The 72,089-nt window shown below is 34.9% G+C and overlaps 2 protein-coding genes, 1 long non-coding RNA gene, 1 other non-coding gene and 1 pseudogene across 4 annotated transcripts; 3 read left to right on the forward strand and 2 right to left on the reverse strand.

The window, feature by feature from the left end:
* Nucleotides 1-10,521: 10,521 nt before the first annotated feature.
* Nucleotides 10,522-13,410, reverse strand: LOC145106505 (uncharacterized). The gene is made up of 4 exons (XR_013707590.1): nucleotides 13,334-13,410; nucleotides 13,110-13,204; nucleotides 12,935-13,011; nucleotides 10,522-10,630 (listed from the first exon to the last, which is right to left on the reverse strand). It is a non-coding gene; the product is annotated as an uncharacterized LOC145106505 (long non-coding RNA).
* An 8,874-nt stretch (nucleotides 13,411-22,284) lies between these two features.
* On the forward strand, nucleotides 22,285-24,806 carry LOC145120339 (uncharacterized). Its single transcript, XM_079056169.1, has 4 exons — nucleotides 22,285-23,011; nucleotides 23,142-23,450; nucleotides 23,622-24,103; nucleotides 24,225-24,806. The coding sequence occupies exons 1-4, from the start codon at nucleotides 22,285-22,287 to the stop codon at nucleotides 24,804-24,806; spliced, it is 2,100 nt and encodes a 699-aa protein (XP_078912295.1).
* A 2,310-nt stretch (nucleotides 24,807-27,116) lies between these two features.
* On the forward strand, nucleotides 27,117-27,626 carry LOC145106509 (pathogenesis-related protein PR-1 type pseudogene; annotated as a pseudogene).
* A 26,299-nt stretch (nucleotides 27,627-53,925) lies between these two features.
* On the reverse strand, nucleotides 53,926-54,032 carry LOC145151761 (small nucleolar RNA R71). The gene has a single exon (XR_013732317.1). It is a non-coding gene; the product is annotated as a small nucleolar RNA R71 (small nucleolar RNA).
* A 2,762-nt stretch (nucleotides 54,033-56,794) lies between these two features.
* Nucleotides 56,795-57,190, forward strand: LOC145120349 (putative mitochondrial protein AtMg00860). The gene has a single exon (XM_079056179.1). It carries the CDS (start codon nucleotides 56,795-56,797, stop codon nucleotides 57,188-57,190), a length of 396 nt encoding a protein of 131 aa, XP_078912305.1.
* The last annotated feature ends 14,899 nt before the right edge of the window (nucleotides 57,191-72,089 follow it).

A 72,089-nucleotide genomic window follows, 5' to 3' on the forward strand; every position in this document is an offset into this window, starting at 1 on the left:
AGGTTTGAAGAATATAAGTTATTATCGTCTCATGATCACTCGTGATAAAATCCATGAAGTGATTCAAATGAGCGCGGGTTGAATCCAATACTCAGAACTTATGAGCACTCATGAGTGTTGTAGCACCACTTTGTCCACCAACTTGGACCTCTACAAACCAACCCATGACAGTCTTGATTCATATCTACTTCCAACATATGACCGACTATGGATGGTTTGAATAACTTAATCATTCAGGAAGAGCGACTTAGTTATTCTGGAAGTCAAAACATGCAAAGTGAAACACAAGAATAAATGAATCAAATATGGTATCAAACCCTATGAATATAAATAAACACGTTTATTTATCACCATACTGATTACTCATTATTCATTGTTTCGGTTTTATCAACTTTATACTTGAATTAAAAACACTAGTTGTCCCATGCTCCAAGCATGTACACTATGTTTTTCTTAAACAATAGCTTTGCCATACACCAAGTATGCACTCTATGTTTGTCTATGATCCTTACTTTGTGAAATAAACCAATTGAACATAATTTCAATGATTCTAATTTCACACTCCCAAATCCTTATCGAAAAATGTGAGAATTTCAAATTCCAATCATTTATCGAAATCTGTTTAGATTTTAAACTTATATGCACTGACCCTCCTGTAATGAATATGTACAAAGTCACAAAGACTTGTCAACAGTCATTATAAGGTATTCCAATGGAGATCAACTCCATGGAAACTAAGTCTCATATTCAAAGTACATTGCTTTGGACATGCTTCTTGCATTAAGTTTTCTAATCTTACACAGATAACTTCCACCTATGGAGACAACTCCATAATCTCATTTTGACTATCACTTTTGAATAAGAGATGCCTCTTTTCAGAATATGTCAATATGGTCCTTCCAAAATTAGCACTATACTTCCAACTGTCCCTGAGCAACCAATCTTTGGTAAATCTCAGATTGTCCTCGACAATTGCTTAATCATTTTAGTCATATCCAATTCTAGACCTTTTCCCTTCTTAATGCCTCTGGGCATTTGGAAAAATTTAGAAATGACAAATATTATAGCACATGCAATCGATCCTGTACCCAAAGCAAATTGTACACGATTCATGATGTCTCACATAAAGACATGATTCTAGACCAGTCTTTTGCTACAATATTTTTATTTGCCATGTTTTCAAAATTTGACTATGAAGAGGGATGCCGTAATCATAATCGAATTTTAAGAACGCAATATATAGAATTTCCTTAAGTTGAACCAATCCAACATGAAATTCATATATATATTTTTGACTAAAGATGATTAAGGTCTCAATCTAAGCCTTTAGAACTGAAATGAAGTATATCCTCTCCCTTAATTATAGCAAAACAACTTTTTCAATCCCTGCAGCCTCACGAATTGAAACTTTTGTTTTCTATAATTAACATTGCTAACTTGCAACACTAACAATAATTATCATGCTCCCACTAACATGATGATTATTAGCATAACACTTATGCTCCCACTAGCTTTGACATGTACTCAGAAATCAGCTGGACTTCTAGAAATCAATACTTTATTGACTTTCTTACCAAAGTTCAGATTTCTGATACGAGATGCTTTGATAAAACTTTATCAAAATCATACACCTTTCCTTAGATAGCATGCATGTGTGTCTAAACAGTTTCAGAACTATGAAAAGGGATGTCGTAATCATAGTCTCAATTGTTTAGACCTTTTGCCATCTGCTTCAAATCTACTTGGTGGAAGTGTTTCCTCACCATCATTTTCATGAATCGGAGAGAAACCTTATGACCCTTAGATTTTATGGTGTATGTGTTCTTATCCATGTGAATCATCAAAACCATAGTCACAAGACAAGGATAATGACAAGTCCAAACTCATATGGACTGAACTTATGCAATCTTAACTTCTTGCCACCTGGCAGTACAGGGCCTGCCATTGCTTCCAAGTTGTTATGCAACCAATTGAGAACTTTCAGAACTCCTATGCAAAGCCAAATTTAACTGGAATGGGCACAGAATATGTCAACACAATAGGTTATAAACCTCAAGTCGTGTGCTAGTGAAGAACCTCAGGTTTTATTCTTGATTAGTTCTTGAAATTCTTTTTAGGATGTTTAAGACTCCCACTATCCTCATATAAGACTATCTTGCCAAATATTCAAGAGATAATGCGGATTCTTTATCAAGACAAACACTTCACACAATTGGTCTTAGTTGGTCTTTGTTTTATCCAAAACATCACAACTTACCAATTTCAAATGTACAAGAGTATGACACTTTTACTCTTACATTTGACAAGTGTTTTAAACCTTTCTTTAAGATATATCACTCAAGTTACAATCTTGGACTATGACTCTAAGACTTGTTTTGGAACGAAGTATGACTCATCTTCCTGATCTAACCATTTCAACAATTCATGACTCCTCTTCTTAGTCATAAGAATGCACTAAGATGACCTTTAGAGGACTAATTGTGATATGATTTCTAAATCATTAAGATGATCACAAACATGATACTAAAGTACTCTCCCATCTTTTTCAGATTTGAGAAACTTTTATCTTTCTGCCTAATTTGATTCTTCCCATTCGTTCTGCCATACATTGAGACTTTTCCAATGTTTCAGAATTATACTTAAACTTGTAAGTATAACCATATTTACTAAACTTTAGTAAATCAAATAGTCTTAACGAGCTTTGTGGTGGACATGACCAGTACACTCGAATGTGTACTCGATCCCTTTAGTCCTTCACTTGACTCACACATCCATGTGAACAAGTAATTAGTCTTGATTTTCCAATGCTTGAAAGTTCTCATTCATCATACTATTCAACTTGCATGATTCCAAGTTTCGGTCCAATTGAAACTTGGGTGATGAGGAACTTTCCTGATTTGGTAAATTTAGACACTACCACAAATGAAAGAATCAAATCCATTTTCCAATATTGCTGTCAGTGGAATCATATAAGCAACAATTTTCCACAAATGCCATTGTAAGGATACTTCAAATAAATAAAATTAAACAATTTTCTTTTATTTTAAAACTTTGCGGAAAAACTTATCCTTACAATCCACATGGAAAATTGTTGTTATCTATTCCTTAGCAATATATCATAACTTCTTAAGCAACTGCTCAAAATTCTGATGCGATCGAAATCCACCTTCGCGATCAGAATCAACATATACTTCCTTTAAGATTTCTCTCTATTCTTTGATTCTTAAAACATCAACATGTGACCCAGTCACATCATGTAATGAGGATCTCAGAATAGAACTTAACAGAGTTAGATAATGGGCTCTACCTGATGTAGAGTCAAACTTATTGACTTTAACATCCTTAGGTAAATTTGGCAGCTTTGCAATCAACGCCCCTTCCTTTGGCAAAATAAACATATGGACCCTTTGGTAATGAGACTATCTCAGACTTAGCCTTTCTCTTTACCATTTGGTCAACCGGGTTGACTATGGCCAATCCCTTTCCATTGGGAAGAGAATGCTTTTTCTGGATTTCCAGTGTCACCATTGTCACTGTCCATAAAGTTTTTGGGAAGTTGATCTTCTAATCAAATTTGCTTTACTATCGTTCCAAATCATTGCTGATTCAGCAGCACCAAGCAAATAGATATGATCATTAAGGTTCATGTCATAGTCTGTTTCATAGTAGTCCCAAAGGAACTCACTATGTGACTTAGAAATTGATTGAACATCCAACTTTCTCAAGACTTTGACACCCAACTCTCCCGGCTTGTCAATATGTGACTTCATCTCTAAGATGTGATCATACATAGACCTTGCTTGCCATTAGGGCTTGAGTGACCTTGAACTTGTGGGTTAGGGAGAATAATTGGAGGAGGTGGAGGAAGAGAAGTATGACTTCCATGAGCCAAACTCGGGAAGTCATATTCATTAGGAAAGCTTGGTTTGGGTAGATCATTGTTGTCTAAACCAGACATCAACAATGGGAGAAATTCACGTAAAGTTGATTTAAGTCCTTAATATAACACCCAATATGATATATTAAGGCTAGGACCCAACAAACTATTTTATAACTTGGAAGAGGGATGCCGTAATCCAAGCTATAAAATATTTGAAGGTAGTTGAATGACGATTCACCAATTTCCACCATGATAAACGAAATGTATTATTAGGTTTTAATTGGTTTTGAAACTCATAGATTCTTTTGAGATTCATTGAAATTTTCAATGGCATGTTTCAATCTCGAGTGTGCCCTTCAGGCTTTGTGACTGGGATGCCGAGGATCACAAAACAAGGTGTGAAGTAACCATGCAAATATACTTGGTACCCTTAATATTTACCCCTCAATCGATGTGCCGGTTAACCACACACGCTCCAACGATACTATGATAAACATTAAGTTACCCTTTGCCTACCTTGTTGAGTCCAGGTTAGTGTGCCGGTTAACCACACACGCTCCACTAACAGCTTAAACAAAGTGCAAAGTGTAATTTCATGGATTAGCACCTTATTCACATTTTCCTAAGTAACTAAGATTGGGAATTTATAAGTGTTTAGTTACTTAGTATTTATCATTATACTTATAATGAAGGGAGAATTATAGTCCATGTCCTACCTGTTCGACTAACGACCCTCCACCAGTCAAGGAAGCGGTGAGTGAGAGTGGACACCCATTAAACTGCCATTTTATAGGCAGTAACCTTATACCCCCTTATAGACCGGCTTCGTGAATGAGGCCTACTAATGGTAAGACGACTTGCTCTTATACATATAATATATTAAAATTTTAATATTATAATAGTATAAGGGTGTATTTTAGACATTTAAAATACTTGGTGGTTTAATCTATTAATTAAACTAGACTTTTAATTTAATTAAACTCAAACCATATATTTATGGATTAATAATACTCTTTTAATTAAACGTTTTAATTAACTATTAATAAAGTCCATAAGAGTTAATTTGAACTATTCAACAAAACATCATAATTCCAATTATTAAACTCAAAATTAAAACCATTTAATTAATTGTTTAAGTTATGAACCCAAGAGTTTTAGAATTCAATTCTTTTTTTCATAAAAAACTTTTCTCAAATTCCAAAACTTGAGGGCAAGTTTTGTAATTCTTGAAAACCTTTGGATTCCATAACTTATGGAATTAATGGTGTTTTATGATGAAACTTTCCATGTTCCATAACTTAAGAACAAGTTATGGAATTCTTTAAAACATTAACACCAAATTTTGTAACTCCATAAAAACTTTGAATCAAATTTTTTTTTTTTAAAAAACTTTCATATCCATAACTTATGGAAGTTTCAAAAACCCTTAAGATCACAACTTTAAAAAAAAACTTTTGAGCTCCAAAATTTTATGACAAAATATGTAACTCCTTAAAACATTTAGATCAAACTTTTAAAAATAATAAAATAATCATATCATTTTATCTTTTACTAAATTCGACCTAATTCAACTCATATAACAAATGTTTCAAATTTTACAAATAATTCGTTTTTCACAAAACAAGTAATTATCTTAAAATTTGACAAACGTCATGTTTTTTTTTTCTTTTTTTTTTTCAACTTGAAAATAAAACATTTGCATCAATATAACAGAAAACAACCCATGGCTCTGATACCACTGTTGGGTTTTGAGCATTCTAACACTCCTATGGTGTACATGCAACCCTATAAACCTTGGATCTATGTTTTCTCTATTATACATGCAAATATTAACTATTCCAAGGTTTCATCCTAACTAGCATATTATGAAGCACCTATACTACAAAGTTCTAGTTAGATGACATACCTTTTGATGTAGCTTGATGTCTTCAAGCTTTAAGAGCTTAGCCCCAAATAGTGTGGAAGCCTCAAATGGAATCACAAATCACCAAAACACCTTGGAAGAACTTGAGCACACTAAAATCGGCCCACTCTTATTTTCACACACTTGTGTCAATTTTGTGAGCCAAGGACCCCTTTATATATTATGGAGGATTAGGGTTACATCCATGTAAACCCTAATACCCATGACCTTTCATTTACATAGGATCCATGGGTTAAAAGCTCCATGGACCATCCATGAAAGCTTAGCCCAACCTAAATGAACTTGGCCCATTCCATATATATAAGAGTCCATATTTAATTAGTTCTTTTTGATCACTTAATTAATTCTAAATTAATTCTTGATCAATACTAATTAAATAATATGATTCCATATTAATATATTAGAACTTATAATATATTAATATAAATCATAAATATACTATTCTCAAAAGACTATCCATATAAATTGTGCCGGTGAAATGCAATCCAAATGGACCATGCCGGGTCGGGTCAAGTACATACCAAATATAGTTATGGACTTAGACATTAATCCAACAGATCTTTCCACTCCTTGGCATATGATCTGGATTGTTTATCATGTCTGGGTCGAGTGATCGGTAGCCAGTTTTGGGCATAGACTTGTTTTATCGGTCCCCACCAGAGAATCTGAGGTGCATTGAGCTATCGGGGTTTATTATTCGAGGAGCGAATAACGAGGTGACACCTGGAGAGAGCGGCCTGGCTGTTATCGAGATACTAGAGTTTCCAGACTCTTGAGAGTCAGGAGGGGTAGCGTAGTGGCAGTGAGTCTGTCCTTTTCCAGGGAGGAGTTCCTGTTGGATTCAAGTGCCAGAGAGAAAGATAGTTGTGTGGTATGAGATCCTTTCGATGGTGTTGTTCGATTATTTGGATTAGATCTATATGTTGTTGAGAAGCGATTTCAAGGGCGAAATCTAATTCAAGTGGGGGAGAATTGTAACATCCGGATTTCCAGAGACATGATGGTGTATGTTAATCTTGAGATTTTTGAGGAGGGACTCGACGAGTAGAGGAACCAACTCGCCGAGTCGAGTCGAGATTTCCACGTGGTTTTAATGAGCGGACTCGACGAGTCCAAGGATGGACTCGTCGAGTAGGCGCTGATTAGAGAAACCCTAATTTCCGGAGTTTGGGACCTATTTAAAGGAACTTATGACCTTAGGTGCGCCTCATATCTCCTGTGAGAAACCCTAAATCGCTATTGGAGCCAAGGAAGAGTTCTTGTGATGAAATCAAGTAATTTTGGTGTGGTTTTTCAAACGAAGTGAAGGGATTCAGCTTGAAGGACCAAAGGAGGTTGTTATTCTGAGACATCTAAGCAAGGATCTCCATTTTGAGGTAGTATTTCGCCCCTTCTTTCTGTTTTGTGTAAAATCATTGAATCTAGGGTTTTCTTTAACCTTTCTTGGATTGTATATGATGCATATGAGGTCCCAATGTGGAATAAGCTTTAGATCTGGACCTTAAGAGGTCCAGAGAGTCCCAATCTTCCAGCTTCATGCAGTCCCTTTGGGGTTATGGATCTAGGTTGCCATTTTAGGAGCTATTTCTTCATATAAGGGCATAAGAAGGTTGCATGAGCTTAAAGATTGGACCTTTACGTGATTATTGGGTGTAAGAAGGTCAGATCTATCAGTTAGAGAAACAGATCTGACCTCAGAAGGTCTTTTGAGTGTTGTCATGGAGGGAACTCGCCGAGTCCATATGGGGACTCGACGAGTCGAGTCGGGTTGCCCCGCGATTCGTGACCAGTGGTAACCCATCGAGTGAAAGGTTAACTCGACGAGTCGAGTGAGGCTTTTGAGGATTCAGAGGACACGCATGGACTCGCCGAGTCACTCGAGTGCACTCGACGAGTCTGGTCAAAGTTTGACCGTTGACTAGAGTCGACTTCAGTTTACCTTGGGGTTTGGTCAAGCTGATTCAAGAGAGGTCAGAGAGGGGTAGAATGGTCTTCTACCCATTATTAGGGATGAGAACATAAGAGGATTTTGATCAGAGATGTTATCATTTTGATAGGATGAGGCTAGGTCGGATTATCGAGCACGGGAGGGTATCCGACATCATGCGAAGTGAGTCTTCTCACTATACTTTACCTTAAGTGGTAATTAGAGTTATGTGACAGAGTATCTTGTATGCTATGTATGTGATGTGTTGCACTGCATTATTTCTATGTGATTTATGCTGTGTGTATTCCAGAGTTTACAGAGTTAGGACCGGAAGGTCCACAGAGTTAGGACCAGAGGGTCCACAGAGTTAGGGCCAGTAGGCCCACAGAGTTATAGCCTCGAGTGGCTAATATGTGTTATATGTGGTATTTTGGGTAACTCACTAAACTTTGTGCTTACAATGTTATGTGTTATGTGTTTCAGGTTTTCTCAGGTTCGCGGGACGGCACCGGCTTGATTGTACACACCAGAGAAAGAGTTGTATTTTGAGGATCCTGGATTATTAATGGAGTTGTGCTTGTATTTTGAATAAACGAGATTTCTATACAATATGTTATGAAAAGTATGCGATTTTGAAATGAAAAATCTATTTGAAACATTTGGGTGTTACAATATATATATATATATATATATATATATATATTATATATATATATATATATATATCTCAATTCCTAATAATTGTCTCCCCTAAATGCCACTTGTCCCCTCCTTAAACCCCCAGCAATCCACGTGTCATTCTTCTGCCTCTATTCTCACTTCTTTTCCCGCCCATTTCCTACTTCAGGAATGTAAATCATATCCTAAAAATCAGCTCTTTGGTTACGTTATTGTCCCTGCATTCAAACAAATTTTGAATTTTCAATTTCATATCTTCTCATATCCCATATAATCAGCAATGGTTTTGAATTAATTGATCTTTTACCAAATATATAGCCATCAAATTAGGAATTAAATCACGATTAGAATATTCTCTTCTTCTATTCATTGTATTTATAAATACCGAACCCCTAAATATTTTTATATGTTTTGACGACTTTCTGCTTCTTCATCTCTGCAAAGTGCAAAGTACCATCTTCTATCGTACATTTCAATCCATCAGGTCAGTGTAAAACAAAATAATCATACTTTCTTTTATTCTGTTTATTTCTATCTTCTTCTCCTTCTGTTACAAATTTCATATAGCAACCTAGAAACAAGTCTGTCGATCTATATGTGTTGCTCTCTGTGTGTTTCATCCGCATCATATTCATGCTTATACTTATTTTTTTTTCTTTTTTAATAAAAAACATATGATTGTTTTACCAATCACACAGAAATTTAAATTTAAAACTACTTTGCAATGAACTTTAAGATCTTATATTGCACTATACATTAAAGTCGAACATAAATTAATTGTGTATAATTTTTTACTCGCGGTGCAGTTTTTTTTCCTCAATCTGACTTTCACAAATGACTGTTTTGCTACCCCATGATATTTAAATAATTATAATTCAGAACCATATTTGAATAAATTAAAGACTTATGATAGCAGAAAAAATACCTGTCATAGAATACATATGTGCTTATCCAAATCTCCATCTCCATTCTTAATAATTGAGATAAAATGGAGGTATCTGTTGAGGCAGTGAATATATTTTGATATATTTTTTCTCTGTTCACTATTTTGTTTATAACCTGCAAACTAATTGTAGGAAAATAAATATTATCAAAGAAAGTGGGGCTGTCCTATACAAGTAGGCAGTAATGCTTTCTTCATTCAATTAAGTTTGAAAACAAAATTAATTTGACTGCAATTTTCATATTTATAGATTTTCAGAATTTCATTTCCGCAAACATTAGTTACTATTGATATTGATTACATATGATATGAAACTCTTCAATCTTACTTTCGCCAATGACTTTTTTGCCCCTTTATTTGTAATTTAGCAATTTTCGCAAAACATCAAGATCCCATGAGAAGGAAGTATGAAAATAAACAAAAAAAATAGTGTTACAGAATTTTGGCAATAATGCTTTCTTTTGTCTTATATAGTTTAAAAGTATACTTCTTTTAACAATTTGCAATTTGGACTTCTTTATGCAAGTAAATAATAACACTTCTGCCTACTTTTCATATGCAAAGTCAGTTTCAATGTCTTACAACAATTTGTAGTAGTCTAAATTTCTTATTGACACTGAAGTATGAAGTCACACACAAAATTTAGTTTTATTATTCTAATTCTTTCTTATGAGAGCAGAAGAATTACCTGTCATAGAATACATATGTGCTTATCTTGTCTTTTATTTAATTAATTTATATTTTTCTCCTTTTTATTGCAGATAAATGGCAGCACCAAATATTACCTTCATATCTGATATGGATGTAACTAGGGATGACTTGACTTTCAAGCTTCGTGTCATAAACCTTTGGCATCAAATGTCTTTCTAAAACAAAAATGAAATTTGGTCAATTGAAATGATCTTACTGGATGAACATGTATGTTACAAAAACTATTTTTATATTTTTCTTACACATATTTCCTTAAATTTAATTACTTTTTAACTTTTTCTTATTGTATTAAATATTGTTTGGGGAACAAAATCCAAGCAATGGTATCCAAACGAAACATATATCGCTTCAAAAATGTAGTAAAGGATGGGATGACATTTTACATCAAAGGTCCAAACTTTGCAGCATTGAAGACGGGTAGTTTTAAGTTAACTCGTCATGATCAGAAATTCACATTCGTCCAACAAACTGTTGTTACAGAGTGTAACAATTTTTCTGGATCTCTGTTTGGCTTTTCGTTTGTTGATTATCAAGCCGTGTTATCATTGACCCATCCTCAAGATACATCTGTTGGTAAGTACATATCATTATATGTTTAAATATAATATTCTATTTTCCTAACAGAAAAATAACATAAATTTGCCTATTTTTTGTTTAATAGATGTTATGGGTTTGGTTGTTGCAATTGCTGAGATACAACAAGGTCATCCAGAGAAATCAAAACACAAGCTGAACATCCGCATCCAAGATGCAAAGTTGATTTTCTTATATGTTTACATCTTATAATTTATAAATTTTAAATTATGTTATCTAAATATATCATTTTTTTTATAAATATATTTCTTTTCAGCGGTTTGCAACTTCATGTCAATTTGTGGGGTGAATATGCGTACAAGATGCTTGATTATATAAATAACAATCCAGACAATCGTCGCATCGTTGTTATTCTTCAGTTTGGTCAGATTAATGTTTGGAGAGGTATTCAAATTATGTTATTAATATTTATGTTGCCCTCAATAAAATAATATTATATACATTTTTGTTATAGATCGTCCAAGTGTAAACACCTACTTTACCTCTTCCAAGTTGTTCATTAACTCTGACATAGATGAAATTACCAATTTCAACAAAAGGTAACTTATGTTTTATTCTGTTTATTGTACAATAACATCCTTTGCGTAACTACTTTTTTTTGCATACATAACAGTTTGGATGGAGATGATCGTCCCGATTCATCTACAAATACATTTTTGATTATCTCATCCAATCAAATTTCTGCATATGATGATTTTATGGTAAAAAATAACCTGAAGGGTATCGCTGAGGTTTGGGAACGAGTCGAGGTATTTCATGTGTTATTGTTTGTTACAATTTAATATGTTTATTTAAATATTTTTACCATGTTTTGTGTTTTTTGTTATGTTTGTATTATATAATTATAATATATTTCATTTACAGTTGTCTTATGTATGTTAATCTAAAATACATACCTTTTTTTGTAGAAATGTAATTTCGTTATCGTGGGTACTATAAAGGGAATTTTACAAAACCAAAAATGGTATTATGAAACATGTACCAACTGTTCTGGTAAAGCAAGTGAAAATGATGCTCATCAAACAAAGACTTATGAATGTCATAATGAAAATTGCACAAAAACTACCACTTCGGTTGTTCCAAGGTTGCTACTTTACACTTGAATTGTAATGAACTATCTAATATTCCATGTTTATCACAATATTAATATTATTATCAATTTTTTTATAGGTTTATGATTCCTATACGCGTGCAAGATAATACGGGAACTCTAACCTTAACCATGTTTGAGAGAGAATGGAGGTATCTGTTGAAGCAGTCAGCTAAGGAGTTTGTTAAAAAAATGATTGAGGTCTTATTTTAAATTTAATGATAATCATATAACTTCGTTATATACTATCACTTTAAACAAAATATTTTTTTTATTGTTTTTAATTGCAGCGTGGAGACGATCTTGGTTTATATCCGGGGGAAATTAATGCATTGAAAGGTTTGAAATTGGCCTTTAAAATTTCTGTTTCAAAATTCAACGTGTCCTTCAAAAACAACCAATATGGTATTGCTAGAATAAGTGATGATGAGACTTTAATCGAACAACTTGAAAATAAGTTCACCGAGTCACAGGTATGTACTTACTTATTTTTTGTTGTATTTTATTTAAACATTCATTTACTTTTTAGAACATTGTTTAATTGTTTATTTTTTGTATTATACAACCTTCTAATTCACAGTCGTTTGATTTTGGTTCGGTCGATTTGCAATCTCAAGATATAAAAAATTTAAAGGTTAAATACATTTTAAATTTCTTACATATTCTCTAAAACATAAATTTATTTTAGCAATAATAATGTTATACGATTATATATTTTTTTAGGATGCAGTTTCTGGCAAGGACGATAACATAACTCCTTCCACTATCGACAAAAACGACACAACAAGTCCAATGAAGATTTTGAACACAACACCGGTGTTAAAGCGAAATTTGGAAGAAGTTTTCGATTTAGAGATAAGTGATCACTTATCTACATCAAAAACTCCAAAAATAGGTCCAGATGGTCCAGGAAAACAATTGTTGAAAGTAAAGCTAGAGAAAAATGATTGATTTACTCTTTTCTGGGATATTTTAATAGATGTTCCATTTTGCAATTGCATGGACAATTACTACTTTTAATTTGAATACTGGATTTTTCACGTTATGGTTTTTCATGCTTCAGACATTTGTTTCCTATGATTGTTTTTTAAATGGTTGTTTGATGTTCACTTTTTATTATCCTGTTCATTTATTTTTTTATTAACTTTGTTATGATAATATTAATACAAAATTATCATAAATCTAACCTTAGGTCCAGTGCAGTAACTCACACCATCAATCCACCAACGGATCCCAAGATCCACCATTTCATATCTTAAATTACCTGCAATAAAAACAATAAGATGCATATTGCTATCATATCACTAATTCTCTATTAACTTTGTTATGATAATATTAATACAAATTGATCATAAATCTAACCTTATGTCCGTGCAGTAACTCACACCATAAATCCACCAACGTATCCCAAGATCCACCATTTCATATATTAAATTACCTGCAATAAAAACAATTACCTGCAATAAAAACAATAAAAACAATACGATGCATATTGCTATCATATCACCAATTGTAGGCCAAATTCAAAAAAAAAGATGATTATTCCCAATTAACGTCATACACAGTAAAAGATAGTCTAATATTACCATCTGCTGTGTGAGAATTGCTTTTGTACATCATTGCATTGAATTTGTCATTGCAGCCATGTAAACCTTGTCAGCACCTGAATTCATAACATTAAAAAAATATAAACCACGGTTTTATTTTTATAAAAAAAACATAAAATAAAATAAAATAAAACATTCCTAATAGTCTTACAGGTCCAATGTCTGCAATCAAATGCCAACATGTACTTCCTTCCCTAAATGCCATGTGTCCCCTATTTAAACCCCCATCAATCCACGTGTGGTTCTTCTGCATCTATTCTCACTTCTTTTCCCGCCCATTTCCTACTCCAGGAACGGATATCATCTCCTAAAAATCAGTTGTTTGGTTACCATATTCATCCAATTTCAAACAAATTTTGAATTTTCAATTTCATATCTCCTCATATCCCATATAATCAGCAATGGTTTTGAATTAATTGATCTTTTACCAAATATATAGCCATCAAATTAGGAATTAAATCACAATTAGAATATTATCTTCTCCTATTCATTGCATTTATAAATACCGAACCCCTAAATATTTTTATATGTTTTGACAACTTTCTGCTTCTTCATCTCTGCAAAGTGCAAAGTACCATATTCTATCGTACATTTCAATCCATCAGGTAGGAAAATAAATATTCATTGCAAAGTACCATAATAATAAATATTCATTGCAAAGTACCATAATCATACTTTCTGTTATTCTGTTTATTTCTATAGTCTTCTCCTTCTATTGACTATTTTGTTTATAACCTGCAAACTAATGGTAGGAAAATAAATATTCATGAAAGAAAGTGGGACTGTCCTATACAAGTAGGCAATAATGCTTTCATCATTCAATTAAGTTTGAAAAAAAAATTAATTTTACTGCAATTTTCATCTTTATAGATTTTCAAATTTTCATTTTCGCAAACATTAATTACTATTGATTACATATGATATGAAAGTCTTCAATCTGACTTTCACCAATGACTATTTTGCCCCTGTCTTTGTAATTAAGCAATTTTGGCAAAACATCAAGATCCCATGATAGACTTTTTTACTCGCGGTGCAGTTTTTTTTCCTCAATCTGACTTTCACAAATGACTGTTTTGCCCCTTTCTTTAATTGTGAACTTTAAGATCTTTTGTGTTATATAGTTTAAAAGTATACTTCTTTTAACAATTTGCAATTTGGACTTCTTTATGCAAGTAAATAATGACACTTTGACTACTTTTCATATGCAAAGTTAGTTTCAATATCTTACAACAATTTGTTATGAAGTTATTTTAATTCTTTTTTCACAGAAATGGCAGCAGAAAACATCACCTTTATAGCTGATGTGGATTTAACTAGGGATGACTTGGCTTTCAAACTTCGTGTCATAAACTTGTGGAATCAAATGTCTTTCTACAAGAAGGATGAAATTTACTCAATTGAAATGATCTTAGTAGATGAACAGGTAATTAGAAAATTTAAAAATATTTTTTCTTTGTAAATACAAAATATAATTTTCTTATAAATGCCAATTCATATCAAACTTCTTTTAGGGAAACAAGATCCAAGCAATTGTCCCAACAAAAAATATCTACAAATTCAAACATATTATAAAGGATGGCCATGCATTTTACATAAAATTTCCAATCTTTGAGTCACAAAGGATAAGTTGTTTGAGGTTAACCCGGTTTCATCATAAACTTACTTTTGTCCATAACACTGTTATTACGGAGTGTGATGACTTTTATGGACCTACATTTGGTTTTCAGTTTGTTGATTATCAAACGATTATCTCATTGATACATCCTCAAAACATTGCTATCGGTTAGTTAATTTTAATTTATTTTAATTATTGTCAAAAAAAATTGACTAACATATTATATATTTAAATTCACAATAATGTTTCGTTCTTCTTTGTTATTTTTCATAGATGTAATTGGATTGGTAGTTGCTTTTGGTGACATGTTGTGAGATAATTCTGATATGAAAAAACACAGATTCAACATCCAAATACAAGATGCAAAGTAGGTTTTATACACACACACACACATATTATAATTAATTCAATTAATTTGAATCATTTTTTTCCAGTGGTTTACAAATTCGTGTCACTTTGTGGGGTTATTATGCCTACGAAATGCAAGAATTTATTGATAACAATCCACACGGTCTTCGAATCATTGTCATTCTTCAATTTGCGATGCTTACAGTTTGGAGAGGTATTTATTTTTCTTATTATATTTTATTTTATAGTAATTTAAATAACATTGTTGATTAAAGTTTCGAGAGGTAATTTATTTTCATATTATATTTTATTTTATAACAATTTAAATAACACATATACAATTTTGTTTAGATCAACCGACAGTTAACACATATTTTCCCATGACAAAGCTTTTCATTAACACCGACATTGATGAGATCAATGTTTTCAAACAAAGGTAATTTATGTTTTATCATTTTTTTTCTATAATTGCCCTTTATGTGACTAATAATGTCGGTGTTTTTTTTTTATAAAAACAGTTTTGATGGAGATGATCCCCCTGACACCTCTTCGAATACAAATAAATTCATTCCATTTAATCAAGTTTGTAAGCATGATGATTTAATACACAAATTTCAGTTCAAGACTAATGCAGATGTGTTGGATCAAAGTAAAGAAATTGTCAAGGTTACATTTTAAAACTGTTGCTGAGTTATAATTTTTAATAGGAAGTTTGAAAAACTTTATTTGTTTACATTCATGGTTTAGAAGGTTGAAACATTTGTTCAACATCATTATTTGTTTGAGTGGTTTCTTAAATAAATTATGGATTATACATTTTTTTCGCATATCTATCTTATAAAAAAAATTTCTTAATGTTTCACCTGTATCTTTCTGCTATTATGTAAAATCATTGCATGGTTACAAAGTGACAAAGCACTTAGGTGTGGTTATCACTAAGTAAAATTTGTTAAATCATTTATTGTTTAATACTGTTAAGAGATGAAAATTGTATTAGTCTGTGCCATGAATTAGTTTTATAATAGATAATACTGTTAAGAGACTACAATTTGATTTGATCATTTTTCAAAAAAAAGTTGTTAATATTTATTGTTTTTTCTTATTGCAAGTAGGTATACTTTTACATGGCATGCATGTTAGTTGCTTCTACAATTATGGTTATTACACATTATAAAAAGTACATTGTTGTTTCTGGTAAATGAAAAAAATATGTTTAATCTTGAAGTTGCACGAGTACTTTGTGCTTGGCTTTATCGATGTATTTTTAAATAGTTATTAGGCAATTAAATAGTTATTAGGCATTTTTAAGTACACATAGGACGAACAAAAAACAAACAATGAAAACAAATGGCAACATTAATAGAAAAGGGCATAATTGTAATTTTTCTATGTCAAAGAAATTATAATTGTTTTATCTTTTGCTTATTATAGGAATTTGACATTATTGCCCTTTGCCTAAATAACTGCCATACAAAAAACTTATTTGGTATGAGATTATATAAATATGAGAAGCAATGTACTTTTACAATGATATAATTTTTAAAACATTAAATATGCTAAGTAGAATGCTAACAATGGTATAAACTTAAAATTACAACACCATGAAGATATTTACAATAAAAGACAAACCACAAAAAAGCGTAAGTATATGCAAAAGGATAATGCTTTATTAGGTATTACCCAATATTTGTATAAGATAATATAAAAGGGCATAATTATCATATTATATTTAAAAAATAAATATGGCAGTTTTATTGTTTGTTCTTGGTACAAGATATTGCCATGTGCTATAAGTTATAGAACAATCAATGTTTGTTCATATATTTTAAGTTAATTTGATCAATATAAAAATAGAAAGCCTGAAACAAGATTTCGTAATTACAGACTAAGGGGACATGTGCTATAAGAATTACCTGATTCTCATTACTAACAAATGTAGCATTCCATAATTTTCAAACACTTCAATAGAAGCATGTGGCTTTTGTAGGTTAAGAAGATTTTGCGATTTTAAATATCGTTCCAGCCAATTCTGCAAATAATATGATATTCTAAAGCATTAGTCTTTTTTTATTATATCAAATAAAAACAAATATGGCTCTCTCCAAATATACAAAATAATCTTCAATAATTATGAAATCCTTAAAATTTTTCAAAAGTCCAAACTACCCTCCAATAATGAAGAAAATGATGTTGACTGCCAATCTATTCCAATGTTTTTTCATAACAGCAACCTGGGCAACTTCTAATACATGTAAAGAATACATGTAAAAAATACATGTATTAAAAAATACATGTAAAAAATACATGTAAAGATGTTGATTGTTGGTCAAATCCTTCAATTGGAAGAAAAAATGGTTTTCAGTATTTTGAAGATTCTGAAAAAGGTTGTTGAACCTGTGTACACAACCATGTCCTTAATTGTTTCTCTTCTACTACCGACAAAAAACATTAAAAAAAGGTTGTTCACTTATGGTTAAACAGTGAATTCATAATTCATTCCATTCATGAATTTACTCAGATTTATCAAACTTTCTACCTTTCGTAATTTGCATATACAAATGTATACCAAATAACATCACACTCTTCTCCTAATCCCCTTTAAAAATTGTAATACAATACCGGGATGTTTGAAATACGAAATGAAATTACACTAGCGGGAAGTAAAATTTTTAGAGAGATATTCGGGATTTACTTTTTCACATACATAAACATCTATTATGACCTCAAAATTTAATAACGACAAAGTATTCCACCCGATTTCAACCAATTTGCATCTTCATCATAAAAAAGCCCTAATTTGTTACCTGTTGAGATCGCATGTAAAGAAGCCTTTCGTCGGTTCACTATTAGCTAAAAGTTCCCGTTTTCACCCTGTAATCGCACGAAATCCATCCTCTTTCGACCACTGTTCTTCCGATTCTACACAAGGTCTCCATCGTATGGTCTGGTATGTTCCTTTTCTCTTTTCCGATGCACCGATTTTGTTAGATGCCAAGACAAAGTTTCTATTTACTCCCTATACTATAAACAAAATACTATCTGATTATAACCCTTTTATTTGTTGTTTTTATAAATTATTATTATTATTATTATTATTATTATTATTATTATTATTATTATTATTGAAATTAACAAATTGATATGGAATGGGCTTTTCTAACTAGATTTAATATTCGATAAACCGATACATAATTCCAATCCGTTAATATAATCATCACATAAATACTGTTTAACCCGTTCAGGACACAGTTTTATTTCTATTTCATTATTTATCAATTCATGTATTCAACTTTATACATGATTACATGACCTACCGTCTGAAACAGTTAGTTTTAAATTATTAATCTTATTTTTAACTATATTCCATTTTTTTCATTACATACCAAACAAGGACATGAATGCAACAGACGCTATAGAGAGAAGAAAAAACAGGAAGTTATATTTGGATAACAAAAAATCCAAAAAACAATTCACCACATCATCGTCTCATCGTACACCTACTACACATGTTATTCATTGTACCCAATACGATAATTTTCTTAATTTATTTTGCATTGATTATATGTTTTATTTATGTATTTTAAATATGTAATTGACTATTATTTAAAAAATAAAATTAAATTAAAATAAAAAATATTTATCTTTTATATCAGACAATATGACTTTAAATTGTTTTCTACTATTTTACAGGTTCAAATAATACTACAGAACCAACAAACGCCAAAGAGATGAGAAAAATTAGAAAAATATATTTGGATAATAAAAAATCCAAAATATTACCTGCCACATCTTTCTATCAAGATTCATCTGTTACACATGTTTCTTACAATTCGAATAATGGTATTTATATTTGTTTTTTTTTTAATTTAATTTTTAATATTAAAAGTATATAAAATTTGCCACACTCTTGAATTTATTATTTTTTAATAATTAATATTATTTCTATTATTACTAACTATTTATTTTTTCATTATATAACAGATGTCTACAGTCGTGGTCGTAGTTTATCTAGAGATAACTATACAGATGTTACCTTAGACAAGGAAAATATAAACTCTGTCGAATCATCTATATATCAAGATACAATTATTAATCCAACTTCAACAAATAGAAACGTTACAACACCCTTTTCAACAATTTCAAATGGTATGTTTTCATATACACAAATTTAAAAATATATGCTTCACATTTATATAATTCATAACAATTTATAACATTCTAATTTTTATTTTAATTTTTTTAGGCAATTATATTTTTAATAAAAACGTTCAAACACCACTATCTACTAACAAAGATAAATATGTGTTTGGTACTGCCACGGTCTCCACGAATCGTTCGACGATAATTTAGAATTTTCCTTCAACAAATATAAATGTTAGAACTCCACTTTCTAACATTTCAAATGGTATGTATTTCTAAATACACCAATTTAAAAATATATGCTTCACTTTTATATAAATAATACCAATTGCTAACGTTTTTTTTTCAGGCAGTTATATATTCAATTATAACCTTCAAACACCACTATCTATTAACAAAGATAATTTTGTGTTTGGTAATGCCACGACATCATGCAATCGTTCGACAATAATCCAGAATTCTTCGTCAATCAAGTTACCAAGAGGAAAACATCAATTAAAAAGGAAGACTCCATCTATATCCGCTATACCTATGTTTGATCTGACATTAGATGAAGAAAATTTTGATGATCCTATTATTCAAGATATTTTCTGCGGTATATCCAAAGGTGATCATAATTCTAAAAGTTTTAATATTATTAAATTTTATTTTATACTTTTGTTTTTTATTATTTTTTATATTTTTTGCATTCAACAGATTACTTGGATCATGGAGACCAGATTGTTATATGTCAGATTTGTCATGCAAAATTATGGAAAGCTGAATCGATTAGAGGGCAGAAAAAAGGCAATACATCTTATTCCCTATGTTGCGGTTACGGCAAAGTTGAGCTACCATCCTTAAAAGAGGCACCGCCATCATACCAAAATCTGTATAGATCAGTAGATTCGAAAAGCAAACACTTCATGAAGAATATTCGACGTTACAATTCGATGTTTTCATTTACATCGATGGGAGGCAAAGTTGATTCATCCATCAACAGAGGCAACTCACCATACATATTCAAACTTGGTGGTCAAAATTATCATAGTATGAGAAGTCTTTTACCTACACCTAGTTCAAGTCCGAAATTCTGTCAGTTATATATATATATATATATATATATATATATATATATATATATGATACGGAGAACAAGATTTCAAATAGATCAACAAGTATTGGGTATATTTTTACAATTAACTCTAATAGATCAATTCAATTCATTGATTTTTTTTACTAACATTAAATAATTGTTTATAATATTTTCAGTGGACGAACGACCACTTCTACATCAACTTCAAGATCATATGATCTCCAGATTATAGAATTTCTGAAGGATATGTTAGATTCAAACAATGCGTTGGTCAAGTCTTATAGGATGGTAAGAGACACTCTTCATGAAAATCCTTCAACTAATTTGAAGTTAAGATTAATTGGAAAAGGGGAACAAGATGGAAGGACGTATAACTTACCAAGTTCTTCTGAGGTTGCCGCTTTAGTTGTCGGTGACGTTTGTGATTCAATTGAAAAAAGAGATATTGTTGTTCAAACTTCATCAGGATTATTACAACGTATCAGTGAATTGCATCCTTCTTACCTTCCTCTTCAGTATCCATTACTATTTCCATATGGCGATGATGGTTACAGAGTTGACATTCTTCACAGAGGTATTTCATCTTCAAGTAATAGCAAGCGCCCGACCTGTACAATGAGAGAATTTTTCGCTTACAGAATTCAAGACATGGATCAATCGTTCTCACTAATTCTTAATGCAAAAAGGTTGTTCCAACAATTTTTGGTTGATGGTTATACCATGATTGAAAGCGAGAGACTATTTTTCATACGTAACCAACAAAAAATTCTCAGATGTGAATCTTATGAGAATTTGCGTAATCAACAAGCACTTGGGAGTACAGATATTTCTAACGTCGGGCAACGTGTGATCTTACCTTCTTCATTTACCGGTGGTGCACGCTATATGATGCAAAACTATTTGGATGCCATGTCGCTCTGTAAATGGTTTGGATATCCTGATTTTTTCATAACTTTTACATGTAATCCAAAATGGCCAGAAGTTCAAAGGTTTCTTAAGGACACTTCACTTCATCCAGAAGATAGACCGGATATATTATGTAGGTTGTTTAAGATCAAGTTGGATGCATTTATTAAAGATTTAAGGGAAAATGAAGTTTTCGGCAAGGTTCAAGCAGGTATTTAAATTTATACTTTAATGTATACTTTTAAATATAATAATTTTTATTTTTCCTAAACATATTTATATTTATAGTTAAACTTATAATTTTAAACATATTTTATTTGCTAACTTGTATTTTATTTGTATATTTTGCATGCAGTGGTTTATACAATTGAATTTCAAAAAAGAGGTTTGCCTCATAGTCATATATGTCTATTTATGCATGCTGACTGCAAGCTTCCTACAGTTGAATATATCGATCCCATTGTTTCTGCTGAGATTCCAAATATCGATGATGATCCAGAATTGTATTCACTTGTCAAGGAGTTCATGATTCACAGTCCATGTGGAGCTGAAAATTTGAATTGCCCATGCATGCTTGACAGAAAGTGTTCTAAAAACTTTCCAAAGCAATTTTGTAATCATACTTCAGTTGATTCAAATGGTTTTCCCTTATATAGGAGAAGAGATGATGGGCATTTTGTTGAAAAATCTGGTGTTCAGTTAGATAACAGAAATGTTGTTCCATACAACAAATATCTGTTGAAAAGATATCAGGCACACATTAATGTTTAATGGTGCAATCAAGGATCTTCCATAAAGTATTTGTTTAAATATATAAACAAGGGTCCTGATAGAGCTACCATTTCTATGGAGCCGACCAATAATGATTCCGATAACAACGATGCAGTGGATGAAATTAAAGAATACTATGATTGTAGATATATTTCTGCATGTGAAGCATCATGGCGGATTTTTAAATACGATGTTCATTATAGGCATCCTGCTGTGATTAGACTACCTTTTCATCTTCCTGATCAACAACAAGTTGTATATGAGGCTGACGATGACATTGAAGATGTTCTTGATCGCCCTTCAATTGCTTCTTCAATGTTCACATCTTGGATGAAGTGTAATGCAATCAATAAAGAAGCATGGAAACTTACATATTTTGAATTTCCTACAAAATTTGTTTGGAAACGTAAAGATCTGATTTGGAAGCCAAGGGAAATTGGATATGCGATTGGTAGAATTCACTCGGTTTCTCCTAAACTTGGAGAAGCATATTTCTTAAGAATTCTTTTAAATAAAGTGAAAGGTCCTAAATCATTCGAAGAAATTCGCACAGTCAATGGTGAACTATGTTCTTCTTTTAAAGATGCGTGTTATAATCTTGGCCTTTTAGATGATGACAAAGAATTTATCGATGCAATTAAGGAAGCAAGTCTTTATGGATCTGGTTTTTATTTGCGGTTCTTATTTGCTACGATGCTATTGTCCAACAGTTTGTGTAAACCAGAGATTGTTTGGCAAAACACCTGGGAATACCTGTCAGATGGAATTCTTTACAATCAACAACAGAGATTAAAGTCTCTTGGTAATCTAAAATTTTCTCATTATTATTAAAATACTATCATATGAAATTTTAGTATAAATCCGATTATATTTTACTTTTTAATCAATTTGTTTTTTTATATGTTCTAACTAATATATTATTTTACGTATAGGTTTATTACTAAACGCAGATCAACTTAAAAACTTGACTTTGTTTGAGATAGAACAAATTTTACTCCGTAACAATTCCACCCTTAAAAATTATGGAAAGATGCCTTACCCAGATGCTGATTCTGTTTCATCTTCAAACAATCGTCTTATTACCGAGGAGCTAGATTATGACATACCAAATTTAAAGAACGAGTTCGATCAGCTGTTTGTTGCATTAACAAATGAGCAACGACACATTTTTGTCGATATCATGGACGCAGTTAAACATAATAAGGGAGGTGTATTCTTTGTTTATGGTTATGGTGGAACAGGTAAGACATTTCTTTGGAAGACAATTTCTGCAGTAATTAGAGCTCAAGGTCAGATTGTTTTAAATGTTGCTTCAAGTGGGATAGCTTCATTATTATTGACTGGAGGCAGGACAACACACTCTCGGTTTATAATTCCCATAAATATTAATGAGGATTCTTTTTGTTCAATAGATCCAAAAAGTGATCTTGCCAGTTTAGTAAGAAAAACCTCATTGATCATTTGGGATGAAGCACCCATGGTACACAAACATGCATTCGAAGCTTTAGATCGAACTCTGAAGGATATATTAAAGTGTGTCAATCCTGCGAATTCGAATATTCCATTTGGAGGGAAAGTGATTGTTTTTGGAGGTGATTTCAGACAAATTCTACCTGTTGTTCCAGGTGGCAGTAGACAAAACATTGTTAATGCTTCTTTAAGTTCTTCTTATTTATGGCAACAATGCAAAGTTCATAAATTAACAAAAAACATGAGGTTAACTGTTGGAAGCGATCTGTCTGCTATTGAACAAATAAGGGATTTTGCAGGTTGGCTTTTGGACATAGGAGAAGGTAATCTTGGTGGTCCGAATGACGGTGAAGCAATTGTTGATATTCCACGGGATATTGTTATTACTAATCCACATGATCCTATAGGTTCATTAATCAGTTTTGTATATCCTTCTATACTGGAAAACTTCAACATTGCTGATTATTTTCAAGAAAGAACAATACTAGCTCCCAAGAATGAAGTTGTCCAAGAAATAAACGATCGTTTGCTGTCATTGTTTCCAGGGGAAAAAAAAAGAATACTTAAGTTCAGATAGTCTATGCCGATCCGAGTTTGTCCATGATGAGTTTGATGCAAATTTATACTCACGTGATGTTTTAAATGGTCTTAAAGTCTCAGGTCTTCCAAACCATAAGCTCATTTTAAAAGTCGGTGTCCCAGTTATGTTATTGAGAAACATTGATCAGAAAAATGGCTTATGTAATGGGACTAGACTACAGGTTAAATCTTTGGGCAAACGTGTTATTGAGGCAGTTATCTTATCTGGAAGTAATGTTGAAAACTGGACTTTTATTCCAAGAATGTCTTTAACTCCTTCTGAAGACAAGATCCCGTTCAAATTCCAAAGAAGACAATTTCCATTAGCTGTGTGTTTTGCAATGACAATTAATAAGAGCCAAGGACAATCTCTATCGAAGGTTGGTTTGTTCCTCAAAGAGCTTGTTTTCACACATGGTCAATTGTATGTTGCTTTATCCAGAGTTCAAAGTAGAGAAGGATTAAAATTATTGATTTTAGATAAAGATGGTAGACTAACAAATAAAACTTCTAATGTTGTGTATAAAGAAGTTTTTAGAAATTTGTAAAAAAATTTGTACAATTTTATTATTAATATAAATTTCGTTATTTGTTTTTTGTTAAATTTATATTTCATTTCATAAAATTATAATTTTTTTGCATATCTACAAATACAAAATGCCAATTGCATATTCAAACCACTACCGGTTCGCATTTTTAACGATTAGTTATGTCGTTATCTTATTATTGCAAAACATATTAACTAATCATTACATTAATTATTATCAATTATTAATATTTATTTTAAATAAATAAGTATAATTTAATTAAAAGAATTAATTTCTAATCCGTGGTGCCCACGGGTTATAACCTAGTATATATATATATATATATATATATATATATATATATATATATATATATATATATATATATATATATATATATATATATATATATATATATATATATGACCGGTCTAGAAGGGTGCGTCATACAAAGATTCATATGATATATTCTTCATTTTTTGTATCTCCAAGAATTTCCATATTGTGGAAAAAATTAGTAGCAAAACGACAAAAAAGTTATAATCAATTGCCGTTATGAAAGGATGTGTGGTATGAAAATTCATATGATGGATTCTTTGTTTGCATCCATAAAAATTTCCGAAGTTTGGGAACAAATAAGTCACCAAAACGATTGGAAAATATTACACAACAAAAAGACCAAAAAGTTATAATCAAGTATTGTTATGAATTACAGAAATGGTCCCTATGATATAGTTAATTTTTTAGTTTTGGTCACATTTTTAGTTTTGGTCAATCGTCGAAAAAATTGATGGGTTATATCCTTGTGGATTTTGAAAACTAAATTAATTGTCCTTGGTCCATATAAAAAGACTAAAATATATTTTTTTTCAATAATTTATAATTTATAATTAAAGAGTATAAAACAAATTATAGATTATGGGCTCATCTCAACCCATCTTACATCCCACCAACCCCACCCCACCTCCTTCTTATGTAGTAGATTGTTTGAGAAAAAAACCTATTGGTATTGCAAAAAATCGAATGTCGATGTTTTAATGTTCTCACGGTAACAAGGTTTTCCATTGAAACAATCGTCAAAAGGAACCTATCAAAGTTAATAGATAAAGATATGTTCATGTTCTCATGGTACCCAACCAAACTTAATTCCTTGAAAAAGAAGTATATTTTAATGACTTTTGTGTTCAAAATTTGGTATCAGTGACAAGTTTTGTGAATTGGTGACTAACTTTTTTGTTGGCTTTTAATCAATCCTAACGGAAGATTATTGCGCTATACATAATATGTCCAAAACTAGAGAAGATAGTTGCGATTACTTACTATAGTGATTGCTAAATCCATAAGAGATGCAATAGGTCCTAGTGACGGTTTCGGTGAATTTCCAATTCTAAAATTCTTTCCCGCAGTCCATTGCAACTAGTATACAATCATTAAAAATTACATACTAAATGACAACGACTACAAACTGTTCGATGAGATGTCTACATGAATACATCACATTTAATTGTGTTATTGATGAAGGGTAGTAACAAATGTAATGAAATCAAACGCACACCATAGAGTTTACTCAAATGGAGGAGGCTGATGAGCCGAAACAGACATCGAGATTAAGGAAGAATATTGTGGTGGCCTAGATGAGGGGGTGTAAACGTCACCAATTCCATATAGGTGAGAGAAGATGTTGATCATTTTGGAGAGTGAAACAATGATGGCGAACAAGAGTGTCACACGCGGAGGAGAAGGAGAGTCACCCATGAATATATGTTATTTTGTATGGTTTATAGGAAAAAGAATGAAATTCGACAACAACTTATAGAAAGAGATTTTGTGAACGGAGAAGCAATAGGTCTCTAGATTCAGATCGACGAGGAAGTTTCTAGTTTTGGGTCATTTGTGAACGGAGACGGTGGTTTGAGTAGTGACATATGCGGAATGGATGGAGGCGGTGGTTTGGAGATGTAGCCGACAGGGGTGGGTGGGTATGGGGAGGTATATCCTTATTTAATAATTTTATTACTAAAAATTATAAATAGGTATATATAAAAAAGTTAAAAAGGGTATAATAGTCTTTTTTTTATATGCATTAGGACCAACACTATAATTTTCTCATACCACAATGATAGGATTATCAGTATTGTAAAGGTTGGACCAAAGGCGAGAATATAACCAAACCATATGGACTTAAACTATAATATATTCAAATATTTATGATATATTTTTCATTTTGCATCCAAAGAATTTCCACATTGTCTGGAAAAAATAATGGAATAAGTCGCCAAAACGACTGAAGAAATTTTAATGGAATAAGTCGCCAAAACGACTTGAAGCATCCTTTTTGTGCCACTAAACAAAATAAAAAAAATGGGCCCTTGGAATAACGCATTATTTCTTCTTGCTATATTCATGGGAATTCTTAATTTTTCCCTAGCCCAAAACTCGCCACAAGACTTTGTTGATGCTCATAATCAGGCTCGAGCTCAGGTTGGTGTGGGGCCCATGACTTGGGATAGTAATGTGGCTGGTTTCGCAGAAAATTATGCCAATCAAAGACGTGGTGACTGTCAGTTGGTGCACTCCCAAAACAGTCCTTACGGTGAGAATCTTGCTATGACTTCACTGGTGTAGATGCTATGAACTTGTGGATTGGAGAACATGCCGATTATGATTATAATTCGAACACTTGTGCTCCGGAAAAGATGTGTGGGCATTATACTCAAGTTGTTTGTTTGGCGTAATTCGGTTCGTCTTGGTTGTGCAAGGGTTCAATGCAATAATGGTGCATGGTTCGTGACATGCAACTATGATCCACCCGACAACTATGTTGGAGAGAAACCTTACTGAAGTTGCATACTATATGAAATAATTCGCACTCATATGAACTATAACTTTCGAGTGCATGAGTAAGTAAGTAACATTTGAAATATATATTTCAAGTGATTGATATAATAATTGTAATAATTGGATGGATGTAAGAAACATATGTTCATATATGTTCTTCCATTTTTTTTCGTTCTTGTTTGGTCCTGGAACTAAGCATGCTTCAAGATTTATGAAGTACGATTGTAAACGTATATATCCAATATATAAATACGCATAATAAACAGTAAAACTTTGGACGCTTTATGCATATAATCTTCGATGTTTCGTAGGTGTGACATGACGAAGTTTGATACACTTTATGCTTACAAGTTACAACCCTTATCAATACATATAATAAACTGAAGTTCCCTGATAATGTTTATTTCACCCCTGTAATTAGACTTGCACAAAAAAACCGGTTCACGAGCCCATACAAATCGAAAACCGGTTCACCATCAACCGGTCCAATATGAACCAAACCGATGCACGAACCGAACTGCCGGTTTAAACCAATTCGAAAATATTACTGTTACTACTAGTTTAGAACCGGTTTCGTCGGAACCGGTTTAAAACCGGTTTTTCCAGGAGACTTTGTTACCGATTTTTTGTCCTATTCTACTGGCTATATAGCTATTTGAGGCTGTAAGCGGATCGAATTTTGGTCCCTTTTTTCCATATTTACCATTCCTTGATAGTATATATAGGTATTAGATGTTGAGACTTAACCAAACCACTAAAAAACTCTATTAGATCAACAAATGCTCTCAAGTCAAGCAATGGACTCAGCTTTCGTTTGTGTTGGAGATTCATCAAGCAATATTACCATTGTTGGCATCAAAAAACCAAAGAGAAATATGGAGATTTGGGAAAATTATGATTTGTATATAATTTCGAGCGGTCCAAATAAAGTGCGATACAAGAAATGTGGTGCCTTTTGCAAGGAAGAAGAGAAACACTGAAAACTCATATGAACAAGAGATACCCATCGGTGAAATTTGGCCCGCGACATAATCAAACAATAATGACGAAAGATACTACATTGTGGAATTAGGAAGCGGCTAAAGTTCGGGATAGGATGACGAAGTTCGTGATTAAAAAATGCATGTATTTTGACCACTTCAACAATAAGCGATTGACTTCACTCATACAAGATACTCTCTAACCGCGATATTGACATGTGAGTCGTACTTCCCTTAGACACGATTGTATTGAATTGTGGAAACTTGCAAAAATTGAAATGATTTTAGGATTTCAAGTTTTAGAAACAAATGTAAATTTGACAAGTGATGTAAATTTTTATATATTTCCAATATAAAAATCCAAAAAATAATTAAAAAGACATGAAAATTGCTCCAAAAATATGTCTAAATTCAATATCAATACACAAACAACGTACATTCACAAATATGGCACACATACTGTTAAGTGGGTTTTTTTAAAACACATGTTCACGAGCAAAGTGACATTGAATCTCATAATGTTTTGTATGTTAGTTGAAAAACATTCTTGTGAGCAATCTGTATAGCAATTTGATTGTCAAACCCAAGATATAAACAACATACGAAGAAAAGGTACATAGTGATAACATCGTCGGAAACCAATGTGTATTTATTAAGATCGTATGCAATGATTAAGTGTGTACCAATAAAGTAGATCAATGCCAGTTTTCATGTACGAGGAGCAAGGTTGTAGAACTCGTTACTCGGTACCTGTTCGGCCGACTATCGAGTAGCGAGTACTCATGAGTACTCGGATTCGGTAATTCATGTAGAAATATTTTTAGGGAACTTATATATGTTAAAATCATAAGTTAAAATCTTAATTTGATTGAAATATATAACAAAATTAGATACATGTGAATACACAAAAACTGAAAAACACATAATGGTCACTTCGTGAATAATTATTGAAAATTTAAGATATATTTATAGTAATGATCACATGTGTGTGTGTTAAATATTAAATCGTTACGTATATTATACATATTAATCGCTGATTTAACCGGGTTTTACAACACTGCTCAGTTTAGTAAGGGGTGATCGGGGAGTACTTGGGATTCTGTAACTCACCTCGGTAAGGGGCCGAGTAGCGAGTGCTCAGAGGAGTAATCGGCCAACTCGGCGAGTTTTACAACACTGACGAGGAGCAAGATGCCTCTAGTAATGTGGATTCAACCTTAACATGTGTGATGCATGCTTTATCATAGTAATTGTTTTGAATAGAAAGTATTCCTATATACCTTTACTACTATATAAAGCATATTATATATTTCTTGAAAATTAAGAGGTACAACTATTATAACACCATGTACAATCTTATTAAGCTTGTAGTGCAAATGTATACACGTACATCTGATTTGTAACTATTTATGTGGAAAATCCTAAACTCCTATACACATCTTTAGCCGTCGTTTCTCCTAAATTTTTTCCGTCTCCTTCCTAACCCTCTTCAATCTCCGGCAGGCCTCCGTAACCACCAGCCTCCTGATGTTGTCGCTACCTCCACCCTCTTGATGCCATCGTTACCTCCACCGACGCCGCTCTACCACCGCGCTTCTACCTTAAGTCGAAATGAGAAGTCCTAAGTCTATCTCAACGCCACGATCAATGCCACCGTCACACATCGTTTACCGGAATTCCTAACCCTAAAGTGGCTCCACCATCACCACCAGGCATCACCACTTAATCCTAAATCCGTTCTCATGAAACTTTCTCTCTTAAAATCTATACCTAGATACCACGAACGACCATATGTCTCCGTCACCATCATTTTCCCCCTTCCCCACCTTTATCGATGTACGATGTCACCATCTCCTTCGTTAGACACTACCTTCGAAAATCAATGTTGTCACCAACACTTTCACTAGTGGTTTGTAGAGTAACTTTTATAAACTCATTTTGCTATTACATCATCAAATGAACAAGAACCTAAACTGGTAAGCATCTTCCCATTAATTTCACTTTTGATTTCTCATAGATCTTATTTTTCAGATTTCTCCGATTCGGTCTTTTTGTATGAAACGTTTTTATGCTTCCTTGAAGATATATATATATATATATATATATATATATATATATATATATATATATATATATATATATATATATATATATATATATATAGAGCTAGGTTCATGTGTTTTAACTAAGTATTGTGTTATTGTATCCATCATTGTGGGCCAATCAAAATTTAAAATAAAAATAAATAATTAAATAAATCAGTGAGGGTTATTTAGTAATTTGATAAATGAATTCTATAAATAGTCCCTTTATTTTAGGGATCTATTTATTATTAACCCTATTAAAATCCACCTCCACCGTAATAGGATCACACCGGTGAACTAAATCCTAAATCCGCCTCTTTCTTCCTCTCTGCGTCGCAGGTCACTTTCCTCATTGTCTCCATCACCAATTAATCGTCCTCCTCGCCACTGCTTCTTCCGCCTAATACCATCTATAGTTTCTGATGAAAATCAATGGCAGTGGCTCAATCTTCGTCGATTAATGAAGCATACTCGCCTCTCCCCTATCTTTACTCGATTTTCACGTCAATCTGGCTCGTTTTCACTTCTGTCGACCGGAGGGAGGAGGCGCGAATAAGAGGAGGTGCGATTTTGGGATGTGTCGATTGGATTTTAGAAGTGAAGAAGGAAAAAACGATGTTGGATCATCAACACTTACATCAATCGCCGTTTTCAGGTTACATCTACATTCAACTAGTTGATTACTATCAGAGTCCTAAATGTCTAGATTTTGTTTGTATATAAAATTTTGGATTTGAGCAGGATCGATGCTATCCTGTTGAAGCTAATTTTGTTTAATTGTTTGATTGTGTTGTGATGATATTAGAGCAGGTGAACAATTTGCAGTGGACTCTGGGCTTTGTGGTCGATGGGAACAGCAGAGAAAGAAGAAAACGATGGGAAAAAGGGAGGACCTATGGGGTTTGGCTAGACCAAAGGAAGAAGCAACGAAGCTGCGGTGCAGATGGGAGTTGTAGGGCGGCAGTGGGTCTTCTAGGGTGGTCGCAGTCGGTATTTCCGTCTGCTTTTTTGAGGTTTGTTTCTGTTTTATTTTTGCTAGTTTTAGACAGAAATCAATAGAGGGAAAAGATGGGTGTTTGGGTTTGTTGTTTTTACAAGGAAGAGAACATGAAATTGGGGCTATTGACCATTGAAACAGAAAGGGGAAGGGGGAGTTGCAGTTAAACAGGTGAGCAGGGGGCAGTTTCTGCAGCCTCTTCGTTCTTCATCTTTTTTTGTTTTAATTTTAATGGTAATGGAAGCAAGAAATCAGTGGATTTTGCTTGTGGAATCGGTGATGAGCAAGGATGACCAAGAGAGGGTTGTTGCTCTCTTGATTACTGGGAATTTTACCCATCTCTAGTGGTGTTCTTTGGCAGGAAAACAAAGGAGACTTTGGTTGCTTCATTTGACAGAAAAGAGTAGGAAGAACAATGGTGATGATCTCTTCTTTGATTGTGTATGTTTCTTTTGATTGGGTTTTACAAGTTAAATAGATAAAAAAAATCAATTATCTTGATGATCTTATTGTATAGTTGTGAATTTTGATAGATATGGAGTACATTGTGATCTAAGGGAAAGAAAACATAAACGTGTGGTACAATTCTTGAGATTGCCATGAAGAAGATAAAAAGAATCATGAATTCCAATTCTGTTGGAATGGAATCATGAATTCCAATTCTGTTGGAATCTAAACTACAATTTGGTTTTGTTTTGACAGAAGTTGATGCTTGAAGAACTGACCGCAAATTTCAAAGTGATTCTAAGCATTCTTAGAGAATATTATTCTTACATGATTTGATTCATGGCAGTTATTATCGTTAAATGTCTAATTTAATGGATGATCAAGGAAAGAGCTATTCTTCTGATAGAATAATCTACAATAGAATGATAGGAGTATATGTAATAATATATTCTGCTAGAATATTCAGGTCGAATAATATACATATTTTTATTTGTTATTAGTGAGTATTTCATTGTCAAAATATTATATAAAGTTTTTACTTTTTTAAGAATGTAATGAAAAATTTGAAGTTGTATCCAAAAATGTGTTATTAGTCGGTGTTGGCATTCTCATAGAATATCATTCTAATAGAAATATGTATCCTGAAATTTGTAGACAATATGATTTTAACAGAATAAAATCGGGTTTAATTATAAAAATTACGTTATAATTAAAATTAAAGTAATTAAAAAAATAAGAATTTTAAAATCAAGAGAGTTAATTATCCCAAAAAATATGGAATTTTCCTTTTTTAAATTTATCTCAATTGTCTAAAATACCCTTAGAATGAAATTAAATGGTATTTTTCAATTATCTTTATTTTAATAATATATATTAATCACTTTCTTAAATTAAGTAAAATGATTGGTCCACATTTATGCATACAATAACACAATAATTAGTTTAAATATAATAACCTAAGCCTATATATATATATATATATATATATATATATATATATATATATATATATATATATATATATATATATATATATATATATATATATATAGGTTCAGGTTAATTTGAGACCATTCTAATTTTGTGAGACCGTGAGACCAAATCTAAAAATAATTTTAAAATGCAAAATAAATGGAAAAATCCAAAAATTCTTTTTTTAAACATTATTTTCGGAACTTGAATTAACTAAAAAAAATAAAAAAATAAAAAAAATAAAAAAAAAATAAAAAAAATCCCGTTTTTTTTTTGAAAAATACGTGAAATATTCTAATAGAATATTACACTGTACATATTCTAAAAAATAATTTTAAAATGCAAAATAAATGGAAAAATCTACAAATTCTTTTTTTAAATATTATTTTCGGAACTTGAATTAACTAAAAAAAAAATCTCGTTTTTTTTAAAAAAATACGTGAAATATTCTAATAAAATATTATACTGTACATATTCTAAAAAATAATTTTAAAATGCAAAATAAATGGAAAAATCCAAAAATTCTTTTTTTAAATATTATTTTTGGAACTTGAATTCACTAAAAAAAACAAAAAAAATAAAAAAAAATTAAAAAAAAATAAAAAAATGCGTCTCACGGTCTCACAAAATTAGGCCGTCTCACATGAACCTAACCCTATATATATATATATATATATATATATATATATATATATATATATATATATATATATATATATATATATATATATATGACAATACCTTTCCGAGTGAATATTCATCTGACTCTTTTGCTTGATGTCGTTCTCAGATGTGTCGTTGCACCACCATCTTTCTCTCTTTCACCCTCTTTGTCTCTCACTAAAACCGACACCATCTATTTCTATCACTCCCTTTTTGAGTCTCTCTAACAAAAGTCCTAAATCTATGTGTGTTTACAGGTTGTGGAATGGTAGGAAGATGAAATTAAAGACCCAGCAGATGAAACCTTATGGAAGTCCATCGCTAAAGGTCAACTTTTGTTGTTAATCTTCTTTTTTATACAATGTTCTTGACATCATGACATGTGTGTGGATATTTTAATACTTATTTCGCTATTTCTATGTATAAATAACCCAATGGTTCAAGAAACAACAACATATGTATATACTTTCCTTTTTTTTTCTTACCGAGTGTATCTTAAAGTTTTGGGTGTGTTGATTTATTCAAGTTTACACTTATATAGTTTTGAGTTCTTAGTTCATCCTCTCTGCTTATGATTTTTGAATTAAAAAACTGAGGTAAATATTATGGGTTTCTAATATAGTGATATTACTCATTAGTTTTCTGGAATTATAAATTTTATGATTTATAATATTATGGAAGAACATTTGATCTGGAAGAACATTTGATCCGGAAGAACAGGACCTGTGAAGCTTTTCATTCTGATCCGAGAACTAAAGTAAGCGAGTACTATTTGCGTAAAGATTCAATTTTATAGATTTCTTTCTTTCATACTTCTCATTGACGATATTTTTTCCATTGTTTGTCTGACTTTTAACAAAGAAATGAGAAGAAGGGTTTTGTTTCTTCATAATTTTTTCTTCCTCGACACTTTCAGGTATATGGTTCCTCATCTCGAATCTATCTTGCCTTTTTTTATATCTTAAATCTTAGAGTAATTTTATATATGCATATTGAGTTGATCTATGATTTTGTTTCTATATGTTTGTTTTTAGTATGAACTAAAAGGAGTTTGTTTCATGATTTAAATGGGATAAAAGAAAGCCAATTAGCCAGCAAATGTGAGTAGTAGTTGTTTAGAGGAAAAATAAATGGTAAACTGCAAAGAATGGTAACAAACTCTGGTTATATACTGTGCTCACTGGTAGGGAGTTTTTTGTTTTTGATCAAATATTTTTAATTTTCTCTCAAGGAAGTTTTTTGTTTTTGATCCATTGGGTGCAAGTCATTTGCAAGTTTATTAGTATATTTTTCTATAAAGATTCTAATTTTGAAATCTTTGTATGATTTCCTTCAATTGTTTGGTACCAGGTAATTTGATGTAATCTGAAAATGATCTGAATATTTGGTTTTGTTTGCCAAAAAACAGATTTGAAGATGAGTATTGAACTTCATAGTTTCCATTTGAATATTTGTGTCTTTTAAAGGGTTTGTACATATTTGGCATTTGGCTGAACCATGGTTGCAAAAAGAGGGTAAAATCGGAACTTATGGTTTGAAGGTAATAGCTTGATCTTTCCATATTGCTTAAGGTTGTATATTTATCTTTATTTATCTTTCCTATTCTTTCTATTTTCGTATGTCTTGAATGCAACTTTTATTGTTTATATCAAAGTGGTTACCACCTGAGCTTAGTTTATTGTTCACCCCACCGACTTTTTCCTATTGTAGCCACATGATATATAAGAGAGAAAGAGAGAAAGAGAGAGAGACAGAGAGAGAGAGAGAGATTAACCAACAATGCATTGAGATGCTTTCTAGACTTGCTCATATTGCATCAACCCTTGCAGTTTAACTTTTGGTTGGTATTTTGCATCATTTTGTTAAGTAGTTCTTGAATTTAAAACCTATTTCCATTCTTTAAAGTGTTTGTAACCTCATATTCAATTACTTTAAGGGATTTAGCAAAAGGATGGTTACAAACACCCCGCACGAGGGTCATTTTATTTGTAATAATTGAAATGTTGATTTTGGTGCATATTTTGTACATTATATTAGTAAAAACCAAAATTTAAGACTTCACAGATAATAGAAACAATGAGAGCTCTTGGTATTATAGCCACAACATATCGTATCCAAGTATTCGATTCCGACACGCAACTCCTATATCTGACACGCATCGACACCCATCTACGATATGGAAGACGAGCATTACAACCCCGTTATTTTACGGGTACGTTCTTCATTTTCTATTTGTTTGTTTAAGGTTCCTATTTTTCTAGTGTTACTGTTCCAGAATTCCTAGACCACCTCCAAAATGGACTGAAAACGTTCCAGAGTTTAAATTAAAGATGTCATTGTTGTAGGACCAACTAAAAAGCAGTTTATATGTTTAGGTATTGTTGATTTACATTGAAATGTCGTGTTCTGAATATTAAAACTTTATTCCGGAAACCTCCGGAACGCGAAGAATTGTTCCAGAACATGACGAACTCGTCTAGAACATGAAGAACATGTCTGGAACTGCTCCAGAATATTTGTCATTTCCATTTTAGAATGAAGTGATAACACCTTTTTTATTTTTGAAGCACGACATGGTTTTTGATGCATCAATTACACTCTTGTGTAAACCCAAAATCGGTGGGGAAATTTTTGCGGCATTCAGAAACAGACCGGAATTCGAGACTATGTTATGGAATACATGTTTTGGGAGGTGGTTAGACATTTCTTGTGTAGATGGGGATCCTTTGCTTCTACATTACGTCTTTTGCCAAGAAGTTTTCATCGAACCTCGAAGCCAAGTAGAGGAAATGTTTTTTGAGATTGGGGGTTACAAGATGTCTTTAGGGAAGAAAGAATTTTGTCTCATCACAGGCTTCTGGTTTTTTGACTATCTTCCTGCTTCTGCATCCGCTACCGCCTTCTGTTCCCGTGCCTTTTCTATGGTCTCCACGAATGTCTCGGTCAAATTACACCATGTTACAATATGTTTCAACATTCACTTAATGAGGTATCGGACGAGGACGCAGTCCGTGTATGTCTTCTATACCTGTTAGAGAAGGGTTTCAATGGACGGTTGGCTAAACAGCCAGTTCCAGAAGAGTATTTCGCTTTGCTATCTAACCTTGATGAATTCAATAGGTATAATGTCGTCTATTTTATAATTACTGATTAATTAAATTACCTATAGTTACTAACATTTTTTAGAAATTTAATTGTTAATTTTTTTATGTGGCAGATATCCATGGGGGAGGATAATTTGGGATCAAATGTACAAATAGCTATATACTATATTCAATATGGTTGACAAGCTTATACATCCAGAAGAACCGAAAGAGAACAAAAACCTCAAAAAAATTGACCTAGCACCCTCCAAGGGTTTTTATATGCTTTTAAGGTAAGTATATGATGAAAAAATTATTGTTTATTTTTGTTTGCTAACATTCTAACTATTTATTATTTATTTGTTTTCTAACATTCAAATATGGATTCTTCAGACTTTTCCGGTGAGCAATTTGTTTGGTATCTGACAACAGAATGTGATTCCTCGAGCTATTGCATGGTCAAAACTAAGGCCATTACAAAAGACTCACTGCAACCAATTTTTACAAATCGACGACATATGGATACTTTATTATTTAAATATTTATTTCTTTTATAATTTATGTTTATTTATAATTTTATAATTTTGTTAGCAGGGTAATAGAATCGTACAGAAGTTGGAGCCGACAGAAGATGAGATCCGTGCTGAATGGTGGATTGTTAGCTCATCATGGATTGGTCGCACTGATTTTCGCGACACTGAAGTTCACATGGCACCTTCCCTCACACTATCACCCAAAAACTCCCCTACCCATGAGCATCGAGAAAAGAAGGCACGGATAGATGATCCATCTCACCCACCACCGCCTACCGCTGACCCATCAACTGACAATGACATAATTATTAGTGACTTGCAGAACGAGGTCGGTCAATTGAAAAATGAGGTCCGTGAATGTCGCGAGCAGTTACGGTCTTAGGAGGAGCGTTTAGAAGAGCATGAGGCTACTTTAGCCATGGTTCTAAAACTTATGAATAAGTCTCCTGAATACGATGTTGGTACCTCAAAGGAGATGGAGGTACATTTTTAATTATTTTATTTTTTATGGTTGTTATGTTTTTGCATCGTTTACAAGTATACATTATTGAACTGTACATGGATACTACAATGACAATGAGTTTTGGGTGCATGATTATGTCTTCCACACCCCCGAACAACCGATGAATGACGACCCTAAACAACCATTGAATGATGGCCCTGAGCAGCCATCTCTGGTTATTCACTCGTCGGATGTAAAAGAGATTCCGCGGGATGAATACAAAACACCGTCGCCAGCACCTCTTAGGCGTTTTAAGCGTCAAAAAGTTATGTCCATATGGTATAAGTTACCGTGGATACAAATAAATAGGAAAGGTGTTACACGACAACAAATAACACCATTGGAAAATCTCTTAGATCTTACTGTACACACTGTTTATAAAGGGGATGGATCGTTGTTGTTTGGTCACAACTATTTGGCCGGTTTTGCTACGCTTGAGTTTTGGACATGGTTATATGCGGATAATCATGGATGATGGTTGTCATGTGATGTAAGTAATATAATTATTTGCTTAGTACATAATACGCTTCTAACAACAATACTTACTTTACTACAGAAAAATTAATTAGCAGTATATCATGATGTGGATCTCATTGCTAGTAGAGCGTAGATCAGATGATGCTCGGTGGACGGTTGTGTCGTCAGCTTTCAACACTAATACATTTGACTGGAGTGACATTGTTGACGGATCCGTTAACCCAACTTGGGCAGAGTATGATACGATATAATTTTTTTTGGATTACTTTACCTGGGTATTTATATACTAATTAATTATTCCTAACCTTTTTTGTAGCTTTATATTCCAATCAATATACCACATGCTCATTGTTTTTGGGTGCTTTGGATTTGAAGACATTCCAAATGACTATATACGATAGTCATTGGAATGGTAGCTACTATTTGGAAAATGAGGATTAGTTTATAGGTATGAGAGCCAACATCCACAAACTGCTAGTGGGAGTCAACTACTGGGGTACCGAATCAACTAATTCAATCCCACTCTTGAGCTTCACGATGACCCTCGAAAAGGCCCCAGATGTACCATAACAGATTGGCAGCAGAGAGGATTGTGAGGTATTTTTGTGTTGGTTCCTGGAGGTGTTGATCACCGACATATCGATTTCTATAGATGTTAAAACCACCGGTCCTTGGGCGGTTATAGAAACGTCTAGCAGAAATATTTTGGGGTACAAGAACAAAGATAATTTGAACATCATATTTGTAATATGACCTACACACAGATCCTTTATTTAGTTTATGTATTTATTAGTTGTTTGTTAATTTTAATTGCATTTTATATTTTATAAAACCAAAAGTTATACATTTTATGAAAGCAAAACTTATACATTATACTCCGGAACCATATATTACATAAGTGTTCTGGAAAGATGTATTACACTTTATGAAAGCAAAACTTACACGCAAAAAAAGTCAAATGTATTACGGAACCATTGTCCTGAATCGTACTCCGGAATTCTGGATATCTCTCCGGAACAATGTGTTCAGGAGAATGTGATGATTTTACCAAAAAAATTGTTATTTTTGTCAAAATGGTCGTTTATAAGGGTTAGATTACTCAATTTCCCTTAATTTATTGGGAATTTATTTTAACCATTTTGAGAAGCTATGCAATTGCATTGTTGTGATAAAGATGTCCAAGCCATTCTTTATAGCTTCATTCATTGAAGGAAGATGTTTGCAATTTTTATTGTTAATAAAAGCATAACTTTCTTTCCGATCAGTTAACATTTGCTACTTTGGTAACTCAAGATTGTTAATAGAATCAATATATTTTTTAAAGGGTTTTTCTATAAATTAGTTAGATGAGTGATATGTATAATTTTGAGATTAAAAAAATGATTAAATCATCAAAACTATCCATGTTGTAAGAAAAAAGTTTTAAATTTAGTCCATATGTTGCTATTCAAAAAAGAAAAAAATTAATCAAAACTCATAAATTTTAACAAACCTAAGGGACCATTTATGTAAATTACTTATTTACAAGTTTATAAATAAAGAAGTTACTAAAATTCAAAGAAATATGTCAAGGTTTTCAGGCAGAAACGTCGGGGTTGAGACTAAACATATTGGATCATAGTTAAACAACATATATTGAACAATACCAGGATTTATATAACATGGCATTCTTCCAAAATTCGAATATGAAGAAACACATTGTTTAATAAATCCACAAGAACCAAACGTGGAAATACAAGTTCCTGCAAAGCATAAAAGAGACAAAAGGCTACCACAGAGCCAACTTTTTATTAATGAAAATCAAATTCTTCATTCTCACATCGGGTGTGTGTTCTTCCGGCCACTTTGGATACCTAGAGATACATACATTTTTAAAAATATGTCAACAATAATGTTGGTGAGCTTTATATGTTTTCCTTTGACTCTGAGCATTTTCAATAGATCGAAATACTTTTAAAACCGGTAATTTATAACAAAAAAAATACGTTTTTACTATTCATGAAATTTCAACGATTAAATTTAGTTTTCCTGCGAAATTTATTAATTAAATTATATTTGATAACGAGAAATTTTGTCATAATAAAGTTTTAGTATTCTAAAGGAATTAATATTAGACACTTAACCAATTTAAGGATTATTTCGTTATAGTCTTACATTTTTCTAGAATATGTTTCTTGGTTCTAAGGTGAGCCTATAACCGACACTATTAACGTTCTTTCCCCGTAAGAGCACAAGTAATGGAGGTATCTGGATCATTACGAATGCCTTGAATAGTCGTGTAGTAACAAAGAAAGAACACTTGACGCCTGTTAGTCTCGTTAGACGAAGTTGTAGCTAGCAACCACAAATGAAGAATATCGACCTACATAAATCATTACACTACATAATAGATCTACACCAAGGTTCTTGTTAAATGTGACTCGAGCATTTAGATCATGTTCATGGAGAATTTGGAGCACTTGGAACTCAATGGAGCACTTGTGGTTCATGGAGCATGTGACAAAGGAACGGATCATCTGAGAAAGGAATGGATCGTCTGACAAAGGAACGCATCAAGTGCCAAAGAAACGGATCATATAGAAGGGGTTTTGGAGCACCTAGAAGAGGTTTGAAGCACTTGGGAGTGATATGGAGCAACCTTGTTGCACAATCGGTTGAATAGTTGGGCCAAGAAGGATGTTGTTGCGCTAAGGGAATTCCTTTTTGCGCCATTATGCCCCCTCTTGCGCCATGGGGTACTCTTAGTGTGCCATGTAGTATGCTCTTGCGCCATGCATGGTCTTGTTGTGCCATGTATGTTCCTGTTACGCCAAGGTGGTGTTGTTGCTCCAATCATGTTGTTCTTGTGCCACACTTGAAGCCTGTTGTGCCATCCGTATACTTGTTGCGCCATGATGGCGCAAGATGGACCATCTTAGTCCTTGATGAGCCAAGTATGCTATGAGGTCCTCTATGATGCTCAAGATCGTTCAAGGATGCTCAAAAGTTAGTATTGCTCAAGGATTACACCATGTTGTGCCATCATGATGGATGTTGGGCCATTAGTGTTCATGATGCGCCACTTGTACATCATGATTCTCCACTATCACATAAGGTGCTCCATCATGTGTGTTGCTGATGCCCAAGGGTTATATGACATGAATGAATGTTCCAGAAGATCTCTCTTAATGTATTATGATTTTTTGACACCTTTTATGGACCTATGGGCCAATAGGCTTGGCCCATTAGGGTTTTAGGTCTGATCCCTCTAGTATAAATAGGGATGCATGCTAGGTCATTTTATATCATGAATTCAAGAGTGATAGGCGAATCTCTGCGTAACTGTACTTGTAACCTCTATTTGAGAGATCTGAAATAAAAAAATACTCTCATCCTGCCCGTAGACATAGGCACCAGGACCGAACCACGTAAATAATGTGTCTTGTGCAACGACGCGAAAATCCAAGGTAAATTTTTATTTTTTTTCATTTTTTAAAACAATAAATCATACAAACGAGTTGTTCCAAAACCGATCAAAGAGAATATATCATTTAAACTGTTGGGTTTTGAGCATTCTAACACTCCTATGGTGTACATGCAACCCTATAAACCTTGGATCTATGTTTTCTCTATTATACATGCAAATATTAACTATTCCAAGGTTTCATCCTAACTAGCATATTATGAAGCACCTATACTACAAAGTTCTAGTTAGATGACATACCTTTTGATGTAGCTTGATGTCTTCAAGCTTTAAGAGCTTAGCCCCAATAGTGTGGAAGCCTCAAATGGAATCACAAATCACCAAACCACCTTGGAAGAACTTAAGAGAATATGTATGCACACTAAAATCGGCCCACTCTTATTTTCACACACTTGTGTCAATTTTGTGAGCCAAGGACCCCTTTATATATTATGGAGGATTAGGGTTACATCCATGTAAACCCTAATACCCATGACCTTTCATTTACATAGGATCCATGGGTTAAAAGCTCCATGGACCATCCATGAAAGCTTAGCCCAACCTAAATGAACTTGGCCCATTCCATATATATAAGAGTCCATATTTAATTAGTTCTTTTTGATCACTTAATTAATTCTAAATTAATTCTTGATCAATACTAATTAAATAATATGATTCCATATTAATATATTAGAACTTATAATATATTAATATAAATCATAAATATACTATTCTCAAAAGACTATCCATATAAATTGTGCCGGTGAAGTGCAACCCAAATGGACCATGCTGGGTCGGGTCAAGTACATACCAAATATAGTTATGGACTTAGACATTAATCCAACAGTCTCCCACTTGGATAAGTCTAAAACTATTATTGAGTATGACTTCAAAACCTAACTGGCAATCGTAGCTCTTAAAGCCGCTGTCGAACTCTGACCTTGTCAATGACTTGTCCATTAGATAAGGGATCATATATTCCTCCATTTTAGATATCATATGGACTGAGACATGGATTATAATCATTCTCTTTGTCCATTTGTTGTTTCCCGATTTTCGATTTATGATGACTGACTGATTGAACAAATCAAATCAGTCCTGGCTTGGTCAAGCACTCACATGTGTCATCGCTAAATCATCGAGGGGCCCACAGATATCGCTTTTATCCCGAAGGTAAAAGGAATGGATAAACTTCGACTCATATGGCTTGTTCTACTACTTGTTGAATCATACACAAAGGCACGTTTTATAACATCGAGTTACCAAATGCGTTTTCGTGCAATCAATGTATAACCAACTCATAGTAACAACTCATATCTCTAGGTTTGAAGAATATAAGATATTATCGTCTCATGATCACTCGTGATAAAATCCATGAAGTGATTCAAATGAGTGCGGGTTGAATCCAATACTCAGAACTTATGAGCACTCATGAGTGTTGTAGCACTACTTTGTCCACCAACTTGGACCTCTACAAACCAACCCATGACAGTCTTGATTCATATCTACTTCCAACATATGACCGACTGTGGATGGTTTGAATAACTTAATCATTCAGGAAGAGCGACTTAGTTATTCTGGAAGTCAAAACATGCAAAGTGAAACACAAGAATAAATGAATCATATATGGTATCCAACCCTATGAATATAAATAAACACTTTTATTTATCACCATACTGATTACTCATTATTCATTGTTTCGGTTTTATCAACTTTATACTTGAATTAAAAACACTAGTTGTCCCATGCGCCAAGCATGTACACTATGTTTTTCTTAAACAATAGCTTTGCCATACACCAAGTATGCACTCTATGTTTGTCTATGATCCTTACTTTGTGAAATAAACCAATTGAACATAATTTCAATGATTCTAATTTCACACTCCCAAATCCTTATCGAAAAATGTGAGAATTTCAAATTCCTATCATTTATCGAAATCTGTTTAGATTTTAAACTTATATGCACTGACCCTCCTGTAATGAATATGTACAAAGTCACAAAGACTTGTCAACAGCCATTATAAGGTATTCCAATGGAGATCAACTCCATGGAAACTAAGTCTCATATTCAAAGTACATTGCTTTGGACATGCTTCTTGCATTAAGTTTTCTAATCTTACACAGATAACTTCCACCTATGGAGACAACTCCATATTCTCATTTTGACTATCACTTCTGAATAAGAGATGCCTCTTTTCAGAATATGTCAATATGGTCCTTCCAAAATTAGCACTATAATTCCAACTGTCCCTGAGCAACCAATCTTTGGTAAACCTCAGATTGTCCTCGACAATTGCTTAATCATTTTAGTCATATCCAATTCTAGACCTTTTCCCTTCTTAATGCCTCTGGGCATTTGGAAAAATTTAGAAATGACAAATATTATAGCACATGCAATCGATCCTGTACCCAAAGCAAATGGTACACGATTCATGATGTCTCACATAAAGACATGATTCTAGACCAGTCTTTTGCTACAATATTTTTATTTGCCATGTTTTCAAAATTTGACTATGAAGAGGGATGCCGTAATCATAATCGAATTTTGAGAATGCAATATATAGAATTTCCTTAAGTTGAACCAATCCAACATGAAATTCATATATATATATATATATATATATATATATATATATATATATATATATATATATATATATTCTTGACTAAAGATGATTAAGGTCTCAATCTAAGCCTTTAGAACTGAAATGAAGTATATCCTCTCCCTTAATTATAGCAAAACAACTTTTTCAATCCCTGCAGCCTCACGAATTGAAACTTTTGTTTTCTATAATTAACATTGCTAACTTTCAACACTAACAATAATTATCATGCTCCCACTAACATGATGATTATTAGCATAACACTTATGCTCCCACTAGCTTTGACATGTACTCAGAAATCAACTGGACTTCTAGAAATCAATACTTTATTGACTTTCTTACCAAAGTTCAGATTTCTGATACGAGATGCTTTGATAAAACTTTATCAAAATCATACACCTTTCCTTAGATAGCATGCATGTGTGTCTAAACAATTTCAGAACTATGAAAAGGGATGCCGTAATCATAGTCTCAATTGTTTAGACCTTTTGCCATCTGCTTCAAATCTACTTGGTGGAAGTGTTTCCTCACCATCATTTTCATGAATCAGAGAGAAACCTTATGACCCTTAGATTTTATGGTGTATGTGTTCTTATCCATGTGAATCGTCAAAACCATTGTCACAAGACAAGGATAATGACAAATCCAAACTCATATGGACTGAACTTATGCAATCTTAACTTCTTGCCACCTGGCAGTACAGGGCCTGCCATTGCTTCCAAGTTGTTATGCAACCAATTGAGAACTTTCAGAACTCCTATGCAAAGCCAACTTTAACTGGAATGGGCACAGAATATGTTAACACGATAGGTTATAAACCTCAAGTCGTGTGCTAGTGAAGAACCTCAGGTTTTATTCTTGATTAGTTCTTGAAATTCTTTTTAGGATCTTTAAGACTCCCACTATCCTCTTGACATATAAGACTATCTTGCCAAATATTCAAGAGATAGTGCGGATTCTTTATCAAGACAAACACTTCACACAATTGGCCTTAGTTGGTCTTTGTTTTATCCAAAACATCACAACTTACAAATTTCAAATGTACAAGAGTAGGACACTTTTACTCCTACATTTGACAAGTGTTTTAAACCTTTCTTTAAGATATGTCACTCAAGCTACAATCTTGGAGTATGACTCTAAGAATTGTTTTGGAACGAAGTATGACTCATCTTCCTGATCTAACCATTTCAACAATTCATGACTCCTCTTCTTAGTCATAAGAATGCACTAAGATGACCTTTAGAGGACTAATTGTGATATGATTTCTAAATCATTAAGATGATCACAAACATGATACTAAAGTACTCTCCCATCTTTTCAGATTTGAGAAACTTTTATCTTTCTGCCTAATTTGATTCTTCCCATTCGTTCTACCATACATTGAGACTTTTCCAATGTTTCAGAATTATACTTAAATTTGTAAGTATAACCATATTTACTAAACTTTAGTAAATCAAATAGTCTTAACGAGCTTTGTGGTGGACATGACCAGTGCACAAGAATGTGTACTCGATCCCTTTACTCCTTCACTTGACTCACACATCCATGTGAACAAGTAATTAGTCTTGATTTTCCAATGCTTGAAAGTTCTCATTCATCATACTATTCAACTTGCATGATTTCAAGTTTCGGTCCAATTGAAACTTGGGTGATGAGGAACTTTCCTGATTTGGTAAATTTAGACACTACCACAAATGAAAGAATCAAATCCATTTTCCAATATTGCTGTCAGTGGAATCATATAAGCAACAATTTTCCACAAATGCCATTGTAAGGATACTTCAAATAAATAAAATTAAACAATTTTCTTTTATTTTAAAACTTTGCGGAAAAACTTATCCTTACAATCCACATGGAAAATTGTTGTTATCTATTCCTTAGCAATATATCATAACTTCTTAAGCAACTGCTCAAAATTCTGATGCAATCGAAATCCACCTTCGCGATCAGAATCAGCATATACTTCCTTTAAGATTTCTCTCTATTCTTTGATTCTTAAAACATCAACATGTGACCCAGTCACATCATGTAATGAGGATCTCAGAATAGAACTTAACAGAGTTAGATAATGGGCTTTACCTGATGTAGAGTCAAACTTATTGACTTTAACATCCTTAGGTAAATTTGGCAGCTTTGCAATCAACGCCCCTTCCTTTGGCAAAATAAACATATGGACCCTTTGGTAATGGGACTATCTCAGACTTTGCCTTTCTCTTTACCATTTGGTCAACCGGGTTGACTATGGCCAATCCCTTTCCATTGGGAAGAGAATGCTTTTTCTGGATTTCCAGTGTCACCATTGTCACTGTCCATAATGTTTTTGGGAAGTTGATCTTCTAATCAAATTTGCTTTACTATCGTTCCAAATCATTGCTGATTCAGCAGCACCAAGCAAATAGATATGATCATTAAGGTTCATGTCATAGTCTGTTTCATAGTAGTCCCAAAGGAACTCATTATGTGACTTAGAAAGTGATTGAACATCCAACTTTCTCAAGACTTTGACACCCAACTCTCCCGGCTTGTCAATATGTGACTTCATCTCCAAGATGTGATCACACATAGACCTTGCTTGCGATTAGGGCTTGAGTGACCTTGAACTTGTGGGTTAGGGAGAATAATTGGAGGAGGTGGAGAAAGAGAAGTATGACTTCCATGAGCCAAACTCGAGAAGTCATATTCATTAGGAAAGCTTGGTTTGGGAAGATCATTGTTGTCTAAACCAGACATCAACAATGGGAGAAATTCACGTAAAGTTGATTTAAGTCCTTAATATAACACCCAATATCATATATTAAGGCTAGGACCCAACAAACTATTTTATAACTTGGAAGAGGGATGCCGTAATCCAAGCTATAAAATATTTGAAGGTAGGTGAATGACGATTCACCAAATTCCACCAAGATAAACGAAATGTATTATTAGGTTTTAATTGGTTTTGAAACTCCTAGATTATTTTGAGATTCATTGAACTTTTCAATGACATGTTTCAATCTCGAGTGTGCCCTTCAGGTTTTGTGACTGGGATGCCGAGGATCACAAAACAAGGTGTGCAGTAACCATGCAAATATACTTGGTACCATTAATATTTACCCCTCAATCGATGTGCCGGTTAACCACACACGCTCCAACGATACTATGATAAACATTAAGTTACCCTTTGCCTACCTTGTTAAGTCCAGGTTAGTCTGCCGGTTAACCACACACGCTCCACTAACAGCTTAAACAAAGTGCAAAGTGTAATTTCATGGATTAGCACCTTATTCACATTTTCCTAAGTAACTAAGATTGAGAATTTATAAGTGTTGAGTTACTTAGTATTTATCATTATACTTATAATGAAGGGAGAATTATAGTCCGTGTCCTACCTGTTCGACTAACGACCCTCCACCAGTCAAGGAAGCGGTGGGTGAGAGTGGACACCCATTAAACTGCCATTTTATAGGCAGTAACCTTATACCCCCTTATAGACCGGCTTCGTGAATGAGGCCTACTAATGGTAAGACGACTTGCTCTTATACATATAATATATTAAACTTTTAATATTATAATAGTATAAGGGTGTATTTTAGACATTTAAAATACTTGGTGGTTTAATCTATTAATTAAACTATACTCTTAATTTAATTAAATTTAAACCATGTCATTATGGAATTATTAATTCTCTTTTAATTAAACACTTTAATTATCTATTAATAAAGTCCATAAGAGTTAATTGAATTATTCAATAAAAACATCATAATTCCAATTATTAAATTCAAAATTAAAACCATTTAATTAATTGTTTAAGTTATGAACCCAAGAGTTTTAGAATTCAATTCTTTTTTTTTTTATCATAAAAAACTTTTTCCAAATTCCAAAACTTGAGGGCAAGTTTTGTAACTCTTGAAAACTTTTGGATTCCATAACTTATGGAGTTAAATACTTGTTTTATGATGAAACTTTTCATGTTCCATAACTTAAGAACAAGTTATGAAATTCTTTAAAGCATTAAGACCAAGTTTTATAACTCCATAAAAAACTTTGAATCAATTTTTTTTAAAAACCTTTTCATATCCATAACTTATGGAGGTTTCAAAAAACTCTTTAGATCAAACTTTTAAAACTAATAAAATAATCGTATCATTTTATCTTTTACTAAATTTGACCTAATTCAACTCATATAGCAAATGATTCAAATTTTACAAATAATTAGTTTTTCACAAAAACAAGTAATTATCTTAAAATTTGACAAAGGTCATGTTTTTTTTTTCCTTTTTTTTCCAACTTGAAAATAAAACATTTGCATCAATATAACAGAAAACAACCCATGGCTCTGATACCACTGTTGGGTTTTGAGGATTCTAACACTCCTATGGTGTACATGCAACCCTATAAACCTTGGATCTATGTTTTCTCTATTATACATGCAAATATTAACTATTCCAAGGTTTCATCCTAACTAGCATATTATGAAGCACCTATACTACAAAGTTCTAGTTAGATGACATACCTTTTGATGTAGCTTGATGTCTTCAAGCTTTAAGAGCTTAGCCCCAATAGTGTGGATGCCTCAAATGGAATCACAAATCACCAAAACACCTTGGAAGAACTTGAGAGAATATGTATGCACACTAAAATCGGCCCACTCTTATTTTCACACACTTGTGCCAATTTTGTGAGCCAAGGACCCCTTTATATATTATGGAGGATTAGGGTTACATCCATGTAAACCCTAATACCCATGACCTTTCATTTACATAGGATCCATGGGTTAAAAGCTCCATGGACCATCCATAAAAGCTTAGCCCAACCTAAATGAACTTGGCCCATTCCATATATATAAGAGTCCATATTTAATTAGTTCTTTTTGATCACTTAATTAATTCTAAATTAATTCTTGATCAATACTAATTAAATAATATGATTCCATATTAATATATTAGAACTTATAATATATTAATATAAATCATAAATATACTATTCTCAAAAGACTATTCATATAAATTGTGCCGGTGAAGTGCAACCCAAATTGACCATGCCGGGTCGGGTCAAGTACATACCAAATATAGTTATGGACTTAGACATTAATCCAACAGTTAACATCATAATAATATCATTAATTGCCAATGCGGAAAACTCTGGGGGATGCTGTGCAGTCACGCCGGGCCCTTCCCTTTTGATCAGAAAGTACCTAAAACCATAAATATGAAATTGTAAGCACAAGGATTAGCGAGTTCCCAAAACTACCACATACCAACACATACAAATGCCATGGGCTACCCCCATGATCTTTCCTTCCAATGTCAAGGGTCAAATTTCGGTCTTACATACAAGCCTCATGCGCTACCCCCATGGTCTTTCCTTGCAATGCGGAGGGCCAAATCTCGGTCTTACATACAAGTGTCATGGGCTACCCCCATTGCCTTTCATACAATTGCTAGGGGCCAGATCATGGTATTTCATGCAAGCATCACAAAGACAACTAGCATTCCACATAACAAGTAATGGGACAGAATTGGTGCCTTCGACACATGGATATAGTGAGAAAAAGTCATCTTACAGTCTGAAAGAATAGTTGCACCGATCACTGCTCTAAAAGCTATCTCTACCGGTCACCTATACAATTAACACGAACCCAAATCTCAAACTATAACTCAAATTACCTAAAATGCCCTTATGTCAAACTTGGTCATCCCTGGTCAAAGTCAAAGTTAACATTCAAGGTGAAAAAGTCAATATTCCTTCCAAGAAAAGTACGCCCTACGTACCAAGAGAGTACGTCCAGCATACTCTGATGTTGACCATAAGCGGGGCGCTAACCGCGTACGCACAACGTACCACCAGGTATGCCCAACCTATGCAGCCCAATCCCAAAACTCCATTAAGAGCTTATTATATTAATTCCTTACATCCAAAACTCAGATTTAAGCCCAAAATGATGTCCTACGTCATAAAGTTTCCAACTTTATGACTCTGCACGGTTATAAAGTGCTTAATGACCAAAACCCTAAGTTCTTGACCTAATAAGACATCACAACTCTTTTATGGAAGGGATGGAAGGGCCAAGATCACATTTTTATGGTTTGTAATAGTTCCATAATGGATAAAGTTTTCAACTTTATCAGTTAGAATGGTCCCAACAAACAAGATCTAGTCTTTAAGTCTCAGAGGGGCCCATAAGTGCATCTTTTTCAACTTAATCCATTAAGTCCAAGTCTCTAACCTTCAGATCTAAATCAAAATGATGTTTAGATGGATAAAGTTTCCAACTTTATCCATAACAATGTCACAAACCTTCAAGATCTAAACTTTATGAACTTAAAATTACCAAAAGCTCATGACACTCAAAATTAGCAAGATCTGACAATTTCATCATCAAGATTCAAACTTTATACCTCTAGGAGAAAGATCAAGGTGAACAAAGTCCGGATTTACAAGCTTCAAGGCAACCAACAGTTCTACAATGAGTTCCTTCTTCTCCAAGGTGAACCAAGAACACTCCATAGAACTTAAAAACATGTTCTTTTTTTGCTCACAAGGCCCAATCTAGGGTTAGGGATACAGGAGAGGGTGTTGGCGAGGTGGAAGCTGAGAATAGGGTGTGCCCTGTATGGGAGGACCCATGAGGGAGGATATCGGGAGAAAGGCCGAGGATGTTTCAGTTGTGGTCAGATGGGTCATTTTAGTCGGGATTGTCCATGTGGGTCGGATCCGATGTGTTTCACTACAATCAAGTGGGTCACAAGAAGGCCGAATGTCTGATGTTGAGGGGCGGAGCAGTGAGTGCACTTGCTCCGATTACTCTGAGGATCACTGACGGTCGTGAGGATAGGGCTGGAGCCCCATCAGCGTGGAGTCGGGCATTGCAATGTCAGTTAGGAGAGGCCATGATTTCATCAGATGCTATTGCGGGGATGTAATCTTTGATTTCTTCTTGATTATTATCAGTATCTATATTTCTTGGAAATCTTGATTATTATCAGTATCTGTTATTACCTGGGTTATATCATCAAGAATTGTTGCCATTTTGCATGCCAAGAGTCATTAGTCGGTCGTATCTTGCTGAGCGGATTTTAGTTTGTTCGGTTGTTGTTCCGGTTCTTTGATGGGGTCAATTCAGGGGTATCGTTTGGAAGGTCTATGGTCAGATTAGATGGTTAGTTCTCCAATTAATTCAGAGTTCAGTTGATATGTGCATATCTATACATATAATTCTACATCATATCTTAATATTTGTAATTATTTTTATGCCCTTCATAGAACAAAAGGTACTCAATTTGCTAAGTATTGTGTTGTAGGGGTAAAAGACATGCTTGGCACGAAAAGGAAGCTGGAAGCTGGAAGCTAGACGCTGTAAGTTAGGAGTTAGAATGAAGATTTTAAAAAGAAGAAAAAATGCACTCTCCATGTCGTGGTGACTTTCCCACGACGTGACAATTTGGACTTTCCAGATTGACTAAGGAGACTTGTTGAATACGGGATAACAACGAAGACCAGGATGTGGTGGCCTTACCACGTCGTGGTGATCTCTTTTTCGGGAAACTATAAATACATTCCATTCTCCTCCGAAATTGGAACTTATCCTGGAAGAAACTATCGACTTTTGAAGGCCAAGTATCTTATTTGAAGCTTGGAAGTGAAGAAGTCGATTTTAACTTGGGAATTGGGAGCATTAAGGAAATACAACTCTAAATTACGAATTTTTACTTAGGTTTAATCATGTCTATTACATTGAATTTCGTTTTTATGTGTTTGATTGTTAAAATCATGGGCTAAAAACCTATGACTTTCGTTTAGTGTAGGGTTGCTTGACTATTTATGGTTTGATTTATGGTTTGGATTTAGTTATATTGGTTATTTGTTGATTTAGCTTATTAAAGAACCTTCCATGCTTATGAAAACTGCTTTCTCTATTTATTGCTGAGTTTAATTAGGTTTGTATGACCATCTTTCTTAATTGGACTTGAATTTTTGTTAATTGCAAAATTGTAGGACTAGAGTTTTGAACAAAACCTATGGTTAAATAGAAAAGTGGGAAAATAATCGTAGGAGCTAATATATGAAGACCAATCATATATTGAATTGAGCTAATAAACCAAATTAATCAATTCGTTATAAGTCTAAATTAACTCAAACTGAACACTAGTAAACTTGTTAGTTTATCCGCCTAATCACTGTATAAATGAGCTTGTTTTCTAAAGGATTAGGATTAGTGAACATTAATCTAGTCATTTTAGGAATCGATAACCAATGAAACAATAATCCATTACATTTCCATAAATCAACCATAATAGCAAGTAAATCCAAAGCTAAACGAACGTCTCTCAATCACTTTGGTTTAATTCGTCTTTTGTGCTTGTTACTTTAGTTTAATATTTGCATTAATAGTTGATAGTTAGTTTAGTGTTGTTAATTAAGTTTCTATTCTTGCAAAACTAGAGAAAACCGTTTTTCTAAAATTATTAGTATTTTAGTTAGTAGTGGATAAAAATTAGCTACACATTTCGTTCCCTGTGTTCAATACATGACTATTGAGCTATACTATTTTCAACAAGGTATAATGTCTTAGTTAATAATTAGTTTCATTAGTAGAATAAACTAGTGCATAATTATTTCAAGCATCAAGTTTTTAGCGCCGTTGCCGGGGAACGGTGCATTTTTAGTTAATTTGAATCTGCTATTTTAGCAGGAATTTTCTGTTTATTTGCTTTTAAATTTTTGTCTAAGTTTTTTTCTTCTGTTTGACTCAGCACGTCGTGGTCATTAACACCACGTCGTGATGTCGTAACAGTTAATTTTTAGTTTTTGTTTTTGTTCTTTTTACACATTTTATTTGTTTATGTTGCAGAAGTTTATGAACCGTGGATCGAACACACCTTTGACACCACCACTTAATGATCCAGAGTCCGCGTTTCATAAAAAGAAGGACAAGGAAGCAGGAGAATCAAACACACCAAAGAAATCACCTTTCAAGAATCTCAAATCGTTTTTAGTAAGAAGAAGGAAAAGCAAGTGGGAGAATCCAGCAAAACCCCGAAAGACAAAAGCATTGAGAAGAATCCTACGAAAGAAGACGTTGATTATGAAATAGACAAGGAAGAAAGCGACAACAAATCTAAAAAGAAAGCGAACAAGAACGAACCCGACAACATCATGGTAGAAATTATCGACATTTCCATGGAGGCATACAAGAATATAATTTGTGACGACACCGGTCCGGGGCTTGTACAATCCACCATTCCAGCCACTGCCACATTTGAACTCAAGGGACACATCCTTGTCGCTCTAAAAGAGATTCTATTCACCAGAAAAGATGATGAAGATGCCTATAAACATCTTGATGAATTCAATGACATCTCCGTCTACTTCAAAATTCCAAATGTTCCACACGAAACGGTGTTGTTAAGAATGCTTCTGGTTACTTTCAAGGGAGAAACCAAGGATTGGTTAAAGGCACTTCCACCCGGTGAAATCACTACATGGGCACAAATACGTAAAGAATTCTTGGAACAATTGTGCCCACTATCAAAGGTGGCTAAACTAAAAAAAGCTATAGCTAACTTCGAGCAACAATTGGGTGAGTCACTATTTGAAGCATGGGAGCGCTACAAGGGACTACTTCGAAATTGCCCCCAAAACGACCTAAATGTGCAAAAGGAAGTCTCAATCTTCTATGATGGGGTGAATGTCACAACATGGCAACTCCTTGATTCTCAAGGATCATTAACCAAGAAGAATCCCGCTTAAATTAAGGAGCTTATTGAAGAATTTTCTAAACATTCGAGAGAGTACCATAACCCGCGAAATGATGTGGCAAGGGGATCGGCAAATTCAGCTTCAAAGGACATGTCAGCCGTCTTGGAAATGTTACAAAATATGGATAGGAGGATGACTAAAATGGATCAAACAATCCATGTTATGCGAGTAGGGCGTGAAAACTATAACGAACCGCATTTAACTAGAGAGTGTGATCTTGATGAAAATGAAAACCAAAAGGTATAAGCTTTCTATTCGAGCGGTGATCGATATAATAAAGATTGGAGAAAGCCTAAGAAGAAGTGGTTACCTTATGATAAGTACAAGAAAGCCAAGGAAGAGAAGTATGAAAAACAATGAAGAGGCTTTTACCAGAGAGAGGAACCAGTTCCTGAAACGAAGCCCGATTTCGAGTCAATGCTTACCCGTTTTGCAACCGCATCCAAAAAAGGCACGAGGAAACAGAAGCATCAATTAGAGAACAACAAGTTTTAATAAAAGATCAGCAAGTTTTACTAAGAAATCAACTAGTTTCAATCCACAACATCAAAAAGAAACTTGGGTAACTATCTAAACAATTCAATGATAGATCACCGGGAGGACTTCCAGGAAACACCGAACAAAACCCAAAAGGAACTCACATCCAAGCTATGACAACTAGAAGTGAGAAAATTGTTACACATCTGACTCCCATTAACAGAAACAACCCGGATGTTGAGTAGGAAAATCGAGAAGAAAGTCAAAGAAAAAGAGTATGAGTAGTCGCCACGACGTGGTGTTGATGCCATGACGTGGCAGGAACCGGAAAAGAAAAATGTTGATCCTGTTAAGCCATATCGCCCACTGCTGCCCTTTCTAAGTAGAGCAAGAGAAGAAAAGAATGCTAAAGACTATATGAAATTCTTAGATCATATCAAGTCCCTTGAAATCAATATTCCGTTCCTTGAAGCTTTAGCCCAAATGCCAAAATTTGCAAAGTTTTTAAAAGATCTCTTAACTAATCGAAAGAAGATGGAAGGGATGTATAAGGTAGTACTAAATGAAACTTAATCAACTGCAATGTTAAATATGCTACCAAAGAAGGTGGGTGATCCGGGAAGCTTAACTCTACCTCGCCAATTCGGAAATTTAGCAACTAGCCATGCTCCACCGACTCGGGAGCAAGTGTTAATTTGATGCCATATTCATTCTTTAAGAAGCTTGATCTCCCTGAACCAAGACCAGTCTGTATGGTCATGCATTTGGCAAACAAGAAAATGACCTTTCCAAGAGGAATATGTGAAGATTTGTTAGTGAAAGTTGACAAGATTGTTTTTCCTGTGGATTTTATTGTCTTAGATCTGGAGGAAGATGAACAAGTCCCAATCATTCTTAGAATGCCCTTCTTGAGCACCGCGTGAGCCTTGGTTGATGTAAGAGAATCCAAACTCACTCTACGAGTTGGAGAAGAAGCGGTCACTTTTGGAGTAAATCGAGCAATCCAACAGTCAAGGATAAGTGATGATACGACCTTTTTAGTTGATGTGTTCAAGGAATTACTAGAGAAGGAGCTTAGAGGATGGAAAGAAAAGGAAACTGAGGGAAATATGGTGCTACAAGAAGGAGATTTTGATGCTGAATTTGAAATACAAGAGTTAGAGAAGCTGTTGGAAGAGAGCGAATACAACAAACTGAAAAAAGAAGTTGAAGAAGCACCACGACGTGGTCATCAGATATTTCACGATCAGACGTAAAAAAGTGTGACACCACGGCGTGGCAGGATTCCCACGTCGTGGTCACTGAACAGAAAAACCAAAAATTGAGCTCAGAGCTTTGCCCGAACATCTAGAGTATGCATTTTTGGAAGAAGGACAACAAAAACAAATCATCATAGCATCTGATCTCGCAAAACATGAAAAGGAAAGCTTAGTGGAGGTACTCAAGAAACGACAAAATGCCAGAGCATGGAAGATCACCGACATTAAAGGCATTAGTCCTGCATATTGTTCACATAAAATCAACTTAGAAGAAGGAGCCAAGCCAGTGGTCAAAGCCAAATAAGACTAAACCCAAACATGCAAGAAGTGGTGAAGAAAGAGGTAGTCAAACTCTTGAATGCCGGTATCATTTATATAATATCGGATAGCCAATGGGTGAGTCTGGTGCACGTGGTACCCAAAAAAGGAGGAATGGCGGTAGTCACTAACGAAAAAACAAGTTTATTTCAATAAGAACGGTAACCAGTTGGCGTGTGTGCATCGATTATCGTAATCTAAACGATGCTACATGCAAAGACCACTTCCCTTTACCATTTATTGATCAAATGCTCGAAAGGTTATCCGGTCATCTCTATTACTGCTTTTTCGATGGTTTTTCAGGATACATTCAAATTCATATCAATCCTCAAGACCAAGAAAAAACCATGTTCACTTGCCCAAGTGGGACTTTTGCATATAGAAGAATGTTATTTTGATTGTGCAACACACCAGCCACATTCCAAAGGTGCATGATTGCCATCTTCCACGACATGATTGAAAATTTTATGGAGGTTTTCATCGACGATTTCTCGGTTTTTGGCTCCTCTTTTGAAGATTGCTTATCCAACCTTGACTTAATGTTAGCAAGATGTGAAAAGACCAACTTGGTCTTAAATTGGTAAAAATGCCACTTTATGGTCAAAGAAGGAATTGTATTGGGACACAGAGTCTCAAAATTGGGGATAGAGGTGGACCGTGCAAAGGTTGACAAAATAGCCAAGTTACCACCTCCAACAAATGTAAAAGGGATGAGAAGTTTTCTAGGCCATGGAGGATTTTACCGCCGATTCATCAAGGATTTATCTAAAATCACAAGGCCATTAACCCAACTTTTCTTGGAATATGCTACATTTTATTTCTCCAAAGAACGCCTTGAAGCTTTTCAACTATTGAAAGAGAAATTGACTAGTACCCCTATCACGATTTCCCCAAATTGGAACCTCCCATTTGAGCTTGTGTATGATGCAAGTGAGTTTATAGTTGGAGCTGTTCTTGGACAAAGGGTTGAGAAGCATTTTCAACCCATATAATGCAAGAAGACTCTAAATCCGGCTTAAGAGAATTATACTACTACCGAAAAGGAACTCCTTGTTGTGGTCTATGCTTTTGATAAATTCTGCCCTTACTTAGTTTTATCTAAAACTATTGTGTTTATGTAACGCCTGGTTGCTGGTACGCATTTAATCATAATTTATTCACTTTTGTAGAGCAACCCGACGAGTTGGGAGCCCCAAACTCGTCGAGTAGAAACCAGAATTGACGCGGAATTTTAAGTTACCTACTCGACGAGTCGAGAGCCTCAACCTGACGAGTAGGGCTGCCAGGATGAAACCCTAATTTCGGGGTTTTGAACCCTATTTAAGCATCCTAATCCCCACTTGCTGGCCTCATTTCCAGCCTCCACGTCCCAAACCCTAGATTCGGAAACCCTAGTGCATTTGTGAGCTTGGGAGCCATTTGTGAGTGAAACTTTGTGTGCTTTGAAGCTTGTGAAGGAAGGAGAAGCTTGAGGATTCAAGGAGAAGATACATACCCATCACCACGTCGGGTGCTGCACGTGCCTCCTCTACTGTCAACTGGAAGGCTCTGCTCTTCGCCACTGGCGCATCCGCTCGGCCCTTGCGGCCGTCGGTAATCCTCAATGTAGTAGGAGCGGGTGCCACCACTCGTCCTGTTGATACTGCTAAACTCGGACACTGGGCCTTTTTGTGGCCCCTCTGATTGTACTGGAATCAAATCAGTTCAAATACTGCAGTGGTGGTGGTGGTAGCAGTACAATCCCTACTAACATGACCAGTTCGGCCGCACTTAAAGCAGCCCGAACTACCTGCCCTGCACGCCCCGTCATGCGTCCTGCCACACTTGCCACAACAGCCTCGGCCCTGCTGGACCTTCCCTCAGGAATCTACCTTGGGCTTCTTGCCCGAACCCTCCACACCAGACGCAACATCTGGTTTCCTCTTCCTCTCCATCTCTAAATCAATCTCCCTCTCCCTAGCCCTCGCTATCATATCCTCCAACGTCTTGCAGCTGGATCGGCTCACAAACTGTCGAATGTCGTTCCTCAGCATCTCGTGGTACCGGGCCTTTTTCATCTCCTCGTCCGTCACATACTGCGGAACAAGAAGGACCCTCTCCCTGAACATAGCGGTGATCTCGGTCACCGTCTTAGTCGTTTGCTGGAGATCCTGGAACTCCATGGAAAGCTGTTGCACCTCAAGCACAGGTGCAAACTTGGCCCTGAACCTGGCCGAAAAGTCACTCCAAGTCATAGCATCAAGAGCTGCATCATCTCCAATGGCATGTCCGACCTCCTCCCACCAATCACGTTCTCTGTCCTTTAGAAGACAGGAAGCAAGTCAAACCTTGTCCCCCTCGGGACATCGGCTCGTACGAAATGCGTTAGCGACATCATCCAACCACCTGCTGCTAGCAATGGGGTCCCGAGCCCCATGATAGTCGGGAGCTCCACAAGCTCTGAACTCCCTGAACGTCAGCGTGCGTGACCCCATCATGGCCGCCAGCTCAGTGCGGAATGCACTTAGTCTCTCATCTAAAAGCTCCAAGATACCCTCTTTGATCGTACGAAAGATCACAGGAGTCTGGTCCAAAATACTGCGCGTGACCTCAGACGATATGAACTCTCTCGTCTACTCGTCGAGCTGCCCGGCTCCAGAGCCCGAGCCTGATCCCTCTCCGGCTCCTGAAGTGCCGACTGGTCTAGTGCGTAGCGTCACCATTCTGAAACCACACCATAACAAACATCAGGACACTCATCATAACTCGAGGGATCACACCTACTACAAGTTCCCTGGATTCATCTCAGCCTTCCTTGATTCGAGTACGGATCCTCTGCTTTCAGTAGTACGGCCCATACTACCTTCCACATCTATCCGTACTTTCCTCAAGAACTACCTTGACTCCACCAAGTTCCTTCTACTGCTACTGCTGTTCTCACGCGAATCTCATCCTAGGCTTGCCCTAGGATAATCACCAACCCACTCTCCTCCATCAGCTGCATAAGAAGTCCTTGCCATCTCCCCCTAACTAGCTCCCGAGTACCATTACATATCACTAAGACTAGATAATTCTTCGAATGAGAGGTTCTACCCTACAACGGTTGGACTCAAACAAGAGCTGTGAAATAGAGCTAAACCTAACCTTCTAAAATCATTTAGTCCTCGCAATATGTAACTTAACATATTCGTTCACTAGTTAGTAAGAGATAACTAGAACTCCTAAAAGCACAAAGCAAGCAACATTCGAGCATTGAGTAAACATAATCAAGCATTCTCTACTCAGGCCATCATAACACTGACTAATCTATACTAGCATGCAGTTTATAAAGCTCATACACACATAAAAGGCACATAAGGCATCCTTCCTAGATCCTTAGCCCTAATCTAGCATGCAGTTCTCATAAACATATCATAACATAAACTTGTATGGGTAATTTGGGAGTACTTACTTGAGCACGTCTGATTGCATACACCACACCCTTTTTCTCTTTTCAAAGTTCTTTTTATCTTTTCAAAATTCTTTTTATAAAAATGATTTTCTTTGAAAATTTTCATACCATATCCTCAGTTTGAGTTCAAACACACCCGAGAGTGTGCCTGAATCCCTCAAACCAAGGCTATGATACCAACTTGAAACATCCAAAAAATACGGTCCAAAAATTTTGTTTTTATTTATAATAAAATCATAGTAATCCAAATCATCTCATAAAAACATAAGTGGTAATATCTCAAACATCATGTCAAAACACTATATCAAAATCACATATCCAAATATCAGAGTAAATAATCCCAGGCTAAACGCTGTGGTGTGTGCAATGAAGTCATCTCGAGCTCTTCCCTTTGCTACCGGAAGTACCTGAAACCAAAACTAAAGACTATAAGCACGAAGCTTAATGAGTCTCCCCAAACTACCACATACCATAGACATAACATATAACATGCAGTTAGGAGATACGGGCCTCGCCCACACTCAAGGAGATACGGGCCCCCGCCCACACTCAACTAACTATGAGATACGGGTCTCGCCCACACTCGACTATCTAGGAGATACAGGACTTGCCCACACTTAGCTATCTAGGAGATACAGGCCTCGCCTACACTCAGTTGGCTAGGAGGTACGGGCCTCGCCCACGCTCCTCTATCTGGAGGATACGGGCCCCCGCCCACACCCCGCTAACTAAACATACATACAAGTATCACGCAGACAACAATTATACCATAATCTACTAGTTCATCATCATACTCTGGTAATACTAAGATACGGGCCCTTCCCACACTTAGCTACTAATCATAAACAAGTCTAAGATACGGGCCCTACCCACACTGAGCTACTAATCATAAACAAGTCTAAGATACGGGCCCTGCCCACACTTAGCTCCTAATCATCATACATACTCTACGCGGGTCGACATTGGTGCCTTTGACCAATTCCTACTGAAGGAAACTCACCTCAAATGTCGAGTGAAGTAGCTGAACGTCTCTGCTCCTACAACCGGCTCTACTCACGCCCTATACAAAACAACCCCTTAGATACTATTCATTACATCAAGATCCCTTCACGGGTCAACCATGGTCAAAGTCAAGGTCCAAGTCAAAGTCAACGCTCAGTCAAAGTCAAAGTGACCACTCCGAGTTGACTCAACTCGTCGAGTCATCCCCCTGACTCGCCGAGTTCCCTTGCTACTCAAAGTCGTGATAAAACGAGTTAACTCGTCGAGTCCCTTCACAGACTCGTTGAGTTCTACCTTGTTCAGAATCGGGACAAATCGACTCAACTCGTCGAGTCTCTCTCTGGACTCGCCGAGTTCCTCAGTCTGTTTGGGCCATCTTAATGGATTAAGCCCCAACTCTTCAGATCTAAGCTTCATACTTCTCATATACCCTGAAAATGTCCTTTTAAGGGTAAAGTTTCCAACTTTACCCGTTAATACCTTTACTTCATGGGTTTAGCTCAAACCCTAACTCTTTAGGACCTAGATCTTGGTCCACAAGCCATCCATACACCAAACTAAAGCATACAAATAGAGATCTAGACCCTAACCACTACTTGAACACGTAAAGCTTCCACCTTTCTCTACATGCATAGCCTTTTGGAGCTTAAAAGGCCAAAATGACATCCTATGGCTTGCATGGGGCTTCAATGGCCATAAAGTTTGCACCTTTATGCCATGAAAGCCCTCCATGATTTCAGATCTGAAGGTATACTCAGTTGGCACGTCCATATCCCAAAGATCAAGCTTCTTGGACCAAAAACCCAATGAAGTGGAAATAAAGAGATCTAAGAAGCTACTAAGCAAGTTTGACACTTGATTACCAGAAAATGATGAGGAAGAAATGGAGCCTCTGGATCTACTATCTTCTCCTTGAATCCTCAACCTTCTCCTTCCTTCACAAGCTTCAAAAGCACAAAACTTCTCTCAAAAAGGTCTCACAAGCTCAAACAAGGCTCTAGGGTTTCGTGGCTAGGGTTTTGGGACTTGGAGGCTGTAAATGAGGCCAGCCTCAAACCAAGGAAAACCTTATGGTTCAAAACCCTCATCAACAAATGACCAACATACTATGGGTTTTGGTTTAGTATGTTGAAATGACCAACATACTATCCAATTCACTCAAACTAAGGCTCCAATTCTTTTTCTCTTTTCATGGACCTCATGAACCGCGTGTGCTTACCGATGCTAGACCGGTCTGTGATAGTCTTCATTGATGACATCTTGGTTTATTCCAAGACTCAGGAGTAGCATGAGGAGCACCTGAGGGAGGTGCTGGAGACTCTGAGGAGGGAGAGACTTTTCGCAAAGTTCTCTAAGTGTGAATTCTGGTTGCGCGAGGTGTAGTTTCTGGGGCACCTTGTCAACCAGAAAGGAATTCTGGTCGATCCGGCCAAAATAGAGGCCGTGATGCAGTGGGAGGTTTCTAGGTCTACAACTAAGATTCAGATTTTTCTTGGTCTAGTGGGTTATTACCAGAGATTCATCTAGGATTTCGCCAAGATTGTTGTTCCTTTGACCCGACTGACCAAGAAGTCGGTGACATTCCGTTGGGAGCCTAAGCAACAGGCAGCCTTCGAGACTCTCAGACAGCGGTTATGTGAGGCATCGATTCTGACTTTGCCAGAGGGGGTCAACGACTTTGTGGTCTACTGTGACACTTCGATCATGGGCATGGGTACGGTATTGATGCACTGAGGTCATGTGATAACTTACGATTCGAGGCAGTTGAAGCCTCACGAGGCGACTATCCGACGCATGATTTAGAGCTGGGGGTTGTGGTTTTCGCCCTCAAGATTTGGCGGCATTACCTCTATGGGGTTCGTTATACCATTTACACTGACCACAAGAGTTTGAGGTACCTCATAGATCAGCCGAATCTAAACATGAGGCAGTGTCGGTGGTTAGATGTGGTGAAGGACTATGACTGTGAGATCCTTTGCCACCCAGGCAAGGCTAATGTGGTGGCCGATGCCCTTAGCCGCAAGGCAGTGGTGGCTCCGATTTGAGACATATGTTTGAGGATGACAATGATTACTCCACTGCTGGAGCGGATTAGAGATGTGAAAGTCGAGGGCCTGAAAGAAGAGCAACAGAAGTGCGAGAGGATCGTGGGCCAGATGGCCTCATTTGATTATGATAGTCATGGGTTTTTGACCCTACCTGGGAGGGTCTGGGTTCCGTACAGGGGCGGAGTACGACATGTTCTGATGGATGAGGCCCACAAGTCGAGGTTGTCCATCCATCTCGGGGCAACGAAGATGTATCAGGATCTTCGCCCTGATTACTGGTGGCCCTGCATGAAGTGGGACGTAGCATGGTATATGGAGCGGTGCTTGACCTGCAGGAAGGTCAAGGCCGAGAATCAGCGACTACACGACAAGATGCATCTGTTAGACATTCCCTTGTGGAAATGGGAAAATATCACTATGGACTTCATCACGAAGCATCTCAGGACTGCACATGGAGTAGATTCGATATGGGTCATCGTGGATCGGTTAACCAAGAGTGCTCATTTTATTCCGATCTAGGAGAGTATATCGGCTGAGAAGCTGGCCGATATCTATTTACGAGAGGTAGTGGCGCGACATGGAGTGCCTGTCTCGGTGGTGTCAGACCGGGATGTTCGTTTCACTTCCCAATTTTGGAAGCGGTTTCACGACGAGATGGGTACTCGTCTCCACTTCAACACCGCTTTCCACCCTCAGATGGATGGGCAGAGTGAGAGGACGATTCAGACTCTCGAGGAAATGCTACGCGTATGTGTATTGAATTTCGGTGGTAGTTGGGATACGTATCTTCCATTAGCGGAATTTTCGTATGAAAACAGCTACCACACTAGCATAGATCGACGTCCCTTCGAGATGCTCTGCGGGAGAAAGTGTAGGGCCCCAATCTGTTGGGGAGAGGTCGGTCAGAGGGTCATGGGGAGTACGGAGGTAGTACTCAAGACCACTGAGAGGACCCAACAGGCCAGGAGTAGGCTCCTGACTGCTTAGAGTTGGCAGAAAAGCTATGCCGACAAGCGCTATTCAGACTAGGAGTTTCAGGTGGGCGACATGGTCCTCCTGAAGGTGTCACCCTGGAAATGTGTCATCCGGTTCAGGAAGCGGGGCAAGCTAGTGTTGGGTTTTGAGCATTCTAACACTCCTAAGTGTATATGCAACTCTAAATACCTTGGATCTATGTTTTCTCTATCATAAATGCAAATATGAATATTCCAAGGTATTATCCTAACTAGCATACAAAACATTGATTCATATGGAATAATATAAGTTAGAAGACATACCTTTTGATGTAGCTTGATTCCATGGAGCTTAAGAGCCTAGTGCCCCAAGTGTGACACCTCAAATGGTTCACACAACACCAAATACACTTACAATAACTTGAGAGTAATAAGACACTTCATGAAATCGGCTAGTCCTCACCATTCCTTCATTGTGTTCTCATGGTGGCCGATTTTGGGAAGAATAAGATGGTTATATAGTGTGTCACAATTAGGGTTACACCATGTAAACCCTAATGGTCATGGCCTTTCATTTCCATGATCCATGGGTACAAAAACACCATGGAGCATCCATGGGGTATCCTATGGGTTTTAGCCCAACTTGATAATCCATGGAGCATTAGCCCACTATACAAGTATGGATGATTTACACAATCAACCCATATATTTAATTAGTCTCCTTTTGATCACTTAATTAATTCCAAATTAATTCTTGATCAATACTAATTAAATAATCTTATTAATTTATTAGAACTTATAATATATTACCAAACCTTAAGTGTTATTTCTCTCATTTTAGTCTATCCAAATGCATGATGCCATGCAACCCAAATGGACCATGCCAATCGGGTCAAGTACATACCAATTATAGTTGTGGACTTAGATACTAATCCAACAGTCTCCCACTTGGATAAGTCTAAAACTATTATTGCGTATGACTTCAAAACCCGACTAGCAATGTAGCTCTTAAAAGCTACTGTCGTCGAACTTTGAACAAATCAATGACACGTCCATCAGATAAGGGATCATATATTCCTTCATTCTAGATATCATATGGACTGAGACATGGATTAAAATCATTCTCTCTTTCCATTTGTTGTTTCCCGATTTCCGATTTATGACGACCGACTAATTGAACAAATCAAATCAGTCCTGGCTTGGCCAAGCACTTCGGGGTGTCATCACTAAATCATCGAGGGGCCCACAGATATCGCTTTTATCCCTTTAAGGGTAAAAGGAATGGATAAACTTTGACTCATATGCTTGTTCTACTACTTTTTGAATCATACAAAAAGGCACATTTTATAACACCGAGATACCAAATGCGTTTTCGTGCAATCAATGTATAACCAACTCATAGGCAACAAGTAATATCTCTAGGTTTGAAGAATATAAGATATTATCGTCTCATGATCACTCGTGATAAAATCCATGAAGTGATTCCAATGAGCGTGGGTTGAATCCAATACTCAGAACTTATGAGTACTCATGAATGTTGTAGCACCACTTGCTATGTCCTATACCTTGGACATCTACAATCCAGCTTCATGACAATCTTGATTCATATCTACTTCCAACATATGACCGACTGTGGACAGTTTGAATAACTTAGTCATTCAGGAAGAACGACCTAGTTATTCTGGAAGTCAAAACATGCAAAGTGAAACACAAGAATAATCGAATCCAATATGGTCTCAGAACTTATGAATATAAATAAAACACATTTTATTTATCACCATATTGATTACACATTATTCATTGCATACTGTTTCAAACTATCAACTTTATACTTGAATTAAAACAATAGTTGTCCCATGCTCCAAGCATGTACACTATGTTTTCTAAACACTAGTCATGCCATACACCAAGTATGCACACTATGTTTGTCTAAACATTAGTTATGCCATACACCAAGTATGCATACTAAGTTTGTCTATGATCTTTACTTTGTGAAATAGATCGATTGAACATAATTCCAATGATTCTCATTTCACAATCCCAAATCCTTACCGCAAATTCAAGAACTCCAAATTCCTGCCATTTGTCTAAATCTGTTAGATTCTAAACTTATATGCACTGATCCTCTTGTGATGATTATGCACAAAGTCACAAAGACTTGTCAACAGACATTACAGAGTATTCCAGTGGAGATCAACTCCATGGAAACATCCTTCTTGCATTAAGTTTTTCTAATCTTACACAAATTCAATGACTTCCACCTATGGAAACATTTCTATATTCCCATTTTGACTATCACTTCTGAACAAGAGTTGCTTCTTTTCAGAATATGTTAATATGGTCCTTCCAAAATTAACATTATACTTCCAACTGTCCCTGAGCAACCAATCTTTGGTAAACCTTAGATTGTCCTCGACAGTTGCTTAATCATTTTAGTCATATCCAATTCTAGACCTTTTCCCTTGTTAATGCCCCAGGCAATTGGAAAATTTTAGAAAGGATGAATATTATAGCACATGAAATCGCTCCTATATCCGAAGCATATGGGACACGATTCATGATGTCTCACATAAAGACATGATACTAGACAAGTCCTTTTGCTATAATATTTCTATTTGCCAAGTTCTCATAATTCAGATTATGAAAAGGGATGTTGTAATCATAATCGAATTTAAGAACGCAAATAATGGACCCATATATAGAATTTCCTTATGTTGAGCCATTCCAACACGAAATTCATATATATCCTTGACTAAAGATGATTAAAACCTCAATCTAAGCTTTTAGAATTGAAATGAAGTATAATTTCCTCTCCCTTAATTATAGCAAAACAAATTTTCAACCCATGCAACTTCATGAATTGAAACTTTTGTTTTCTATAATTAACATTGCTATCTTGCAATACTAATAATAATTATCATGCTCCCACTAACATGATGACTATTAGCATAACACTTATGCTCCCACTAGCTTTGACATGTACTCAGAAATCAGCTGAATTTCTAGAAATCAATACTTTATTGACTTTCTTACCAAAGTTCAGATTTCTGATACGAGATGTTTTGATAAGATTTTATCAAAATCACACACCTTTCCTTAGATAGCTCACATGTGTGTCTAAACAATTTTTAGAACTATGAAAAGGGATGCAGTAATCATAGTCTCAATTGTTTAGACCTTTGTCATTTCTCACAAGTCCATATTAGTGTGCCGGTTAACCACACACGCTCCACTAACGACTTTGAGAATGCAAATATCACAACTGTTATCTAACTAAAATCTACTTAGTGAAAGTGTTTCCTCACCATTATTTTCATGAATCGGAGAGAAACCTAATTACACTTAGATTTTATGGTGTATGTGTTCCTTTCCATGTGAATTTTGTCAAATTCATATGGACTGAACTTCTGAAATCTTAAATTCTTGCCACCTGGTAGCACAAGGGCCTGTCATTGCTTCCAAGTTGTTATGCAACCAATTGAGAACTCTCAGAACTCCTATGCAAAGCCAACTTTAACTGGAATAGGCACAAAAATGTCAACACGATAGGTTATAAACCTCAAGTCGTGTGCTAGTGAAGAACTTCAGGTTTTATTCTTGATTAGTTCTTCTTGAGACTTTCAAGACCTTTAAGACTCCTACTGACCTCTTGACATATAAGACTCTTTTGTCAAGAACCATTCCTTGACAAAACAAATATTCAAGGGATAGTGCGGATTCTTATCAAGACAAACACTTCACACAATTGGCCTAAGTTGGTCTCTGTTTTATCCAAAACATCACAACTTACCAATTTCAAATGTACAAGAGTAGAAAACATTTTACTCTTACATTTGACTAGTGTTAATAAACCTTCTTTAAGATGTGTCACTCAAGTTACAATCTTGGAGTATGACTCTAAGAATTGTTTTGAAACAAACTATGACTCATCTTCTTGATTTAACCATTTCAACAATTCAAGACTCCTCCACTTAGCCATAAGAATACACTGAGATGTCCCTAGAGGATGAATTGTGATATGGTCTCACAATCATTTAGATGATCATAAAACATGATACTAAAGTACTCTCTCATCTTTTCAGATTTGAGAAACTTTTATCTTTCTGCCAAATTCGATTCTTCTCATTCGTTCTGCCATACATTGTAACTTTTCCAATGTTTCAGAATTATACTTAAACTTGTAAGTATAACCATATTTACTAAAGTTTATTAAATCATGACGAATAGTCTTAACGATCTTTGTGGTGGACTTGATCAGTGCACAAGAATCTGTACTCGATTCCTTAGTCCTTCACTTGACTCACATATACATGTGAACAAGGAATTAGTCTTAATTTTCCAATGATGAAAATTCTCATCCATCATACAATACAACTTGCATGATTCCAAGTTTCTATCCAACCAAAACTTGGGTGATGAAAATCTTTCCTTATTTGGTAAATTATGACACTACCACAAACGAAAGAATCAAATCCATTTTCCAATGTTGCTATCAATGGAATCATATAACCAACAATTTTTTTTTTCACAAATGCCATTGTAAGGATACTTAAAATAAATAAAAACAAAAATTTTCTTTTATTTTAAAACTTACAGAAAAACTTATCCTTACAATGCAAAAACATATGAAAAACGTGTTGTTATCTATTCCAAAGCAATATATCATAACTCCTAAGCAACAGCTCAAAATTCTGATCACCGAACCATGCGATCGAAATCCATCTTCGCGATCAGAATCAGCATATACTTCCTTTAAGTTTCTTCACTTTTCTTTGATTCTTAAAAAATCACCATGTGACCCAGTCACATCATGTAATAAGAATCTCAGAATAGAAACTTAACAGAGTTAGACAGTGGACTTTACCTAAAGTAGAGTCAAACTTCTTGACTTGATCAACCTTATGGTCTTTCAGGTAAATAGGCAGCTTCGCAATCAATGCCCCTTCCTTTGGCAAGAGAAACATATGGACTCTTTGGGAATGGTATATGGGACTATCGCAGACTTAGCCTTTCTCTTTACCATTTGGTCAACCGAGTTGACTGTGGCCGATCCCTTTCCATTGGGAAGAGAAAGCCTTTTCTAGATGTCCAATGTTACCATTGTTAATGTCCAGTGGGAAGTTGATCTCCTAATCAAATTTGCTTTACTAGTCCTCAAATCATTATTGATTCAGCAGCACCAAGCAAATATATAAGATCATTACGGGTCATGTCATAGTCTGTTTCATAGTAGTCCCAAAATAACTCACTATGCGACTTAGAAAGTGATTGAACATCCAACTTTCTTAAGACTTTGACACCCAACTCTCCCGGCTTGTCAATATGTGACTTCATCTCCAAGATGTGATCACACATAGACCTTGCTTGCCAATAGGGCTTGAGTGACCTTGAACTTTTGGGTTAGGGAGAATAATTGGATGAGGTGGAGGAAGTGAAGTTCCAAGAGATTTGGGAAGATCATAGATGTCTGAACTAGACATCTTTTGGGAGATATTCAAGATAATTGATCTAAAGTCCTTAATATAACACCCAATATGAAATATTAAGGCTAGGACCCAACACAATACTTTTATAACTTGGAAGAGGGATGCCGTAATCCAAGCTATAAAATATTTGAAAGTAAGCGAATGACGATTCACCAATTTCCACCATGAAAACGAAACAATTTAATTAGGTTTTACTTGGATTTGAAACTCCTAGATCTTTTGAGATTCATTAAACTGTTCAATGGCATGTTTCAATCTCGATTGTGCCCTCTCAAATTTTGTGACTAGGATGCCGAGGATAACAAAACAAGGTGTGAATAACCACGCAAATATACTTGGCACCCTTAATATTTACCCCTCAATCGATGTGTCGGTTAACCACACGCGCTCCACCGATACTATGATAAACATTAAGTTACCCTTTGCCTACCTTGTTAAATCCAGGTTAGCGTGCCGGTTACCCACACGCGCTCCACTAACGACTTAAGCAAAGTGCAAAGTGTAATTTCATGGGTTAGCACCAAATTAACATTTTCCTAAGTAACTAAGATTGGGAATTTATAAAAGTTTAGTTACTTAGTATTTATCATTAATACTTTTAATGAAAGGAGAATTATAGTCCTTGTACTACCCGTTCGGCTAACGACCCTCCACCGGTCAAGGAAGCGGTGGGTGAGACTGGACACCCATTAAACTTCCATTTTATAGACCGGCTTCGTGAATGAGGCCTACTAACGGTAAGACTGACTTGCTCTTGTACATATATATATATATATATATATATATATATATATATATATATATATATATATATATATATATATATATATATATATATATATATATATATATATATTATTAACTTATAATACTATAAATTATAAGGGTTGAATTTTAACTTTTAAAATTCTAAGGGCTTAACTTGGAATTAAAGTATTCATAAGGGAAAACTTTACAAATTCCAAAACTTGAGGCAAGTTTTGAAACTATTCAAAACTATTCAATTCCATAACTTATGTGTTTAAAGTAGTTTTAATTCAAAAAACTCTTCAAGTTCCATAACTTGAGGACAAGTTATGGAAAACTTTAAACTATTAAAAGAATATGACTTTTCTTTATTCATAACCTATGGAAATATTTATGAGTTTTATGAATCTTAAATGTGACTTTTCATATAACTTGAGGACAAGTTACAAAAACACATTTTAGAACCAACTCTTAGATTAATTTGGATTGAAAACAACAATTTCACATAACTTTTCTATTAATCTAAGCAACTCCTAAGAACAAGATAATTCAATCAAACTTTTTCATGTAATTAGCCTAACCATTAAACTAACACAAAACATGAATCTATTGACAATTATCTTTGAAATTGGATTAGCATGAACATTACCACATCAAAAACAGGTTTATAAGTTGAAAAACAGCTTAGGGTAATGTTCATAGTCCAATTCCAGCCAAAACAGTCGAAGATATGCTGTCTGGGGGTCCAACTCGGCGAGTTGGATGAGTTTAGCCTTGGACTCGTCGAGTCCCTTCATGGACTCGGCGAGTCTGCTGTTCAGACAGCAACAAACTTTGATTTTTCAGCCAATTTTGCAAGTATAACAAGAAAACAAGCCTAGGCTCTGATACCACTGTTGGATTTTGAGCATTCTAACACTCCTAAGTGTACATGCAACCCTAAATACCTTGGATCTATGTTTTCTCTATTATACATGCAAATATGAATATTCCAAGGTATTATCCTAACTAGCATACAAAACATTGATTCATATGGAATAATATAAGTTAGAAGACATACCTTTTGATGTAGCTTGATTCCATGGAGCTTAAGAGCCTAGTGCCCCAAGTGTGACACCTCAAATGGTTCACACAACACCAAATACACTTAGAATAACTTGAGAGAAATGAGACACTTCATGAAATCGGCTAGCCCTCACCATTCCTTCATTGTGTTCTCTTGGTGGCCGATTTTGGGAAGAATAAGATGCTTATATATTGTGTCATAATTAGGGTTACACCATGTAAACCCTAATTGTCATGGCCTTTCATTTCCATGATCCATGGGTACAAAAACACCATGGAGCATCCATGGATTATCCTATGGGTTTTAGCTCAACTTGATAATCCATGGAGCATTAGCCCACTATACAAGTATGGATGATTTACACAATCAACCCATATATTTAATTAGTCTCCTTTTGATCACTTAATTAATTCCAAATTAATTCTTGATCAATACTAATTAAATAATCTTATTAATATATTAGAACTTATAATATATTACCAAACCTTAAGTGTTATTTCTCTCATTTTAGTCTATCCAAATGCATGATGCCATGCAACCCAAATGGACCATGCCAATCGGGTCAAGTACATACCAATTATAGTTGTGGACTTAGACACTAATCCAACAGCTAGGTCCCAGAAACATCGGTCCTTTCAGGATTGTAGCCCGGGTGGGCAAGGTGGCGTATCGATTAGACATTCCATCAGAGCTCAGCCAGATCCACATCATTTTTCATGTTTCCCAACAGCAGAAGTGCTTAGTGGATGAGTCCATAGTTGTGCCACTAGAGGATATACAGGTTGATGACAGCCTGAACTACATCGAGAGACTAGTAGCTATTCTCGACAAGAAGACGAAGGAGCTGAGGAATAAGAGGGATGAGCAGGTGAAGGTGCAGTGGTTGCACCGCAAGGACTCATAGTGGACTTAGGAGCCCGCGGAAGAGATGAGGGAGCACTACCTGCAGTTGTTTCCAGACCCAGCAGACTTTGAGGACGAAGTCTATGACAAGTGGGGGAGAATTTTAACGCCTGTGTCCTTGTACGCATTTAATCATAATTTATTCACTTTTGTAGAGCAACTCGACGAGTTGGGATCCCCAAACTCGTCGAGTAGAAACCAAAATTAACACGAGATTTTAAGCCACCTACTCGACGAGTCGAGAGACTCAACTCGA

This window comes from Lactuca virosa, chromosome 1, assembly GCF_052849685.1.
Source record: "Lactuca virosa cultivar CGN04683 chromosome 1, Lactuca_virosa_CGN04683_v6, whole genome shotgun sequence".
NCBI classification, from domain to species: Eukaryota; Viridiplantae; Streptophyta; class Magnoliopsida; order Asterales; family Asteraceae; genus Lactuca; species Lactuca virosa.

Coding starts and splice junctions, on each gene's coding strand:
- LOC145120339 (XM_079056169.1), top strand. CDS start 22,285: ATGGAGCCGACCAATAATGATTCCGATAACAACGATGCAGTGGATGAA. Junction 23,451..23,621: donor TTATGGTTATGGTGGAACAG/GTAAGACATTTC, acceptor TTTGTTCAATAG/ATCCAAAAAGTGATCTTGCC. Junction 24,104..24,224: donor TAGGTTCATTAATCAGTTTT/GTATATCCTTCT, acceptor CATTGTTTCCAG/GGGAAAAAAAAAGAATACTT.
- LOC145120349 (XM_079056179.1), top strand. CDS start 56,795: ATGGTCAAAGAAGGAATTGTATTGGGACACAGAGTCTCAAAATTGGGG.